A 72089-nucleotide genomic window follows, 5' to 3' on the forward strand; every position below is an offset into this window, starting at 1 on the left:
AGGTGTGGTCTCACCAATACCTTGTACAGTTGTAGCAGGACTTCCCTGCTTTTATACTCCAACCCCCTTGAAATAAAGGCCAACATTCCATTTGCCTTTTTGATTACTTGCTGTACCTGCATGTTAACTCTTTGTGATTCCTGCACAAGGACCCCCATGTCCCTCTGAACTGTAGCATTTTGTAATCCAGCTCCCTTTAAATAATAGTTTGCTTTTTTATATTTCCTGCCAAAGTGAATAACCGTGCACTTTCCCACATTATTCTCCATCTGCCAAATGTTTTCCCACTCACTTAGCCTGTCTATATTCCTTTGCAGATTATTTGAGCCCTCTGCACAACTTGTTTTCCCACTGATCTTTGTATCATCTGCAAACTTGGCTACATTAGCCTCGGTCCCTTCATCCAAGTCATTAATGTAGATTGTAAATAGTTGAGGCCCCAGTACTGATCACTGTGGCACCCAACTAGTTACCGTTTGCCAACTGGAAAATGACCCACTTAATACAATTACTTTCACTAGAGAGAAAGTGATACACTATCAATTCCTCATAAAAGACAGAGAGTTAATTAATAGGCTTTTATTAGCAAAGAACAGAGCATGCCTCTCGTGGTTGCCTGGTACCCAAAAGGGCAGGGGGCTGCAGAGCAGTCACCTTTATACCCGGGCATGTGGGTGGAGCCAGGGGCGGAGTCAGCTGAGGCATGCATAGGCACAACAGTGTGCAACAACACCAACAATAACAACAATAACAAACAGTGGTTTACCACGTTCACCCCTTGTTTAAAATTGAGTCCGGCGGGGTGAAGTGTACTAAAAGTTCGTGTAAACTAAAAGCTCGTGTAGTTAAGTCTATCAGGTGGCCTTGAATGCCGTCCTGATCGTCGTAGCAGCGGCGGTGATGATGCAGCATCCAACACCGAACATGGCGTCTCGTTGATGAGAGGTTGCGTAGTCAATGGCGGGTCCTGGGGCTGCGGCATACCGTCTACAGGGGTCGGGGTGTGGGTAGTGGTGGGTGGCGATGGTGGTGTCTAAGGGGCACCCGAAGGTGCGAGGTCTCGTGTGGAGACAGTGTCCTCCCGCCCATCCGGGAACGCTACGTAAGCATACTGGGGGTAGGCGTGGGTAGTGGTGGGTGGCGAACGAAGTGTTTCGGGAGCACCCGAAGGTGCGAGGTCCCGTATGGAGACTGTGTCTTTCCGCCCGTCAGGGTACACCACGTAAGCATACTGAGGGTTGGCGTGGAGGAGGCTCACCCTCTCGACCAGGGGGTCCGTCTTATGGGACCTCACCTGCTTCCGCAGTAGGACGGGTCCTGGAGAAGTCAGACATGTCGGTAACGAGAACCCCGATGTGGACTTCCTGGGGAAGGAAAACATTCTCTCATGAGGGGTGGCATTGCTGGCTGTACAAAGCAGTGACCGAATGGAATGGAGCGCTGCAGGGAGGACCTCCTGCCAGCGATAGGTCGGAAGGCCCTTAGATTTCAAGTTTAAAAGGACTGCCTTCCAGACCGTCGCATTCTCTCTTTCCACCTGGCCATTCCCCCGGAGGTTGTAGCTGGTGGTCCTGCTTGTAGCAATACCTCTCGCGAGCAGGTACTGACGAAGTTCGTCGCTCGTAAAGGATGAGCCCCTGTCGCTATGAATATAGCTAGGGAAACCAAACAAGGCGAAGAGGTCATTCAGACATTTAATGACCGTGGTACTGGTCATGTCTGAGCAAGGGATGGCAAATGGGAAATGGGAGTACTCGTCAATTATATTGAGGAAGTACACATTGCGGTCAGAGGAGGGGAGGGGCCCTTTAAAATCGCTGCTCAGCCGCTCGAAGGGGCGCGTGGCTTTGATCAGGCTCGCTCTGTCTGGCCTATAAAAATGCGGTTTGCACTCGGCACAGATTTGGCAGTTCCTGGTCAAGGTCCTGACCCCCTCGATGGAGTAGGGCAGGTTATGGGATTTGATGAAATGGAAGAACCTGGTGGCCCCCGGGTGGCAGAGGTCATTGTGGAGGGTCTTCAGTCTATCAACCTGCGCATTGGCGCATGCACCACGTGATAGGGCATCTGGGGGCTCATTGAATTTCCCGGGCCGGTACAAGATAACGTAATTGTAGGTGGAGAGTTCGATTCTCCACCTCTAGATCTTGTCATTCTTGATTTTGCCCCTATGCTTATTATTAAACATAAAAGCTACTGAACGCTGGTCAGTGAGCAGGGTAAATCGTTTTCTGGCCCGGTAATGCCTCCAATGTCGCACAGCTTCCACAATGGCCTGAGCCTCCTTTTCGACAGAAGAGTGTCGAATCTCGGGGCCCTGGAGGGTCCTTGAGAAAAAGCCCACGGGTCTCCCCGCCTGATTAAGGGTTGCAGATAGGGCAAAGTCGGATGCGTCGCTCTCCACTTGGAAATTGATGGACTCATCCACTGCATGCATTGTGGCCTTCGCAATATCTCTTTTTATGAGAGTGAAGGCTGCACATGCCTCTGTTGTCAGGGGGAAGGAGGCGGACTTGATGAGGGGCCTGGCTTTGTCCGCATAGTTGGGCACCCACTGAGCATAGTACGAGAAAAACCCTAGGCATCTCTTCAGTGCTTTTTGGCAGTGGGGGAGGGGGAGCTCCATAAGGGGGCGCATTCTGTCGGGGTCGGGGCCGATGACTCCGTTCTCCACTACGCAGCCAAGAATGGCAAGGCGCGTGGTACGAAACATACATTTGTCCTTGTTGTATGTTAGGTTCAGCCGCTGGGCCGTACGGAGGAATTTCTCTAGGTTAACATCATGGTCCTGCTGGTCGTGGCCGCAGATGGTGACGTTGTCTAGATAGGGGAAAGTGGCCTGGAGCGCGGTCTGGTCAACCATCCGGTCCATCTCCCGTTGGAAGACTGAAACCCCGTTGGTGACGCCGAAGGGAACTCTGAGGAAGTGGTAGAGATGACCGTCAGCTTCAAAAGCTGTGTACTGGCGGTCCTCAGCCCTGATGGGGAGCTGGTGATATGCCGACTTCAGATCAATCGTCGAGAACACCCGGTATTGATTAACCATGTCAGATATGCAGGGGAGTGGGTATGCATCCAACTGGTTGTAGCGATTGATCGTCTGGCTGTAGTCGATAACTAGGCGCTGTTTTCCGCCAGTCTTCACCACCACCACTTGTGCTCACCATGGGCTGGTGCTACTCTCAATAATCCCTTCCTTCAGGAGTTTCGCTACCTCAGATTTAATGAAACTCCTATCCCCGGCACTGTAACGCCTGCTTTTAGTAGCAATGGGCTTACAGTCGCGGGTGACGTTAGCGAACAAGGAGGGGGGGGACTTTAAGGGTAGAGAGGCTGCAGATGGTGCACGGCGGGTGATTTAAAAGCTGCTGGCTGCAGACTGTGAGTGGGGGGAGGGGTCTGCCATATGCCAATGTGACATTTTTAAGGTGGCACGGAAAATCCAACCCCAGTAGAACGGCAGCGCAGAGATGGGGCAGGACCAGAAGTTTAAATTTTTGTATTCTGTGCCCCGTACCGAAAGGGTCACCACACAGTAGCCACCGACGTCCGCTGACTGGGCTTTGGAAGCCATAGAGAACCGATGGTGCGTCGGCAGGACCTGGAGAGAGTAACTGCGCACCGTGTCGGGGTGGATAGAACTCTCCGTGCTCCCGCTGTCAAAAAGGCAGGTAGTGGAGCGGCCATTTACCGTAATGTCCATCATGGACCTGGACAGTTGATGAGGGAGAGATTGGTCCAGCATCACGGAGGCCAGCGTATGGCCAAGCGAGTCGATGTGGTCGTCAGATGAGGTGGTGGTTGAGTCCGGGTCCCCCGTGATTGAAGTTGGAGGCGTCCAAGATGTCGGACAAAATGGCGGCGCCCATGATCCCGATCCCCACGCAGCTGGGGGAGCCCAAGATGGTGGACAAGATGGCTGCCCCCACGGTTCGCACGTGGCGCTGCTGGCATTAGCGGTTTTGCATTTGCAGGCGCTGACATAGTGTCCTTTCTTCCCGCAGCCGGAGCAGGTGGCGTTTTTCGCCGGGCAGCGTGCTCTGGGGTGTTTTGCCTGGCCACAAAAATAACATTTCTGTGCCTTGGACATCGCTGCAGCAGTTGGAGGTGGCGGTCCCATGACCCAAGTTTGCGGCGTCCACGGTGCGGAGCGGTTAGGGGAGAAAGCGTCCATATTCCTATGGGCCACGTCGAGTGAGAGCGTGAGGGACACTGCCTTTTTCAGGTCTATTTCTCCCTTCTCCAACAGTCTCTGCCGGGAGTAGTCAGACCTTAGACCAGCAACGAAAGCATCTCGGATCAGTCCCTCCATGTGTGCTGCGGCTGATACTTCGTTGCAATCGCAGCCTCGGCCGAGTATCCGCAGTACCCGTAGGAAAGCCTCCACCGATTCCCCGGGCTGCTGTCTGTGGGATCTTAAGAGGTGCCTGGCATAGACCGTATTTAGCGGGCGTGCGTATTGCCCTTTTAGAAGATCGATAGCCGCCGCGTAGGTCGCCGCGTCCTGGATTAGAGTATAAACTTGGTGGCTCACCTTTGAGGCCAAGATTTTCAGCTTCTTTTCGTCCAGGGTCACAGTTGAGGCTTCCAGGTAAGCCTCGAAGCAACGCAGACATTGTCCGAATTTGGTAGCCGAACCCGCTTCTTGGGGGTCTAGGTCCAGGCATGTTGGTCTGAGGGCTCGCAGCAGCGCCTGCTGCTCAGCGTTTGGCGCCGTCGGTTGATGCAGCTCCTGCTGTTCAACATTTGGACCCGAAATTTTGCTTTGCTAATAAAATTGATACACTATCAATTCCTCATAAAAGACAGAGAGTTAATTAATAGGCTTTTATTAGCAAAGAACAGAGCATGCCTCTCGTGGTTGCCTGGTATCCAAAAGGGCAGGGGGCTGCAGAGCAGTCACCTTTATACCCGGGAATGTGCGTGGAGCCAGGGGCGGAGTCAGCTGAGGCATGCATAGGCACAACAGTGTGCAACAACAACAACAACAACAACAATAACAAACAGTGGTTTACCACAGAAAGTACTAGGTAAACTAATGGGAATAAAGTCTGACAAGTCCACTGAACCCGATCGCCTGCATCCTAGGTTCTTAAAGGAGGTGGCTGCAGGGATAGTGGATGCATTGTTTGTAATTTAACAAAATTCCCTGGATTCTGGAGAGGTCCCAGCAGACTGGAAAACCGAAAATGTAACGCCCCTATTTAAGAAAGGAGGGAGAAAGAAAGCAGGCAACGATAGAACAGTTAGCCTAACATGAAGAAAGGTTGAGCAGGTTGAACCTATACTCATTGGAGTTTAGAAGAATGAGAGGGGATCTTATTGAAACATATAAGTTTCTGATGGGGCTTGACAGGGTAGATGCAGAGAGAGGATGTTTCCCCTCGTGGGGGAATCTAGTACTAGGTTCATAATTTCAGAATGAGGGGGGCACCCATTTAAAACGGAAATGAGGAAGAATTTCATCTCTGAGGGTCGTGAATCTTTGGCATTCTCTTCCCCAGAGAGCTATGGAAGCTGGGTCACTGAATATATTTAAAGTGGAGATAGGCAGATTTTTGAATGATAAGGGAGTCAAGGCTTCTGGGGAACGGGCAGGGAAGTGAAGTTGAAGCCAAGATCAGATCAACCATGATCTTATTGAATGGCAGAGCAGGCTCGAGGGGCCAAATGACCGACTCCTGCTCCTACGTCTTATATTCTTATGTTCTTATGTAACATATACTAACACCTCATCCTGTTAGAGCTCTAACATGTGCCGCTGTTTCTGGGGTAACTGTGGTCGTGGGTGGTCTATATCTCATGAGCCGAGTATTGTCAGACACGCGGGAGTATTTTGAGCCCCGATCGTAATTGAAACACGGTTTCTGAGACTGTACCTGAAATAAATCCATAACCTGATGATTTGTGCGGTTATCATGTGTCGAACATATTGGAAATGGCATTTACATTCTTGAAATGCATATTTTGGGCACATTAATATATTTGAAAATCACAATGTTTATCAGGACTTGGTGGTATGTTACAGAATATCACAAGAATAAATGCTTTATCTCCCACTGAAACAGGTCCCAAACTGGGCATTTATCTACCCATTGGTAGCCGGGTTATGAGAGGGCTTGTTGAGGAACCCAAATCAGCACAAATTAAACTGCCCAGTGCGCGGCTGCTAATCAGTAATAAGGGAGCCTTTAGTTTAAATCAGGCGCAGAAGTCTGAGAATATTCAAGGAAGTGCAGCGGATTCAAGGCAATTCCACCTCTATTTTATTTACTTTGTGATTCCCACTCATCTCATTAGAGTGTGGGTATGGAGTCATTAAAATCTCTCTCCAGCACTTTATGCTGTGCTGAATAAATGGACTGAATTATCTGGAATTGTATTTATTTGACAATAATTTAATTAAATGGTATGTGGACCAATTTAATACTCTCTGATCCTATTATATAATATCATGAGAAACTCTTCCCATCACTTAACAAAGAAACTTTAACCAACGTCTCGGATACCCTGCTAGTCGCAACAGTCAGTTGGAGGATCTGTCCAGCACATCACAACCCTGTAATAGACAGAGAGACAGACAGACAGATAGATAGATAGATAGATAGATAGATAGATAGATAGATAGATAGACAGATAGATAGATAGACAGACAGACAGACAGACAGATAGACACAGAGACAGATAGATAGACAGATAGATAGATAGATAGAGAGAGAGAGAGAGAGATAGGTAGATATAGTTGGATGAACGGAGTGGTGGATGGATGATTGGAAGGATGGATAGATGGGCATGTATACTGCCGTGCAACATTCTCATCTTTTTGAAGGTCTACTATCTGACATGAAGCAGCCCATTTACATTTGTATCAGTATGGTGCCTTCAGTCCTTCCTGATTTTCTGCATCATTTCAATCCCTATGGTATCCATAACCAGAGAGATGAATTTCAAAAGGAGAAGCCTGAAGTAATCCATGCGGTACTGATGCTCCTTCTCTGGTGATGGGGAATATTCATCTCAAAGATATAAAGCAAACACGTGACTCGGATGAGAGGAGACAAGTATAATATTTGGAGCATGTGGTCCTTCATATACAACAAAGAACTCAACATATCCTCACCCGAATTGCTTCAACCACATCGGGAACATAGCAGATCAATGGGTACCTCATCATCTCACTTCTCCACCTAAATACTTGCTCCTCTGTGAGACTGTTGTGGTCAGAATATTCTGAACAGCGTGGATAAAAAGAGCATCAACTGTGACTTTATTTCCCGCCATATATTCATTGTAATCATTGCCACAGTGAAATATGTCCTGTGGATTTCGCACATTGTGGTCGCAAATTAAAATGGCCTTAACCCCTTTAACCGCTCTCCCCAGAGTCTTTCCATTGAGTCCATTCATCCACGGAATAAATTGTTGACGAGTTGGGCGGGTGAGGTCAGTGCTTCACTGAGATGTGCTCAGGTTGGTGGTAAGGGTTCACCGCGATGGAGCTATATGGTTTGAGTGGGCGTGGTACATCATACAGACAGCGCTGAGTCAGTGAAGTTGCTGTACATGGTGATTTGAATCATAATTTTTGACAAGATTATAGAGTCAGTGCTCTATGACATGAGATGAAAAGAATCCTATTTCTCAGAAGGTTGTATTTTTGCTGTGCGATTCTTTAGGGTCGTGGAGAACTGGTATAGGGATATAAAGACTGAAATAAGATGCCATTTTCTAGGCTTCAAAGCTTCAAATCATTTCTTAATGTCCCAAAGTGCTTCACAAATAGTAATTAATATTGAAGTGTTATTGGCGATGTGCTTTCCAGTGAGTGGCTCCGATTTGAATGATTCCTGATTGGCCCCCTCCCCTTGTATAAGAGGCTGTCTTCCATAATCTAGAGATTACTAATGTGGATTCTGTGCAGTTCCCATTCCCGCTGTCAGGAGTAATAAACTGTTTCTGCACCAACTGACAGAAATTGCGACAGATGAAGAGAGAGAGATTTCCAGACACACTGATATTTTCAAGGTCGCCATATTATGAACAAGTGTTATTTCTCAATACTTTCGTCCTTCGTTGTGTTTTCCAGACAATAGATGTTTCTGAATCCAGTGATGCTTTCGATCTATTGATTGTTCCCCACCACTCAATTTTCTGAAACAATGGACAGCTTGCAATCGATTAATGTTTCTCGACCTTTCAAATATTCCAAACATTGTTATCACTCCGAATCGATTGACGTTTCTTGATCTAGCAATGATTCCCCAGACTTTCATCACTCCCAATCAAATCATGTATTGGCACCGGACATGTGGGCCCTTAATTATGGGGCTCAAGCCTCTGGAGTGCGGGGCTCGAACTCACAACCTTCCGACTCAAGGGGTGAGAGTGTCTACACTTCAAAAGTACTTCATTGGCAGTGAAGCGCTTTGGAATGACTGAGGTTAATAAAGGTCCCGTATCAATACAGTCCTTTCTTACTGATTGGAGCAGAGTGTGCCAACATTGAAGAATTGGTTGGATATGTGGTTGAAGAAAGGGGGATAAAGGGATATGGACACAGGGCTGGAAAGCGGGATTAGGAATAGTGCAGTTGTAGAGGGCTAACACTGACAACAAGGGCCGAAGGGCCTGTTCCCCGTGCTGCAATTTCCGTGTTGTTCAGTGACAGGGAGCCTTGTCAGCTTGTCACTAATCTCAGTCTGGGGTTCTGATTGCAGCCCTCCCCAAATTAAAGTTATGCCACCCATGTAATTCTCGATTGCTATTATTCAGCCTCCCACTAAAGCAACATTTCGACACCTATGAACAGAAAAACAGCGGCATTCAGATGTAGACAAAACCTCGTTTCAGCTGAAATGATGGTTGCTTCATATCTCACGCGAAGGGGTTGGTGAAGCCTAGGTATAACAATTGATAAACTTTAAATTGCATTAATTAGCAATAACTTTGATTCATGAACCACTTTTAACCGAGTAAAGCCTTCCAAGGCGCTTCACAGGAACATAAATAAAACAAGATTTGACACAAAGCCACGTAAGGAGATATTAGGAGAGGTGATTAAAAAGCTTGGTCAAAGAGGAGCGTCTTAAAGGAGGAGAGCGGGACAGAGGCGGAGAGATAAGTGAATTCCAAAGCTTAGTGCCTTGGCATCTCAAGGCACAGCCACCAATGGTGAAGCGATGAAAATCGGGGATGCACATGAGGGCAGAATTGGGGCAGTGCAGAGATCATGGAGAGTTGTAGGGCTGGAGGAGATAATAGAGATAGGGAGGGGTGCGGCCATTCAGGGATTTGAAATCAAGGGGGAGAATTTGAAAATCAAGGTGTTAATGGATTGGGAGCCAATGTACATCAGCGAGCACAGGATGATGGGTGAATGGGGCTTGGTGTGAGTTAGGATGATGGGATAATGGGCTTGGTTTGGGTTAGGATGATGGGTGAATGGGCCTTGGTGTGAGTTAGGATGATGGGTGCATGGGGATTTGAGCGAGATAGGATGATGGGTGAATGTGGTTTGGTGTGAGTTAGGATGATGGGTGAATGGGCTTGGTGTGAGTTAGGATGATGGGTGAATCGGCTTAGTGTGATTTAGGATGATGGGTGAATGGCGCTTTTTGTGAGTTAGGTTGATGGGTGAATTGGGTCTTGGTGTGAGTTAGGATGATGGGTGAATGGGTCTTGGTGTGAGTTAGGATGATGGGTGAATGGGTCTTGGTGTGAGTTAGGATGTTGGGAGAATGGGGCTTTGTGTGAGTTCGGATGTTGGGTGAATGGGGCGTTGTGTGAGTTAGGATGATGGGTGATTTGGGTCTTGGTGTGAATTAGGATGGTGGGTGAATGGGTCTTGGTGTGAGTTAGGATGATGGGTGAATGGGTCTTGGTGTGAGTTAGGATGTTGGGTGAATGGGGCTTGGTGTGAGTTAGGATGTTGTGTGAATGGGGCTTGGTGTGAGTTAGGATGATGGGTGAATGGGCTTGGTGTGAGTTAGGATGATGGGAGAATGGAGCTTGGTGTCAGTTAGGATGATTGATGAATGGGTCTTGGTATGAGTCAGGATTATGGGTAAATGTGGTTTGGTGTGTGTTAGGATGATGGGTGAATGGGGTTTGGTGTGAGTTAGGATGCTGGGTGAATGGGGCTTAGTGCAAGTTAGAATGATGGGTGAATGGGTCTGGGTATGAGTTAGGATGATGGGTGAATGCGTCTGGGTGCGAGTTCGGACGATGGGTGAATTGGGTCTTGGTGTGGGTTCGGATGACGGGTCAATGTGGTTTGGTTTGAGTTAGCATCATGGGTGAATGGGTCTTTGTGTGAGTTAGGATGATGGGTGAATGGGTCTGGGTGTGAGTAATGATGATGGGTGAATGCGTCTGGGTGTGAGTTCGGACGATGGGTGAATTGGGTCTTGGTGTGAGTTAGGATGTTGGGTGAATGGGGCTTGGTGTGAGTTAGGATGTTGGGTGAATGGGGTTTGGTGTGAGTTAGGATGATGGGTGAATGGGCTTGGTGTGAGTTAGGATGATGGGAGAATGGAGCTTGGTGTGAGTTAGGATGATGGATGAATGGGTCTTGGTGTGAGTCAGGATTATGGGTAAATGTGGTTTGGTGTGTGTTAGTATGATGGGTGAATGGGGTTTGGTGTGAGTTAGGATGCTGGGTGAATGGGGCTTAGTGCAAGTTAGGATGATGGGAGAATGGAGCTTGGTGTGAGTCAGGATTATGGGTAAATGTGGCTTGGTGTGAGTTAGAATGATGAGTGAATTGGGTCTTGGTGTGAGTTAGGATGATGGGTGAATGGGGCTTGGTGTGAGTTAGGATGATGAGTGAATGGGGCTTAGTGCAAGTTAGGATGATGGGTGAATGGGTCTGGGTGTGAGTTAGGATGATGGGTGAATGCGTCTGTGTGTGAGTTCGGAAGATGGGTGAAGTGGGTCTTGGTGTGAGTTCGGATGATGGGTCAATGTGGTTTGGTGTGAGTTAGCATGGTGGCTGAACGGGTCTTGGTGTGAGTTAGGATAATGGGTGAATGGGTCTGGGTGTGAGTAACGATGATGCGTGACTGGGCCTTGGTGTGAGTTAGGGTGATGGGTGAATGGGTTTTGGTGTGAGTAAGGATGATCGTTGAATGGGCCTTGGTGTGTGTTAGGATGATGGTGGAATGGGTCTTGGTGTGAGTTAGTATGATGGGCGACTGGGGCTTGGTGTGTGTTAGGATGATGGTTGAATGGGTCTTGGTGTGAGTTAGGATGATTGGTGAATGGGGCTTAGTGCGTGTTAGGTTGATGAGTGAATGGGGCTTGGTCTGAGTTAGGATGACGGGTGAATGGGTCTTGGTGTGAGTAATGATGATGGGTGAATGGGTCTTGTGTGTAAGTTAGGATGATGGGTGAATGGGTCTGGGTGTAAGTTAGGATGAAAGGCGACTGGGGCCTGGTGTGAGTTAGGTTGATGGGTGAATGGGTCTTATGGAGTGAGTTAGGATGATGGGCGACTGGGGCCTGGTGTGAGTTAGGATGATCGGCGACTGTGGCCTGGTGTGAGTTAGGATGATGGGTGAGTTGGGTTTTGGTTGAGTAAGGATGATGGGTGAATGGGGCTTTGTGTGAATTTGGATGACAGGTGAATGGGGCTTTATGTGAGTTTTTATGCTACGTGGTTGGGGCTTTGTGTGAATTAGGATGATGTGTGAATCGGTCTTGGTGTGAGTTAGCATGATGGGTGAATGGCTCCTGGTGTGCTTTCGGATGATGGGTGAAGGTGTCTTGGTGTGAGCTAGAATGGTGGGTGAATGGGTTTAGTGTTAGGATGACGGGTGAATGGGGGTTAGTGTGAGTTAGGATGATGGGTGAATGGGTCTTAGTGTGAGTTAGGATGATGGGTGAATGGGGGTGGGTGTGAGTTAGGATGATGGGTGAATGGGGGATAGTGTGAGTTAGGATGGTGGGTGAATGGGTCTTGGTGTGCGTTAGGATGTGAACTCTCGCGTTTTGGATGAGTTCAAGCTCTCAAAAATGCAAGTTATGAGGCCGGATCAGAAGACCAATAGATAGTCAAGTCTTGAGGCAGCAAAGGCAAGTATGAGGGTTTCAGCAGCAGATGAGCTGAGACAGCGGCGGAGATGGGTGATGTTCCGGAGGTGGAAATAGGCGATCTTGGTGATGGACCAGGCAAGTGATTGGTAACTCATTTCAGGGTCAAATAGAAGGCCAAGGTTTTCAACATTCTAATTTAATCCTCAGACAGAAGCCAGGGAGAGAGAAGCATTCGGTAAGCAGGGAACGGAGTTTGTGGGGGGAGAGGACATTGGCTGAAAAATGGCGGTTGGGCAGCGTAGACATGGACTATGCCACTGATCTACAAAAAGAAAACGAACGTAGCCAGTGTGAGGTCCAGAATGGAGACTGGTTTCTCAGCGCTGCAGAGTTCTGAGCAGTGTATGACCTCAGGAGGGCCAGGAGGGCAGCGTACCGCCTCTTCACGTGGCGGACACGCCCACAAAAGCTGTCAAAATGAAGCCACGCCCACAGAAATTTCTCTCAGTGTCTTCCAATGCAATTACATCTATTTTAATATTCTGAAACTTTTCCATAAAAGTTATACTTGGACATATTTCATATATCAGCATTTTGATTTTATTAAATGTCTCCTACAAGTCATTATGCTGAACTTCGAAGGACCATGTGACATTGTCTAATGTAATGTAAACAGACGCAGGGTCTAGTGTAATACAACAAGAGGCAGGGTCCAGTGTACTATAACCAGAGACCATGTCTAATGTATTATAAACATAGATCCTGTCATGAGTGATATAAACAGAGACCGTGTCTAGTGTAATATATATATAGAAAGTGTCTAGTGTAACATAAACAGAGACAGGGTCTAGTGTAATATAAACAGAGACAGGGTCTAGTGTAATATAAACTGAGACAAGTTCTAGTGTAATAGAAACAGAGACAGAGTCGAGTATAATATAAACAGAGACAGGGTCTCGTGTAATATAAACAGAGACAGGCTCTAGTTTAATATAAACTGAGACAGAGTCTAGTGTAATATAAACAGAGAAAGGCTTTATTGTAATATAAACAGAGACAGTGTCTAGTGTAATATAAACAGAGACAGCGTCCAGTTTAATATAAGCAGAGACAGGGTCTCGTGCAAAATAAACAGAGACAGGGACGAGTGTAATATAAACAGAGACAGGGTCTAGTGAAATATAAACAGAGACAGGGCCCAGTGTAATATAAACAGAGACAGTGTCTAGTGTACTATTAACAGAGAGGGTCTAGTGTAATATAAACGGAGAAAGAGCCTCGTGTAATAGAAACAGAGACAGGGTCTAGTGTAATATAAACAAAGACAGGGTCTAGTGCATTATAAACAGAGATAGCGTCCAGTGTAATATAAACAGAGACAGGGTCTAGAGCAAAATAAACAGAGACAGGGACTAGTGCAATATAAACAGACAGGGTCGAGTGTAATATAAAAAGAGAGAGGGACTAGTGTAGTTAAAACTGAGAAAGGGACTCGTGAAATATAAACAGATACATTGTCTAGTGTAATTTTAAGAGATACACTGTCTCGTGTAATATAAACTGAGACAGAGTCCAGTGTATTATATCAGAGACCATGTCTAGTGTAATATAAACAGAGACCCTGCCTCGTGTAATATAAACAGAGACCATGTGTAGTGTAATATAATCATAGACAGTGTCTAGTGCATTGCGGCATGGGAGCTGCGACTGGATGCATACTGGAGCATTCACGATGCTCGGGACGTCGTGAATAGCATGTTAACAGATTTGGACACACCGCAGATAGAGGTTTGACAGGAAGAAACGGAATGGGTGACCAACAGGCAGAGTACAAGGCGCAGGCAGGTAGAGCAGGGTTCCCCTGTGGACATCCCCCTCTCAAACAGATACACCACTTTGAGTGCTGTTGGGGGGGATGATTTATCAGAGGAAAGCAGCAGCAGCCAACTTCCTGGCACCAGGGGTGGCTCTGCTGCACAGCACGGGAGGAAAACGAGGGGTAGATCTATAGTAATAGGGGATTCTATTGCAAGGGAAATAGATTGGCGTTTCTGCGGTCACAAACGAGACTCCAGTGTGGTGTGTTGCCTCCCTGGTGCAAGGGTCAAGGATGTCTCAGAGCGGCTGCAGAACATCTTGGATGGGAAGGGTGAACAGCCAGTTGTCGTGGTGCACATAGGCACCAACAACATAGGTAAAAAGCGGGATGAGGTCCTAAAAGCGAAATATAGGGAGTTAGGAGGTAAATTAAAAAATAGGACCTCAAAGGTCGTAATCTCAGGATTGCTACCAGTGCCACGTGCTAGTGAGTGTAGAAATAGAAGGATATTTCAGATGAATACGCGGCTAGGGGAATGGTGAAATGGGGAGGGATTCAAGTTCCTGGGACATTGGAACTGATTCTAGGGGAGGTGGGAACAGTTCAAACCGGACGGGTTGCACCTGGGCAGGGCTGGAACCGATGTCCTAAGGGGTGCATTTCCTACTGCTCTGGGGGAGGGTTTAAACTAAAATGGCAGGGGGTTGGGAACCTGAGCAGGGAGACAGAGGAAAGGGAAACAAGGATTAAAGCAAAAGATAGGAAGGAGAAAAACAAAAGTGGCAGTCAGAGAAATCAACGCTTTAAATCAAGCGTGGCCACAGTAAGTAATAATTCTAATAGGTCGAAGAGCATTTAAAAAAACAAGCCTGAAGGCTTTGTGTCTTAATGCGAGGAGCATTCGTAATAAGGTGGATGAATTGGCTGCGCAATTAGAGGTAAATGAATATGATTTGGTTGGGATTACGGAAACGTGGCACAAGGATGGCCAAGGTTGGGAATTCAACATCCAGGGGTATTCGATATTCAGGAAAGATATGCAAGAATGAAATGGAGGTGGGGTAGCATTATTGGTTAAAGAAGGGATTAACACAATTGTAAGGAAGGATATTAGCTCTGATGACGTGGAATCTGTATGGGTAGAATTGAGAAATACTAAAGGGCATAAAACGTTAGTGGGAGTGGTATATAGATGGCCAAACAGTAAGGCGGAGGTTGGGGATGGCATTAAAAGAGAAATTAAAGAAGCATGCAATATGGGCACAGCAGTCATCATGGGTGACTTTAATCTACATATAGGTTGGGCTAACCAAATTAGTAACAATATTGTGGAGGAGGAATTTCTGGAGTGTTTATGGGATGGTTTCTGGACCAATATGTTGAGGAACCAACCAGGCATCAGGCCATCTTAGACTGGGTATTATGTAACGAGAAAGGATTAATTAGCAATCTTGTTGTACGAGGCCCCTTGGGTCGGAGTGGTCATAATATGATCGAATTCTTCATTAAGATGGAGAATGCAGTAGTTGACTCAGAGATTAGGGTCCTCAATTTAAATAAAGGAAACTATGATGGTCTGAGGAGCGAGTTGGGTAGGATTGATTGGGGAATGTCACTCAAAGGGTTGATGGTGGATAGGCAATGGCAAACATTCAAAGACTGAATGGATGAACTACAGAATTTGTTCATCCCAGTTTGGCATAAAAATAAAACAAAAAAGGAGACTCAACCGTGGCTAATAAGGGAAATTAGGGATAGCATAAAAGCCAAGGGGAGGACATATAAATTGGCCAGAGAAAGCAATAATCCTGAGGATTGGGTGCAGTTTAGGATTCAACAAAGGAGGACAAAGGGATTAATTAAGAAGTGGAAAATAGAATACGAGAGTAAGCTTACAGGGAACATAAAAACTGACTGTAAAAGCTTTTATAGATATGTGAAGAGAAACAGATTGGTGAAGCCAAGCGTAGGTCCCTTGCAGTCAGAATCAGGGGAATTCACAATGGGGAACAAAGAAATGGCATTCCAACTAAATACATATTTTGGTTCTGTCTTCACAAAGGAGGACACGAATAACCTCCCAGAGAGGCCGGGGAACATAGGGTCTGATGAAAGAGTAGAACTGAAAGTATTCAGTGTTTGTAGGGAAATGGTGTTAGGAAAATTGATGGGACTGAAGGCCGATAAATCCCCAGGGCCTGATAATCTACATCCTAGCGTACTTAAGGAAGTGGCCCTAGAAATAGTAGATGCATTGCTGGTCATCTTCCAGAACTCAATAGACTCTGGAAGAGTACCCATGGTTTGGAGGGTAGCTAATGTTACCCCATTATTCAAAAAAGGTGGTGGAGAAAAAGTGGGGAATTATAGACCAGTATGCCTGAAATCGGTAGTGGGGAAAATGCAAGAGTCCATTATAAAAGATGTAATAGCAGAGCACTTGGAAAGCAGTGATGGATCGGACAAATTCAGCATGGATTTACAAAAGGTAAATCGTGCTTGACTAAACCACTGGAATTTTTTTAGGATGTAACTGGTAAATAGATAAGGGAGAACCGGTGGATGTGGTGTATTTGGACTTTCAGAAGGCTTTCGATAAGTCCCACATAAGAGATTTGCGTGCAAAATTAAGGCACGTGGGATTGGGGGTAAGGTATTGACTTGGATAGAGAACTGGTTGGTGGATAAAAAGCAAAGTGTTGAAATAAACGGGTCATTTTCCGAGTGGCAAGCAGTGACTAGTGGGACACTGCAAGGATCGGTCCTAGGGCCCCAGCTGTTCACAATATATATTAATGATCTGGTCGAGGGAATTGGATGTAATACCTCCAAATTTGCAGAAGACACAAAGCTCGGTGGGAGGGTATGCTGTGAGGAGGATGCCGTGAAACTCCATTACGATTTGGACAGGTTGGGTGATTGGGCAGAAACATGGCAAATGCACGATAATGTGGATAAATGCGAGGTTGTCCACTTTGGTGGCAAAAACAGGAAGACAGACTATTATATGAATCGTAACAGATTAGGAGAAGGGGAAGTGCATAGAGACCTGGGTGTTCTTGTGCACCAGTCGCTGAAGGTAAGCATGCAGGTGCAGCAGGCTGTTAAGAAGGTAAATGGTATGTTGGCCTTCGTAGCAAGAGGGTTCGAGTACAGCAATAAGGATGTCTTGCTGCAGTTGTACAGCGCCTTGGTGATACCGCACCTTTAGTATTGTGTGCAGTTTCAGTCACCTTATCTGAGGAAGGACGTTCTTGCCATGGAAGGAGTGCAGTGAAGATTCACCAGGCTGATACCTGGGATGGCAGGAATGACGTATGAGGAGAGATTGTGTCGATTGGGCTTGTACTCACTGGAGTTTAAAAGATTGAGAAGGGATCTCCTCGAAACCTATACAATTCTGTAAGGCCGGGACAGACTAGATGCAGGAAGGATGTTCCTGATTGCCGGTGAGTCCAGAACCAGGGGTCATAGTCTAAGGATAAGGGGTAAGCCATTTACGACTGAAATGAGGAGGAATTTCTTCACCCAGAGACTGGTGAACCTCTGGAATTCTCTGCCACAGAGGACGGTGGGGGCCAGTTCATTAAATATATTCAAGAAGGAGTTGGATATATTTCTTAAGGCTAAAGGGATCACGGGATATGGGGAGAAGGCAGGGACAGGGAACTGAATTTGGATGATCAGCCATGATCTCATTGAATGGCGGAGCAGGCTCGAGGGGCTGAATGGCCTACTCCTGCTCCTATCCTCTATGTTTCTATGTTGCTATAAACAGGGACAGGGTCTAGTGTAATATAAACAGAGACAGCGCCTAATGTAATATACAATGGGATAGGTTCTGGTGGAATATAAACAGAGACAGGGCCTATTGTATTTAATGCAGAGACAGGATCTCGTGAAATATTTACTCAGACAGGGTCCAGTGTAATATAAACAGAGACAGGGTCTAGTGTAATATCAACAGTGATAGGGTCTAGTGTAATATAAACAGAGACAGTGTCCAGTGTAATATAAACAGAGACAGGTTCTAGTGTAATATAAACAGAGACAGGGTCTATTGTACTTTTAACAGAGGGAGGGCCTAGTGTAATATAATCAGAGACAGGGTCTAAAGTAATATAAACAGGGACAGGGTTTGTGTAATATACACAGAGATAGGGTCTAGTGTAATATAAATTGAGACAGAGTCTAGTGCAATATAAACAGAGAGAGAGTCGAGTGTAATATAAACAGAGACAGAGTCTAGTGTATTATAAACAGAGACAGGGTCTAGTGTAATATAAATGGAGACAGGATCTAGTGTAATCTAATATGAGAGAGCGTCGAGTGCAACATAATCAGAGACAAAGTCTACTGTAATACAAACAGAGACAGGCTCCAGTGTAATGTAAACAGAGACAATGTCTAGTGTAATATTAACAGAGACAGGATCTAGTGTAATATAAACAGAGACAGGATCTCGTGTAATATAAACAGAGACAGGGTCTAGTGTAATATAAACTGAGACAGGGTCTAATGCTAAATAAGCAGAGACAGTGTCTAGTGTAATATAAATGGAAACCCTGTCTACTGTAAACTAACCAGAGACCATGTCTAGTGTAACATAAACATAGACAGTGTCTAGTGTAATATAAACAGAGACAGGATCTAGTGTAATATATACTGAGACAGTTTCTATTGTAATATAAATAGAGACAGGTTCTATTAAGAGAGAAAGGGTCGAGTGTAATTGAAACAGAGACAGGGTCTAGTGTAATATAAACAGGGACAGTGACTAGTGTAATATAAGCAGAGACAGGCTCCAGTATAATGCAAACAGAGACAGTTTCTGGTGTAATATAAACAGAGAGAGGGTGTCGTGTAATATAAACAGAGACAGCGTCTGTTGAAATAAAAACAGAAACAGGGTCTAGTGTAATATAAACAGAGGCAGGGTCTAGTGTAATATAATCAGAGACAGGGTCTAGAGTAATATGAACAAAGACAGGCTCCAGTGTAATATAAACAGAGACAGGGTCTAGTGCAATATCAACAGTGACAGGGTCTAGTGAAATATAAACAGAGACAGTGTCTAGTGTAATATAAACAGAGACAGGGTCTATTGTACTTTAAACAGAGGGAAGGTCTGGTATAATATAAACAGTGACAGGTTCTAGAGTAATATTATCAGGGAGAGGGTGTCGTGTAATATAAACAGAGACAGCGTCTGTTGAAATAAAAACAGAAACAGGGTCTAGTGTAATATAAACAGAGGCAGGGTCTAGTGTAATATAATCAGAGACAGGGTCTAGAGTAATATAAACAGAGACAGGCTCCAGTGTAATATAAACAGAGACAGGGTCGAGTGCAATATCAACAGTGACAGGGTCTAGTGTAGTATAAACAGAGACAGTGTCTAGTGTAATATAAACAGAGACAGGGTCAAGTGTAATATAAACAGAGACAGGGTCTATTGTACTTTAAACAGAGGGAAGGTCTGGTATAATATAAACAGTGACAGGGTCTAGAGTAATATAATCAGGGAGAGGGCCTAGTGTAATATACACAGAGATAGGGTCAATGTAATACAAACTGAGACAGTCTAGTGTAATATAAACAGAGACTGGGTCTAGTGTAATATAAACACTGGGTCTAGTGTAATATAAACAGAGACAGGGTCTAGTGTAATATACACGGAGACAGGATCTAGTGTAATATAATATGAGACAGCGTCGATTGTAACATAAGCAGAGACAAAGTCTACTGTAATACAAACAGAGAGAGGATCTAGTGTAATATAAACAGAGACAGGATCTAGTGTTATATAAGCTGAGAAAGGGACTAATGAAATGTTAACAGAGACATTGTCTAGTGTAATATAAACAGATACACTGTCCAGTGTAATATCAACAGAGACAGGGTCTAGTGTATTATAAACAGAGACCCTGTCAAGAGTAATACAAACAGAGACAGCGTCTCGTGTAATATAAACTGAGACAGGGTCTAATGCAAAATAAGCAGAGACAGGGTCTAGTGTAATATAAACAAAGACCCTGTCGACTGAAAAATAATCGAGACCATGTCTAGTGTAAAATAAACATAGACAGTGTCTAGTATAATATAACTAGAGACAGTTTCTAGTGTAATATAAACAGAGACAGGGTCTAGTGTAATATAAAGAGGGAAAGGGTCAAGTGTAATATAAACAGAGACAGGGTCTAAGTTAATATAAACAGGGACAGTGCCTAGTGTAATATAGGCAGAGACAGGCTCCAGTATAATGCAAACAGAGACAGGTTCTGGTGCAATATAAACAGAGACAGTGTCTTGTGTAATATAATCAGAGACAGGGTCTAGTGTAATATAAACAGAGACAGGGTCCAATGTAATATAAACAGAAACAGGGCCTTGTGTAATATAAAAAAGAGAGGCTCTAGTGTAATATAAACAGAGACAGGGTCTATTGTAATATAAACAGAGAGAGGCTCTAGTGTAATATAAAAAGAGACAGGGTCTAGTGTAATATAAACAGAGACATGGTCTAGTGTAATATAAAGAGAGACAGGATCTAGTGTAATATAAAGAGAGACAGGATCTAGTGTAATATAAGCTGAGAAAGGGACCAATGAAATATTAACAGAGACATTGTCTAGTGTAATATAAACAGATACACTGTCTTGTGTATTATAGAGAGAGACAGGGTCTAGTGTAATATAAATGGAGACAGGATCTAGTGTAATCTAATATGAGACAGCGTCGAGTGTAACATAATCAGAGACAAAGTCTACTGTAATACAAATAGAGACAGGCTCCAGTGTAATATAAATAGAGACAGGGTCTAATGCAAAATATGCAGAGACAGTGTCTAGTGTAATATAAACAGAGACACTGTCTACTGTAAACTAACCAGAGACCATGTCTGGTGTAACATAAGCATAGACAGTGTCTAGTGTAATATAAACAGAGACAGTGTCTAGTGTAATATAAACAGAGACAGGGTCTAGTGTAATATAAACTGAGACAGTTTCTAATGTAATATAAATAGAGACAGAGTCTAGTGTAATATAAACAGAGACAATGTCTATTGTAATATAAGCAGGGACAGTGTCTAGTGTAATATAAGCAGAGACAGGCTCCAGTACAATGCAAATAGAGACAGGGGTTCTGGTGTAATATAAACAGAGAGAGGGTCTGTTGAAAATAAAACAGAAACAGGGTCTAGTGTAATATAAACAGAGACAGGGTCTAGTGTAATATAAGCAGAGACAGGGTCTAGAGTAATATAAACAGAGACAGGGTCTAGTGTAATATAAACAAAGACAGGCTCCAGTGTAATATAAACAGAGACAGGGTTTAGTGTAATATCAACAGCGACAGGGTCCAGTGTAATATAAACAGCGACAGCGTCTGGTGTAATATAAGCAGAGACAGGGTCTATTGCACTTTAAACAGAGGGAATCTCTAGTGTAATATAAACAAAGACGGGGTCTAGAGTAATATAAACAGGGACAGGGTCTAGTGTAATATACGCCGAGATAGGTTCAATGTAATATAAACTGAGACAGTCTAGTGTAATATAAACAGAGACAGAGTCTAGTGTAATATAAACAGAGACAGGGTCTAGTGTAATATAAACAGAGACAGGGTCTAGTGTAATATACATGGAGACAGGATCCAGTATAATATAATATGAGACAGCGTCGAGTGTAAAATAAGCAGAGACAAAGTCTACTGTAATACAAACAGAGAGAGGCTCCAGTGTAATATAAAAAGAGACAGGGCCTAGTGTAATATAAACAGAGGCAGGATCTAGTGTAATATAAACAGAGACAAGATCTAGTGTAATATAAGCAGAGACAGGGTCTAGTGTAATATAAACAGGGACAGTGTCGAGTGTAAAATAAGCAGAGACAGGCTCCAGTATAATGCAAACAGTGACAGGGTCTAGTGTAATATAAACAGAGACAGGGTCTAATGTAACATAAACAGAGACATTGTCTCGTCTAATATAAACAGAGACAGGATATAGTGTAATATAATATGAGACAGCATCGAGTGTAACATATCAGAGACAAAATCTACTGTAATATAAACAGAGACAGGCTCCAGTGTAATATAAACGGAGACAGGCTCTAGTGTAATATAATATGAGACAGCGTCGAACGTAACATAATCAGAGACAAAGTCTACTGTAATATAAACAGAGACAGGCTCCAGTGTAATATACAGAGAGAGAGAGTCTAGTGTAATATAAACAGAGACAGGATCTAGTGTAATATAAACAGAGACAGGATATAGTTTAATATAAGCTGAGAAAGGGACTAATGAAATGTTAACAGAGACATTGTCTAGTGTAATATAAACAGATACACTGTCTAGTGTGATATCAACAGAGACAGGGTCCAGTGTATTATAATCAGAGACCCTGTCAAGAGTAATACAAACAGAGACAGCGTCTCGTGTAATATATACTGAGACAGGGTCTAATGCAGAATAAGCAGAGACAGGGTCTAGTGTAATATAAACAAAGACCCTGTCTACTGAAAAATAACCAGAGACCATGTCTCGTGTAAAATAAACATTGACAGTGTCTAGTGTAATATAAACAGAGACAGCTTCTAGTGTAATATCAACAGAGACAGGGTCCAGTGTTATATACACAGAGACTGTTTCTAGTGTAATATAAGAAGAGACAGGGTCTAGTGTAATATAAAGAGGGAAAGGGTCAAGTGTAATATAAACAGAGACAGGGTCTAAGTTAATATAAACAGGGACCATGTCTGGTGTAATATAGGCAGAGACAGGCTCCAGTATAATATAAACAGAGACAGGGTCTAGTGTAATATACAATGGGACAGGTTCTGGTGGAATATAAACAGAGACAGGGCCTATTGTATTTAATGCAGAGACAGGATCTAGTGAAATATTTACTCAGACAGGGTCCAGTGTAACATAAACAGAGACACGGTCGAGTGTAATATAAGCAGAATCAGGGTCTAGTGTAATATAAACAGAGACAGGCTCTCGTGAAATATAAATAGAGACAGGCTCTAGTGTAATATAAACAGAGACAGCGTCCAGTGTAATATAAACAGAAACAGGGTGTAGTGCAAAATAAACAGAGACAGGGACTAGTGTACTATAAACAGAGACAGGGTCTAGTGTAATATAAACAGAGACAGGGTCTAGTGTATTATAAACAGAGACAGGGTCGAGTGTAACATAAACACAGACAGGGTCTAGTGTACTATAAACAGAGACCCTGTCTGGTGTAATATAAAAATAGACAGTGTCTAGTGTAATATAAACAGAGACAGTGTCTAGTGTAATATAAGCAGAGACAGGATCTAGTGTAATATAAACTGAGACAGGTTCTACTGTAATATAAACAGAGACAGAGTCGAGTATAATATAAACAGAGACAGGGTCTACTGTAATATAAACAGAGACAGGGCCTAGTGTAATATAAACAGAGAGGGTCTAGTGTAATATAAACTGAGAAAGGGCATAGTGCAATATAAACAGAGACAGGGTCTCGTGTAATATAAACATAGAAGATAGGAGCAGGAGTAGGCCAGTCGGCCCCTCGAGCCTGTTCCGCCATTCAATGCAATCATGGCTGATCATCCAATTTCAGTACCCAGTCCCTGCTATCTCCCCATACCCCTGGATCCCTTTAGCCTTAAGAAATATATCCAACTCTTTCTTGAATATATTTAATGAATTGGCTTCTACTGCCTTCTGTGGTAGATAATTCCACAGTTTCACCACACTCTGGGTGAACAAATTCCTCCTCATTTCTGTCCTAAATGTCCTACCCCTTACCTTAGACTGTGACCCCTGGTTCTGGACTCCCCGACCATCGGGAACATATTTCCTGCATCTAGTCTGTCCAGTCCTGTCAGAATTTTATAAGTTTCAATGAGGTCCCCTCTCATTCTTCTAAATGCCAGCGAGTACAAGCCCAATCCTCCTAATCTCTCCTCATACGTCATTCCTGCCATCCCAGTGATCAGCCTGGTGAATCTTCGCTGAACTCCTTCCATGGCAAGAACATCCTTCCTCAGGTAAGGCGACCAATACTGCACACAGTTCTCAAGATGTGGTCTCACCAAGGCCCTGCACAACTGCAGCAAGACACCCTTGTTCCTGTACTCCAACCCTCTCACTACAAAGGCCAACATACCATTAGCCTTCTTAACCACCTGCTGCACCTGCATGCTTACCTTCAGCGACTGGTGCACAAGGACACCCAGGTCTCGTTGCACTTCTCCTTCTCCCAATCTATTGCCATTCAAATAATAATCTGCCTTCCTGTTTTTGCCACCAAAGTGGATAACCTAACATTTATCCACGTTATATTGCATCTGCCATGCCTTTTCCCATCACCCAACCTGTCGAAATCATCCTGGAGTTTCTCGGCATTCTCCTCACAGCACACACGCCCACCCAGCTTGTGTCGTCTGCAAATTTGGAGATATTAAATCAAGTTCCCTTGTCTAGATCATTAATATATATTGTGAATAGCTGGGGTCAAAGGACCGATCCCTGCAGTACCCCACTAGTCACTGCCTGCCACTCAGAAAAAGAACCGTTTATTCCAACTCTTTGCTTTCTGTCTGCCAACGAGTTCTCTATCCAAGTCAATACCTTGCCCCCAATACCATGTGCCTTAACTTTACACGCTAATCTCTTATGCGGGACCTTATCAAAAGCTTTCTGAAAGTCCAAATACACCATACTCATGGTTCTCCCTTATCTATTTTACCAGTTACATCCTCAAAAAATTCCAGCAGATTAATCAAGCACTATTTACCTTTTGTAAATCCATGTTGACTTTGTCCGATCCTGTCACTCTTTTCCAAGTGCTCTGCAATTACATCTTTTATAATGGACTCCAGCATTTTCCCCACTACCATTGTCAGGCTTACCGGTCTGTGATTCCCCGTTTTCTCTCTGCCACCTTTTTGAATGGTGGGGTAACATTAGCTGCCCTCCAATCCATGGTTACTGTTTTAGATTCCATCGAATGTTGGAAGATGACCAGCAATGCATCTACTATTTCTAGGGCCACTTCCTTAAGTACCCTAGGATGTAGATTATCAGGCCCTGGGGATTTATCGGCCTTCAGTCCCATCAATTTCCCTAACACCATTTCCCTAAAAATACTGATTTATTTCAGTTCCTCCTTTTCATCAGACCCTAAGTTCCCCGACATCTCTGGGAGGTTATTTGTGTCCTCCTTTGTGAAGACAGAACCAAAATACGAACTTAATTGGTCTGCCATTTCTTTGTTCCCCATTATAAAATCTCCTGATTCTGTCTGCAAGGGAGCTACGCTTGACATCACCAATCTATTTCTCTTCACACATCTATTTAAGCTTTTACAGTCAGTTTTTATGTTCCCTGCAAGCTTACTCTCATATTCAATTTTCCCCTTCTCATTTAATCCCTTTGTCCTCCATTGTTGAATCCTAAACTGCTCCAAATCCTCAGGTTTACAGCTTTTCTGGCCAATTTATATGTCCTCTCCTCGGACCTTATGTTATCCTTAATTTCCCTTGTTAGCCATGGTTGAGTCACCTTTTTTGTTTTATTTTTTTGCCAAACTGGGATGAACAAATTCTGTTGTTCATCCATGCGGTCTTTGAATGTTTGCCATTGCCTATCCACCATCAACCCTTTGAGTGACATTCCCCAATCAATCCTACCCAATTCGCGCCTCAGACCATCATATTTTCCTTTATTTTAATTGAGGACACTAGTCTCTGAGTCAACTATTTCATTCTCCATCTTAATGAAGAATTTGATCATATTATGATCGCTCCGACCCAAGGGGTCTCGTATAACAAGATTGCTAATTAATCCTTTCTCGTTACATCATACCCAGTCTAAGATGGCCTGATCTCTGGTTGGTTCCTCGACATATTGGTCCAGGAAACCATCCCATAAACACTGCAGGAATTCCTCCTCCACAGTATTGTTACTAATTTGGTTAGCCCAATCTTTATGTCGATTAAAGTCACCCATGATGACTACTGTGCCCTTATTGCACACTTCTCGAATTTCCCTTTTAATGCCATCCCCAACTTCCGCATTACTGTTTGGAGGTCTATATACCACTCCCACTAACGTTTTCTGCTCCTTGGTATTTCTCAGCTCTATCCATACAGATTCCACATCATCAGAGCTAATATCCTTCCTTACAATTGTGTTAATCCCTTCTTTAACCAGCAATGCTACCGCACCTCCCTTTCCTTTTGCCTTTCTTTCCTGAATATTGAATACCCCTGGATGTTGAATTCCCAGCCTTGGCCACCCTGGAGCCATGTTTCCGTAATCCCAATCATATCATATCCGTTTACCTCTAATTGCACAGCTAATTCATCCACCTTATTACGAATGCTCCTCGCATTAAGACACAAGGCCTTCAGGCTTGTTTTTTTAACGCTCATAGACATCTTTGAATGATTATTTACTGTGGCCATGTTTGATTTAAACAGTTGCTTTCTCTGACTGCCACATTTGTTCTTCTCCTTCCCAACTTTTGCGTTTATCCTTGTTTCCCTTTCCTCTGTCCCACTGCACAGGTTCCCAACACCCTGCCATTTTACTTTAAACCCTCCACCAGATCACTAGCAAACACTCCCCCGAGGACATTGGTCCCGGCCCTGCCCAGGTGCAAACCGTCAGTTTGAACTGGTCCCACCTCCCCCAGAACAGTTTCCAATGTCCCAGGAATTTGAAACACTACCCCTGGCAACATTTCTCTAGCCACGTATTCATCAGAGACAGGCTCTAGTGTAATATAAACAGAGCCAGGAGCTAGTGTAATATAAACAGAGAAAGCGTCCAGTGTAATATAAACAGAGAAAGGGTCTAGTGCAAAATAAACAGAGACAGGGACTAGTGTAATATAAACAGACATGCTCGAGTGTAATATGAAAAGAGAGCGGGTCTTGTGTAATTAAAAACTGAGAAAGGGACTAGTGAAATGTAAACAGAGACATTGTCGAGGGCAATATAAGCAAATACACTGTCTAGTGTAATATAAAATGAGACAGAGTCTAGTGTACTATAAACAGAGACCATGTCTAATGTAATATATACAGACACCCTGTCTACTGTAATATAAACAGAGACCCTGTGTAGTGTTATATAAATATACACAGTGTCTAGTGTAATAAAAACAGAGGAAGGTCTAGTGTAATATAAACTGAGACAGGTTCTAGGGTAATCTAAAAAGAGACAGGGTCTAGTGTAATATAAACAGAGACAGGTTCTTGTGTAATATAAACAGAGACAGGGTCTAGTGTAATATAAACAGGGACAGTGTCTAGTGCAATATAAAAAGAGACAGAGTCGAGTATAATATAAACAGAAGCAGGGTATCGTGAACTATAAGCAGAGAAAGGGTCTAGTGTAATATAAAGAGAGAGAGGGTCTAATATAAACGAAACAGAGTTAGCGTCTAGTGTAATATAAACAGAGACAGGGTCTAGTGTAATATAAACTGAGACTGGGTCTAGTGTAACATAAATAGAGATAGGCTCTAGTGTAAAATAAACAGAGACAGGGTCTTGTGTAATATCAACAGTGAGAGGGTCTAGTGTAATATAAACAGAGATAGTGTCTAGAGTAATATAAACAGAGACAGAGTCTAGTGTAGTATAAACAGAGACAGGATCTAGTTTAATATTATATGAGACAGCGTCGAGTGTAACATAATCAGAGGCAAAATCTACTGTAATATAAAGAGAGACAGGCTCCAGTGTAATATAAACGGAGACAGGATCTAGTGTAATATAATATGAGAAAGCGTCGAGGGTAAAATAATCAGAGACAAAGTCTAGTGTAATATAAACAGAGACAGACTCCAGTGTAATATAAACAGAGACAGGGTCTAGTGTAATATAAACAGAGACAGGATCTAGTGTAATATAAACAGAGACAGGATCTAGTGTAATATAAGCTGAGAAAGGGACTAATGAAATGTTAACAGAGACATTGTCTCGTGTAATATAAACAGATACACTGTCTAGTGTAATATAAACAGAGACAGGTTCTAGTGTATGATAAAAAGAGACCCTGTCAAGAGTAATACAAACAGAGACAGCGTCTCGTGTAATATAAACTGAGACAGGGTCCAATGCAAAATAAGCAGAGACAGGGTCCAGTGTAATATAAACAAAGACGCTGTCTACTGTAAAAAAAACCAGAGACCATGTCTAGTGTAATATAAATATAGACAGTGTCACGTGTAATATAAACTGAGGCAGGGTCTAGTGTAATATTAACAGACACCCTGTCTACTGTAAAATAGCCAGAGACCATGTCTAGTGTAACATAAACATAGACAGTGTCTAGTGTAATATAAACAGAGACACGGTCTAGTGTAATAGAAACTGAGACAGTTCTAGTGTAATATAAAAAGAGACAGGTCTTGTGTAATATAAACAGGGACAGTGTCTAGTGCAATATAAGCAGAGACAGGCTCCAGTATAATGCAAACAGAGACAGGTTCTGGTGTAATATAAACAGAGAGAGGGTTTAGTGTAATATAAACAGAGACAGGGTCTGTTGAAATAAAAACAGAAACAGGGTCTAGTGTCATATAAACAGAGACAGGGTCTAATGTAATATAATCAGAGACAGGGTCTAGAGTAATATAAATAGAGACAGGGTCTAGTGTAATATAAACAGAGACAGGGTCTAGTGTAATATAAACAAAGACAGGCTCCAGTGTAATATAAACAGAGACATGGTCTAGTGTAATATCAACAGTGACAGGGTCTAGTGTAATATAAACAGAGACAGTGTCTAGTGTAATATAAACAGAGACAGGGCCTAGTGTAATATAATCAGAGACAGGGTCTAGAGTAATATAAACAGGGACAGGGTTTGTGTAATATACACAGAGATAGGGTCTAGTGTAATATAAATTGAGACAGAGTCTAGTGTAATATAATAAGAGACAGAGTCTAGTGTAATATAAACAGAGACAGGGTCGAGTGTAATATAAACAGAGACAGGGTCGAGTGTATTATAAACAGAGACAGGGTCTAGTGTAATATAAATGGAGACAGGATCTAGTGTAATCTAATATGAGAGAGCGTCGAGTGTAACATAATCAGAGACAAAGTCTACTGTAATACAAACAGAGACAGGCTCCAGTGTAATGTAAACAGAGACAGTGTCGAGTGTAATATTAACAGAGACAGGATCTAGTGTAATATAAACAGAGACAGGATCTCGTGTAATATAAACAGAGACAGGGTCTAGTGTAATATAAACTGAGACAGGGTCTAATGCGAAATAAGCAGAGACAGTGTCGAGTGTAATATAAACGGAAACCCTGTCTACTGTAAACTAACCAGAGACCATGTCTAGTGTAACATAAACATAGACAGTGTCTAGTGTAATATAAACAGAGACAGGATCTAGTGTAATATAAACTGAGACAGTTTCTATTGTAATATAAATAGAGACAGGTTCTAGTGTAATATAAAGAGAGAAAGGGTCTAGTGTAATTGAAACAGAGACAGGGTCTAGTGTAATATAAAAAGGGACAGTGACTAGTGTAATATAAGCAGAGACAGGCTCCAGTATAATGCAAACAGAGACAGTTTCTGGTGTAATATAAACAAAGAGAGGGTGTCCTTTAATATAAACAGAGACAGCGTCTGTTGAAATAAAAACAGAAACAGGGTCTAGTGTAATATAATCAGAGACAGGGTCTAGAGTAATATAAACAGAGACAGGGTCTAGTGTAATATAAACAGAGACAGGGTCTAGTGTAATATGAACAAAGACAGGCTCCAGTGTAATATAAACAGAGACAGGGTCTAGTGCAATATCAACAGTGACAGGGTCTAGTGTAATATAAACAGAGACAGTGTCTAGTGTAATATAAACAGAGACAGGGTCTAGTGTAATATAAACAGAGACAGGGTCTATTGTACTTTAAACAGAGGGAAGGTCTGGTATAATATAAACAGTGACAGGGTCTAGAGTAATATAATCAGGGAGAGGGTCTAGTGTAATATACACAGAGATAGGGTCAATGTAATACAAACTGAGACAGTCTAGTGTAATATAAACAGAGACTGGGTCTGGTGTAATATACACGGAGACAGGATCTAGTGTAATATAATATGAGACAGCGTCGAGTGTAACATAATCAGAGACAAAGTCTACTGTAATACAAACAGAGAGAGGATCTAGTGTAATATAAGCAGAGACAGGATCTAGTGTTATATAAGCTGAGAAAGGGACTAATGAAATGTTAACAGAGACATTGTCTAGTGTAATATAAACAGATACACTGTCTAGTGTAATATCAACAGAGACAGGGTCTAGTGTATTATAAACAGAGACCCTGTCAAGAGTAATACAAACAGAGACAGCGTCTCGTGTAATATAAACTGAGACAGGGTCTAATGCAAAATAAGCAGAGACAGGGTCTAGTGTAATATAAACAAAGACCCTGTCTACTGAAAAATAACCAGAGACCATGTCTAGTGTAAAATAAACATAGACAGTGTCTAGTATAATATAACTAGAGACAGTTTCTAGTGTAATATAAACAGAGACAGGGTCTAGTGTAATATAAAGAGGGAAAGGGTCAAGTGTAATATAAACAGAGACAGGGTCTAATTTAATATAAACAGGGACAGTGTCAAGTGTAATATAGGCACAGACAGGCTCCAGTATAATGCAAACAGAGACAGGTTCTGGTGCAATATAAACAGAGAGAGGGTGCAGTGTAATATAAAGAGAGACAGGGTCTGTAGAAATAAAAACAGAGACAGGGTCTAGTGTAATATAAACAGAGACAGTGTCTAGTGTAATATAATCAGAGACAGGGTCTAGTGTAATATAAACAGTGACAGGGTCCAATGTAATATAAACAGAAACAGGGCCTCGTGTAATATAAAAAAGACAGGCTCTAGTGTAATATAAACAGAGACAGGGTCTATTGTTATATAAACAGAGAGAGGGTCCAGTGTAATATAAACAGAGACAGGGTCTAGTGTAATATAAACAGAGACATGGTCCAGTGTAATATAAACAGAGACAGGATCTAGTGTAATATAAAGAGAGACAGGATCTAGTGTAATATTAGCTGAGAAAGGGACCAATGAAATATTAACAGAGACTTTGTCGAGTGTGATATAAACAGATACACTGTCTAGTGTATTATAGACAGAGACAGGGTCCAGTGTAATATAAACGGAGACAGGATCTAGTGTAATCAAATATGAGACAGCGTCGAGTGTAACATAATCAGAGACAAAGTCTACTGTAATACAAATAGAGACAGGCTCCAGTGTAATATAAACAGAGACAGGGTCAAATGCAAAATATGCAGAGACAGTGTCTAGTGTAATATAAACAGAGAGAGTGTCTAGTGTAATATAAACAGAGACAGGGTCTAGTGTAATATAAACTGAGACAGTTTCTAATGTAATATAAATAGAGACAGAGTCTAGTGTAATATAAACAGAGACAGGGTCTAGTGTAATATAAGCAGGGACAGTGTCTAGTGTAATATAAGCAGAGACAGGCTCCAGTATAATGCAAATAGAGACAGGTTCTGGTGTAATATAAACAGAGAGAGGGTCTGTTGAAAATAAAACAGAAACAGGGTCCAGTGTAATATAAACAGAGACAGGGTCTAGTGTAATATAATCAGAGACAGGGTCTAGAGTAATATAAACAGAGACAGGGTCTAGTGTAATATAAACAAAGACAGGCTCCAGTGTAATATAAACAGAGACAGGGTCTAGTGTAATATCAACAGCGACAGGGTCTAGTGTAATATAAACAGCGACAGTGTCTGGTGTAATATAAACAGAGACAGGGTCTATTGCACTTTAAACAGAGGGAATGTCTAGTGTAATATAAACAGAGACGGGGTCTGGAGTAATATAAACAGGGACAGGGTCCAGTGTAATATACGCCGAGATTGGTTCAATGTAATATAAACTGCGACAGTCTAGTGTAATATAAACAGAGACAGAGTCTAGTGCAATATAAACAGAGACAGGGTCTAGTGTAATATACATGGAGACAGGATCTAGTATAATATAATATGAGACAGCGTCGAGTGTAAAATAAGCAGAGACAAAGTCTACTGTAATACAAACAGAGAGGGGCTCCTGTGTAATATAAAAAGAGACAGTTCCTAGAGTAATATAAAGAGAGACAGGGGCTAGTGTAATATAAACAGGGACAGTGTCGAGTGTAAAATAAGCAGAGACAGGCTCCAGTATCATGCAAACAGTGACAGGGTCTAGTGTAATATAAACAGAGACAGGGTCTAATGTAATATAAACAGAGACATTGTCTCGTCTAATATAAACAGAGACAGGATATAGTGTAATATAATATGAGACAGCATCGGGTGTAACAGATCAGAGACAAAATCTACTGTAACATAAACAGAGACAGGCTCCAGTGTAATATAAACGGAGACAGGATCTAGTGTAATATAATATGAGACAGCGTCGAAAGTAACATAATCAGAGACAAAGTCTACTGTAATATAAACAGAGACAGGCTCCAGTGTAATATACAGAGAGAGAGGGTCTAGTGTAATATAAACAGAGACAGGATCTAGTGTAATATAAACAGAGACAGGATATAGTGTAATATAAGCTGAGAAAGGGACGAATGAAATGTTAACAGAGACATTGTCTAGTGTAATATAAACAGATACACTGTCTAGTGTGATATCAACAGAGACAGGATCCAGTGTATTATAATCAGAGACCCTGTCAAGCGGAATACAAACAGAGACAGCGTCTCGTGTAATATATACTGAGACAGGGTCTAATGCAAAATAAGCAGAGACAGGGTCTAGTGTAATATAAACAAAGACCCTGTCTACTGAAAAATAACCAGAGACCATGTCTAGTGTAAAATAAACATTGACAGTGTCAAGTGTAATATAAACAGAGACAGCTTCTAGTGTAATATAAACAGAGACAGGGTCCAGTGTTATATACACAGAGACTGTTTGTAGTGTAATATAAGAAGAGACAGGGTCGAGTGTAATATAAACAGAGATAGGGTCTAAGTTAATATAAACAGGGACCATGTCTGGTGCAATATAGGCAGAGACAGGCTCCAGTATAATGCAAACAGAGACAGGTTCTGGTGTAATATAAACAGAGACACGGTCTCGTGTAACATAAACTGAGACAGTTTCTAGTGTAATATAAAAAGAGACAGGATCTTGTGTAATATAAACAGGGACAGTGTCTAGTGTAATATAAGCAGAGACAGGCTCCAGTATAATGCAAACAGAGACAGGTTCTGGTGTAATATAAACAGAGAGAGGGTGTAGTGTAATATAAACAGAGACAGGGTCTGTTGAAATAAAAACAGAATCAGGGTCTAGTGTAATATAAACAGAGACAGGGTCTAGTGTAATATAATCAGAGACAGGGTCTAGAGTAATATAAACAGAGACAGGGTCTAGTGTAATATAAACAGAGACAGCGTCTCGTGTAATATAAACAAAGACAGGCTCCAGTGTAATATAAAGAGAGACAGGGTCTAGTTTAATGTCAAAAGTGACAGGGTCTAGTGTAATAAAAACAGAGACAGTGTCTAGTGTAATATAAACAGAGAAAGGTTCTAGTGTAATATAAACAGTGACAGGGTCGATTGTACTTTAAACAGAGGGAGGGTCTAGTGTAATATAAACAGAGACAGGGTGTAGAGTAATATAAACAGGGACAGGGTCTAGTGTAATTTACACAGAGCTAGTGTCTAGTATAATATAAACTGAGACAGAGTCTAGTGTAATATATACAGAGACAGAGTCTAGTGTAATATAAAAAGAGACAGGGTCTAGTGTAATATAAACGGAGACAGGATCGAGTATAATATAATATGAGACAGCGTCGAGTGTATCATAATCAGAGACAAAGTCTACTGTAATATAAACAGAGACAGGCTCCAGTGTAATATACAGAGAGAGAGGGTCTAGTGTAATATAAACAGAGACAGGATCTAGTGTAATATAAACAGAGACAGGATATAGTGTAATATAAGCTGAGAAAGGGTCGAATGAAATGTTAACAGAGACATTGTCTAGTGTAATATAAACAGATACACTGTCTAGTGTGATATCAACAGAGACAGGATCCAGTGTATTATAATCAGAGACCCTGTCAAGCGGAATACAAACAGAGACAGCGTCTCGTGTAATATATACTGAGACAGGGTCTAATGCAAAATAAGCAGAGACAGGGTCTAGTGTAATATAAACAAAGACCCTGTCTACTGAAAAATAACCAGAGACCATGTCTAGTGTAAAATAAACATTGACAGTGTCAAGTGTAATATAAACAGAGACAGCTTCTAGTGTAATATAAACAGAGACAGGGTCCAGTGTTATATACACAGAGACTGTTTGTAGTGTAATATAAGAAGAGACAGGGTCGAGTGTAATATAAACAGAGATAGGGTCTAAGTTAATATAAACAGGGACCATGTCTGGTGCAATATAGGCAGAGACAGGCTCCAGTATAATGCAAACAGAGACAGGTTCTGGTGTAATATAAACAGAGACACGGTCTCGTGTAACATAAACTGAGACAGTTTCTAGTGTAATATAAAAAGAGACAGGATCTTGTGTAATATAAACAGGGACAGTGTCTAGTGTAATATAAGCAGAGACAGGCTCCAGTATAATGCAAACAGAGACAGGTTCTGGTGTAATATAAACAGAGAGAGGGTGTAGTGTAATATAAACAGAGACAGGGTCTGTTGAAATAAAAACAGAATCAGGGTCTAGTGTAATATAAACAGAGACAGGGTCTAGTGTAATATAATCAGAGACAGGGTCTAGAGTAATATAAACAGAGACAGGGTCTAGTGTAATATAAACAGAGACAGCGTCTCGTGTAATATAAACAAAGACAGGCTCCAGTGTAATATAAAGAGAGACAGGGTCTAGTTTAATGTCAAAAGTGACAGGGTCTAGTGTAATAAAAACAGAGACAGTGTCTAGTGTAATATAAACAGAGAAAGGTTCTAGTGTAATATAAACAGTGACAGGGTCGATTGTACTTTAAACAGAGGGAGGGTCTAGTGTAATATAAACAGAGACAGGGTGTAGAGTAATATAAACAGGGACAGGGTCTAGTGTAATTTACACAGAGCTAGTGTCTAGTATAATATAAACTGAGACAGAGTCTAGTGTAATATATACAGAGACAGAGTCTAGTGTAATATAAAAAGAGACAGGGTCTAGTGTAATATAAACGGAGACAGGATCGAGTATAATATAATATGAGACAGCGTCGAGTGTATCATAATCAGAGACAAAGTCTACTGTAATATAAACAGAGACAGGATCTAGTGTAATATAATCAGAGACAGGATCTAGTGTAATATAAACAGAGACAGGGTCTAGTGTAATATAATATGAGACAGCGTCGAGTGCAACATAATCAGAGACAAAGTCTACTGTAATATAAATAGAGACAGGCTCCAGTGTAATATAAACGGAGACAGGATCTAGTGTAATATAACATGAGACAGCGTCGAGTGTAACATAATCAGAGACAAAGCCTACTGTAATGTAAACAGAGACAGGCTCCAGTGTAATATAAACAGAGACAGGGTCTAGTGTAATATAAACAGAGACAGGATCTAGAGTAATATAAACAGAGACAGGATCTAGTGTAATATAAGCTGAGAAAGGGACTAATGAAATGTTAACAGAGACATTGTCTAGTGTAATATAAACAGATACACTGTCTCGTGTAATATAAAAAGAGACAGGGTTTAGTGTATTATAAACAGAGTCCCTGTCAAGAGTAATACAAACAGAGACAGCGTCTCGTGTAATCTAAGCTGAGACAGGGTCTCATGCAATATAAGCAGAGACAGGCTCTAGTGTAATATAAACAAAGACCTGTCTACTGTAAAATAACCAGAGTCCATGTCTAGTGTAATATAAACATAGACAGTGTCTAGTGTAATATAAAAAATGACAGTGTCTCGTGTAATATAAACAGAGACAGGGTCTAGTGTTATATCAACAGGGACCCTGTCTACTGTAAAATAACCAGAGACCATGTCTTGTGTAACATAAACATAGACAGTGTCTAGTGTAATATAAACAGAGACAGTCTCTAGTGTAATATAAGCAGAGACAGGGTCTAGTGTAATATAAACTGAGACAGTTTCTAGTGTAATATAAACAGAGACAGGGTCTAGTGTAATATAAACAGGGACAGTGTCTAGTGTAATATAAATTGAGACAGAATCTAGTGTAATATAAATAGAGACAGAGTCTAGTGTAATACAATCAGAGACAGGGTCTAGTGTATTATAAAAAGAGACAGGGTCTATTGTAATATAAACGGAGACAGGATCTAGTGTAATCTAATATGAGAGAGCGTCGAGTGTAACATAATCAGTGACAAAATCTACTGTAATTCAATCAGAGACAGGCTCCAGTGTAATGTAAACAGAGACAGTGTCTAGTGTAATATAAACAGAGACAGGATCGAGTGTAATATAAACAGAGACAGGGTCTAATGCAAAATAAGCAGAGACAGTTTCTTGTGTAATATAAACGGAGACCCTGTCTACTGTAAACTAACCAGAGACCATGTCTAGTGTAACATAAACATAGACAGTGTCTAGTGTAATATAAACAGAGACAGGATCTAGTGTAATATAAACTGAGACAGTTTCTAGTGTAATATAAATAGAGACAGGGTCTAGTGTAATATAAAGAGAGAAAGGATCTCGTGTAATATAGCAGAGACAGGCTCTAGTGTAACATATACAGGGACAGTGACTAGTGTAATATAAACACAGACAGTGTCTAGCGTAATATAAACAGAGACAGGGTCCAGTGTTTTATAAACAGGGACCCTGTCTACTGAAAAATAACCAGAGACCATGTCTAGTGTAACATAAACATAGACAGTGTCTAGTGTAATATAAACAGAGACAGTCTCTATTGTAATATAAACAGAGTCTGGGTCTAGTGTAATATAAACTGAGACAGTTTCTAGTGTAATATAAAAAGAGCCAGTGTCTAGTCAAATATAAAGAGAGAAAGGGTCTAGTGTAATATAAACAGAGACAGGGTATAATGTAATATAAACAGGGACAGTGTCTCGTGTAATATAAGCAGAGACAGGCTCCAGTAAAATGCAAACAGAGACAGGTTCTGGTGCAATATAAACAGAGAGAGGGTTTAGTGTAATATAAACAGAGACAGGGTCTGTTGAAATAAAAACAGAAACAGGGTCTAGTGTAATATAAACAGAGACAGGGTCTAGTGTAATATAATCAGAGACAGCGTCGAGAGTAATATAAAAAGAGACAGGGTCTAGTGTGATATAAACAGAGACAGGGTCTAGTGTAATATAAACAAAGACAGGCTGCAGTGTAATATAAACAGAGACAGGGTCTCGTGTAATATCAACAGCGACAGGGTCTAGTCTAATATAAACAGAGACAGTGTCTGGTGTAATATAAACAGAGACAGGGTCTAGTGTAATATAAACAGAGACAGGGTCTAGTGTAATATAAACAGAGACAGGATCTAGTGTAATATAAACGGAGACAGGATCTAGTGTAATCTAATATGACACAGCGTCGAGTGCAACATAATCAGAGACAAAGTCTGCTGTAATATAAACAGAGACAGGCTCCAGTGTAATATAAACGGAGACAGGATCTAGTGTAATATAACATGAGACAGCGTCGAGTGTAACATAATCAGAGACAAAGTCTACTGTAATGTAAACAGAGACAGGCTCCAGTGTAATATAAACAGAGACAGGGTCTAGTGTAATATAAACAGAGACAGGATCTGGAGTAATATAAACAGAGACAGGATCTAGTGTAATATAAGCTGAGAAAGGGACTAATGAAATGTTAACAGAGACATTGTCCAGTGTAATATAAACAGATACACTGTCTAGTGTAATATAAAAAGAGACAGGGTTTAGTGTATTATAAACAGAGTCCCTGTCAAGAGTAATACAAACAGAGACAGCGTCTCGTGTAATCTAAGCTGAGACAGGGTCTAATGCAATATAAGCAGAGACAGGCTCTAGTATAATATAAACAAAGACCTGTCTACTGTAAAATAACCAGAGTCCATGTCTAGTGTAATATAAACATAGACAGTGTCTAGTGTAATATAAAAAATGACAGTGTCTCGTGTAATATAAACAGAGACAGGGTCTAGTGTTATATAAACAGGGACCCTGTCTACTGTAAAATAACCAGAGACCATGTCTAGTGTAACATAAACATAGACAGTGTCTAGTGTAATATAAACAGAGACAGTCTCTAGTGTAATATAAGCAGAGACAGGGTCTAGTGTAATATAAACTGAGACAGTTTCTTGTGTAATATAAACAGAGACAGGGTCTAGTGTCATATAAACAGGGACAGTGTCTAGTGTAATATAAGCAGAGACAGGCTCCAGTATAATGCAAACAGAGACAGGTTCTGGTGTAACATAAACAGAGAGAGGGTTTAGTGTAATATAAACAGAGACAGGGTCTGTTGAAATAAAAACAGAAACAGGGTCTACTGTAATATAAACAGAGACAGGGTCTCGTGTAATATGATCAGAGATAGGATCTAGAGTAATATATACAGAGACAGGGTCTAGTGTAATATAAACAGAGACAGGGTCTAGTGTAAGATAAACAAAGACAGGCTCCAGTGTAATATAAACAGAGACAGGGTCTAGTGTAATATCAACAGTGACAGGGTCTAGTTTAATATAAACAGAGACAGTGTCTAGTGTAATATAAAGAGAGACAGGGTCTCGTGTAATACAAAGAGAGACAGGGTCTATTGTACTTTTAACAGAGGGACGGTCTAGTGTAATATTATCAGAGACAGGATGTAGAGTAATATAAACAGAGACAGGGTCTAGTGTAATATAAACAGAGACAGGGTGCAGTGTAATATAAACAACGACAGGCTCCAGTGTAATATAAATAGAGACAGGGTCTAGTGTAAGATAAACAAAGACAGGCTCCAGTGTAATATAAACAGAGACAGGGTCTAGTGCAATATAAACAGTGACAGGGTCTAGTGTAGTATAAACAGAGACAGTGTCTAGTGTAATATAAACAGAGACAGGGTCTAGTGTAATATAAACAGAGACAGGGTCTATTGTACTTTTAACAGAGTGAGGGTCTAGTGTAATATAATCAGAGACAGGGTCTAGAGTAATATAAACAGGGACAGGGTTTGTGTAATATACACAGGGATAGGGTCTAGTGTAATATAAATTGAGACAGAATCTAGTGTAATATAAACAGAGACAGAGTCTAGTGTAATATAAACAGAGACAGGGTCTAGTGTATTATAAACAGAGACAGGGTCTCGTGTAATATAAATGGAGACAGGATCTAGTGTAATCTAATATGAGAGAGCGTCGAGTGTAACATAATCAGTGACAAAATCTACTGTAATTCAATCAGAGACAGGCTCCAGTGTAATGTAAACAGAGACAGTGTCTAGTGTAATATAAACAGAGACAGGATCTAGTGTAATATAAACAGAGACAGGATCTCGTGTAATATATACAGAGACAGGGTGTAGTGTAATATAAACAGAGACAGGGTCTAGTGTAATATAATATGAGACAGAGTCGAGTGTAAAATAATCAGAGACAAAGTCTACTGTAATACAAACAGAGAGAGGATCCAGTGTAATATAAAAAGAGACAGGGTCTAGTGAAATATAAAAAGAGGCAGGATCTAGTGTAATATAAACAGAGACAAGACCTAGTGTAATATAAACAGAGACAGGGTCTAGTGTAATATAAAGTGAGACAGGGTCTAATGCAAAATAAGCAGAGACAGGGTCTATTGTAATATAAACTGAGTCAGTTTCCAGTGTAAAATAAAAAGAGACAGTTTCTAGTGTAATATAAACAGAGACAGGGTCTAGTGTAATATAAACAGGGACAGTGTCGAGTGTAAAATAAGCAGAGACAGGCTCCAGTATAATGCAAACAGAGACATTGTCCAGTGTAATATAAACAGAGACAGGGTCGAGTGTAATATAAACAGAGACAGGGTCTAGTCTAATATAAACAGAGACAGGATCTAGTGTAATATAATATGAGACAGCATCGAGTGTAACATATCAGAGACAAGATCTACTGTAATATAAACAGAGACAGGCTCCAGTGTAATATAATCGGAGACAGGATCTTGTGTAATATAATATGAGACAGCTTCGAATGTAACATAATCAGAGACAAAGTCTACTGTAATATAAAGAGAGACAGGCTCCAGTGTAATATACAGAGAGAGAGAGTCTAGTGTAATATAAACAGAGACAGGATCTCGTGTAATATAAACAGAGACAGGATCTAGTGTAATATAAGCTGAGAAAGGGACTAACGAAATGTTAACAGAGACATTGTCTAATGTAATATAAACAGATACACTCTCTAGTGTAATATTAACAGAGACAGGGTCTCGTGTATTATAAACAGAGACCCTGTCAAAAGTAATACAAACAGAGACAGCGACTCGTGTAATATAAACTGAGACAGGTTCTACTGCAAAATAAGTAGAGACAGGGTCTAGTGTAATATGAACAAAGACCCTGTCGACTGAAAAATAACGAGGGACCATATCTCGTGTAAAATAAACATAGACAGTGTCTAGTATAATATAAACAGAGACAGTTTCTAGTGTAATACAAACAGAGACAGGGTCTAGTGTAATATAAAGAGGGAAAGGGTCAAGTGTAATATAAACAGAGACAGGGTCTCAGTTAATATAAACAGGGACAGTGTCTAGTGTAATATAGACAGAGACAGGCTCCAGTAAAATGCAAACAGAGACAGGCTCTGGTGTAATATAAACAGAGAGAGGGTGTAGTGTAATATAAACAGAGACAGGGTCTGTTGAAATAAAAACAGAGACAGGGTCTAGTGTAATATAAACAGAGACAGGGTCGAGTGTAATATAATCAGACACAGGGTCTAGTGTAATATAAACAGAGACAGGTTCCAATGTAATATAAACAGGGACAGGGTCTAGTGTAATATAAACAGAGACAGGGTCTATTGTAATATAAACAGAGAGAGGGTCTAGTGTAATATAAACAGAGACAGGGTCTAGTGTAATATAAACAGAGACATGGTCTAGTGTAATATAAACAGAGACAGGATCTAGTGTAATATAAAGAGCGACAGGATCTAGTGTAATATAAGCTGAGAAAGGGACCAATGAAATATTAACAGAGACATTGTCTAGTGTAATATAAACAGATACACAATGTCTAGTGTATTATAAACAGAGACAGGGTCTAGTGTAATATAAACGGAGACAGTGTCTAGTGTAATCTAATATGAGACAGCGTCGAGTGTAACATAATCAGAGACAAAGTCTACTGTAATACAAATAGAGACAGGCTCCAGTGTAATATAAACAGAGACAGGGTTTAATGCAAAATAAGCAGAGACAGTGTCTAGTGTAATACAAACAGAGACACTGTCTACTGTAAACTAACCAGAGACCATGTCTAGTGTAACATAAGCATAGACAGTGTCTCGTGTAATATAAGCAGAGACAGTGTCTAGTGTAATATAAACAGAGACAGGGTCTAGTGTAATATAAACTGAGACAGTTTGTAATGTAATATAAATAGAGACAGTGTCTAGTGTAATATAAAGAGAGAAAGTGTCTCGTGTAATATAAACAGAGACAGGGTCTAGTGTAATATAAGCAGGGACAGTGTCCAGTGTAATATAAGCAGAGACAGGCTCCAGTATAATGCAAACAGAGACAGGTTCTGGTGTAATAGAAACAGAGAGAGGGTCTGTTGAAAATAAAACGGAAACAGGGTCTAGTGTAATATAAACAGAGACAGGGTCTCGTGTAATATAATCAGACACAGGATCTAGAGTAATATAAACAGAGAAAGGTCTAGTGTAATATAAACAGAGACAGGGTCTAGTGTAATATAAACAAAGACAGGCTCCAGTGTAATATAAACAGAGACAGGGTCTAGTGTAATATCAACAGCGACAGGGTCTAGTGTAATATTAACAGAGACAGGGTCCAAAGTAATATAAACAGAGACAGGTTCTAGGGCAATATAAAAAAAGACAGGCTCTAGTGTAATATAAACAGAGACAGGGGCCTAGAAATTCAGCTGTTTGCGCCAGACGTTAGCGCCAGATTTCCGGCGCTATCCACTTAGCGCCCGGGCACCGCCGGATCTGCGCCTACGCCAAAATTCAGCTGGGCTTTAGCGCCAGCGCAAAGTGTTAGCGCCCGGTCAGCTGCGCGCGCATCTTATGACGTCATTCCGTCGTGCAACGCCGTTTGTGCACCCCAAACCGGAAATTCAGTGGTGCCCGGCCGATGTTGGCGTGGCGCGACTAAGAACTGTGAAATGGAACTCAACAGAGGCCCTGTGGGATTCGGGGAGCGCTAATTAAAGGGCACATCCACTCACCCATAAAAGCTAGCCATTTCGCTGCAATGACTTGACTGGTTTGGATTTCTGCACAGAGAGCAAGGCACAGAGATTACTGATTTCGGACACCTTAGGAGAGGTCTTTTTGGCTTCTAGCCAGTGCTTTGACATTTGCATCCTTGTGATTTTGCTGGTTGGAACTTTGTAATGGGGGCTGCATGGGGGGCCAACCCTCAGTTGCGACATTTTGTGCGAAGGGCTGGCATACGCTTTGAGACAGGCCCAGGCATGGCTCGACGCAGAGGGGCCATTAGGCGTCGCCAACGTAGGCCTTACCCAGTCAGGCAATACCGGGAGCAGGTCTCATATCTCACCATGACTGCGGCGCATTGTGTTACGAGGCTGCGCTTCAGAAGGGAGGTGGTTGAAGAGATCTGCCAGCGGCTTCATGCAGATTTGCAGCCACAGCTCATGTCCAGGGCGTCTCTCTCGGTGGAAGTGAAGGTCACGGTGGCTCTCAGCTTTTATGCAAGCGGCTCCTTCCAAGCCGCTGCTGGGGACATCGCGACCATCTCCCAGTTCGCCGCGCATCGCTGCATCCGACAGGTCACCGAAGCACTTTTCGCGAGGAGCCACCAATTCATCTCCTTCCCCATGACCCAACACAAGCAGGAGCAGCGTGCATTCGGATTTGCCAGGATCGCGGCCTTCCCCATGGTGCAGGGCGCCATTGACTGCACGCATGTGGCTATGCGGCCACCTATCCGCAATGCCGAGCAAGACCGCAACCGGAAGGGCTACCATTCCCTAAATGTGCAGCTGGTGTGTGACCACAGGCAGCGCATCCTAGCTGTCAATGCCCGCTTCCCAGGAAGCATCCACGATGCCTTTATCCTGCGACAGACTACTGTGGCTGACATGTTCCAGGCACAGCCTCAACCAAGGGGATGGCTTCTCGGGGACAAGGGCACCCTTTGTGCACATGGCTCATGACCCCGCTCCACGCGCCCAGGACCCCAGCGGAGCTGGCATACAACGAAAGCCATCAAGCCACAAGGAACCTAATAGAGCAAACGATAGGCGTCCTCAAGCAATGGTTCTGTTGCCTGGATCGTTCGGGCGGGTCTCTTCAGTATTCGCCGGATAGAGTCTCCCAGTTCGTCGTGGTCTGCTGCATGCTCCACAACCTGGCTATCCGCAGGACTCAGGCACTGCCACCTGACATTGGGCCACCACCTCAGGAGGAGGAGCAGGAGGACCCTGAGGAGGAGCAGAACCAGGCCAGGAGGGAGCGACAAGGTCCAAGGGCCGTCCGCCGGGGGCTTATTGCTCGACACTTCTAGGCCCCCTGTCAGGGAATGGCCTGGCCCACTGAACGCAGCCACTTCGCAAGCCTTCAGCCGGTTAACCCAACAACCACTTGAAACATGACACCTGCACATGGTGAATAAATAAACATCTTTATTTGAAAACCTCAGGGCCCTTCCCACATGGAAGAGCAAAACAGAGAAGACCCCCAAAAAACAGTAACAAACTTCTGTCACTCCCAAAACCTGGGGAGGACTAACATAACATCAGCATCCAAATGGCCTCGTCACTGGCCTAACAAAAACAAGCCCCCCCAACAACACAAAGACCCCCATAAAACAAAAACACATAATGCCCCCCAGAACAGAAGCCCCCACATCACCCAAACCCTCGGTGAACACACTCTATTGGGTGTGGCGACAGGGCGAGTGTGTGGACAGGCATCTTTTGCCCCGGCCCGTCCTGCAGCTGCGCCTTAAGCTGGGCCGTGAGGCTGTGCCGAGGCTGGGGGAAGGATCCTCAGGGCGACAAGGCGTCTCGCCAGATGCCCTTGGGGGTCGGCCTACATGAGGGCGGGCCCGGGAGGGGCCGGCTGGTGGCTGCTGCAGCTGTGGGTGGCCCTCTTCAGTGGCTGCAGGAGCTCCTTGCACCGTGGCTGGGGGAGTGGCAGGCTCGTCTGCACCAATGGGTACAAGGTGGGTGATGCCAGGCGCGCGCTGGTCGCCAGACACACGTGTACTCGGGCGGCCTGGCCAGGGAGCAAGCACGCCAAACTGTGGGTGGCCAGACCGGTGTGCGGCAGCAGGGCGGCGCCTGGCCTGGCGATGCCTCCCCACCAGTGCGAGGGTCGCAGAAGTCAGTGCCCCAACTGCGCCGGCATGTCCCCGCATCTGCAGTCCCATTGTCTGGACAGCACCTCTCAGCTGGCGACTGGTGTGCTGCGCTGCCTCGAGTTGCTCGACCCCCCTCTCATGCGCTGCCACAAGGAGCTCCACCACCCTGGCGTGCGCTGCAGCAAAATCCTCGAGGCCCCTGGCCTGGGCTTGGCCGAAAGCCACCACACTTTGAGAGAGGCTTTCAGTGGCCTGAGGCATCTGTGCCAGCACCTCCATGATTTCCACGTGGCGGCGCTCCGATGCCGCCGACATCTCGTCCAGGAGGCGCACCGGACTGGAGGGCGCCTCCACCCTCTGGCCAGAAGGCTGGCGTGCCGCCAGAGCGCTGCCGCGTGCGGCCATGCCACTGACACCAGGTTTTGCCCTCCCCTCCACCGCCTCCCCCCTCTGGGCAGAAGGGTCGCGTGCTGCCAGAGCCTTGCCGTGGGCGTCCATGCCACAGGGACCAGGTTCGGGGCTCCCCTCCCCCGCCTCCCCCTGGCTCTCTGGCACGCCAGACGTATCCCCTTCATTGGCATGTCCTGGAGCGGAGGAGGTTTCCCCCGAGGTGGCGCCTTCCTGCTGCTCCTCCACGTCCTCCTCCTCCGAGGGCCTGGCTGTGTGGGCTTCAGGGAGCACCTCCTCCTCACCAGCTGAAAGCAGGAAGGCACAAGTGTAGCTTTAGAGTGAGGACAGGCCGACAGCGAGGGAGGCCGCACTGGTGCATTATGCGCATTTATTGGCCACTGGGGAAGGATGTAGATCTGATGCGCGAGGGCAAGGATAGAGGTGCAGCCGGTCCTGTCCTTACCAGTGGGCTCCAGTATAGGGTCGGCGTCGCCGATCGCCACAGGCCCAATCACCGGGTGCCGCAGCAGTCGGGCCACCCTCTCTTCCAGAGGCGTCAGCTCCTGGAACTCGCGAGGGCCTCCACCAGTGACACGGAGGCTCCTGGCGTTCCTCGCCAGCTTGGCCTGCAAGAGAAAGGAGGGTGTCTAAGTACAGTGTGGTGCCCTGTAGCTGTGTGTGAGGCCTGCCATGGTGGAATAGCTTGCACAGTGTGGTGCCCTGTAGCTCTGTGTGAGGCCTCCCATGGTGGAATAGCTTGCACAGTGTGGTGCCCTGTAGCTCTGTGTGAGGCCTCCCATGGTGGAATAGCTTGCACAGTGTGGTGCCCTGTAGCTCTGTGTGAGGCCTCCCATGGTGGAATAGCTTGCACTGTGTGGTGCCCTGTAGCTCTGTGTGAGGCCTCCCATGGTGGAATAGCTTGCACAGTGTGGTGCCCTGTAGCTCTGTGTGAGGCCTCCCATGGTGGAATAGCTTGCACAGTGTGGTGCCCTGTAGCTCTGTGTGAGGCCTCCCATGGTGGAATAGCTTGCACAGTGTGGTGCCCTGTAGCTCTGTGTGAGGCCTCCCATGGTGGAATAGCTTGCACAGTGTGGTGCCCTGTAGCTCTGTGTGAGGCCTCCCATGGTGGAATAGCTTGCACAGTGTGGTGCCCTGTAGCTCTGTGTGAGGCCTCCCATGGTGGAATAGCTTGCATAGTGTGGTGCCCTGTAGCTCTTTGTGAGGCCTCCCATGGTGGAATAGCTTGCACAGTGTGGTGCCCTGTAGCTCTGTGTGAGGCCTCCCATGGTGGAATAGCTTGCACAGTGTGGTGCCCTGTCGCTCTGTGTGAGGCCTCCCATGGTGGAATAGCTTGAAAAGTGTGGTGCCCTGTAGCGCTGTGTGAGGCCTCCCATGGTGGAATAGCTTGCACAGTGTGGTGCCCTGTAGCTCTGTGTGAGGCCTCCCATGGTGGAATAGCTTGCACAGTGTGGTAAGTGCAGAAAGAGCTCTTGATTAACATGCAAGTGCCATTGCAGCGGCAGCAGGGCTGGCCATTAGACCTTGGATGTCCCTTTGGCCCTAATGGGAGGTGCACATGCAAGGATGAGAGGGACATTGGAAAGGGTACTCACCTTGACCAGCCGACATAGGTCGTTGTATTTCTTGCGGCACTGGTCCGCACTCCTGGGAACATCTGAGCTGGAGGAGACCCTCCGGGCAATTTTGGTCCAGGCCTCCCTGAACTGGCTCCTGGGAGCCTTCCTGCCACTAGCCGGGCAAACGACCCGCCTTCTTTTGCGCACCCCATGAAGGAGCACACCCAGCGCAAGCTCAGAGAAGCGTTCGGCTCTTTCACGGGCCCTCTCCATGTCCTCCAGGCGTTGATATGCCACACAACCACTCCTGAGGCCTATTTGCAGGGCTACAGCATGCAGGGCGTGGCTGCAGTCAAAGTTGAACCTTCCCCCTTTAAGAGCTGGCCGTCATCAGGGTGTCTGCTGACACTCACCACATGATCGCACCTGCGCTGCGCCCGGAATCGGCGTTATTAGGCTGCATCGCCGGATTAGCGCCTGAACACAGGGTTCCAACGCCTTGTGCAGCGCTCGGCCAAAAAGTTGGCCAAATCTGCTGAATTTCGGCGAGCTCGCCTGCACTTTCCGGCGGGCGCTAAATTTGACGAGCGCCCGACTTTAGCGCCGCAATAGCGTCAGAACTGAATTTCTAGGCCAGGGTCTATTGTAATATAAACAGAGACAGGGTCTAGTGTAATATAAACAGAGACATGGTCTAGTGTAATATAAACAGAGACAGGATCTAGTGTAATATAAAGAGAGACAGGATCTAGTGTAATATAAGCTGAGAAAGGGACCAATGAAATATTAACAGAGACATTGGCCTAGAATTACAGTTGCTTGCGCCAGCAGTTTGTGCCTTAAGAGAAGTGATTTTCGGGCGCTATGCGTGTAGCGCCCGGGCGCAGCGCAGATTGCGCCTCACCCCAAATTAAGTTGGGCGTTAGCGCCGGCGCAAACTTTAGCGCCTGCCCGGATGCGCGCGCAGAATATGACGTCACATCCTCGTGCAACGCCCTTTGGCCGCCCCGATTCCAAACTTCAGTCGGTCCGCCCCATTGTGCGGCTGGCGGCCAGAGCATTTGAAAAAAGGAACGCAACACAACCAGCGCGGGCCCCGGGGGGTGCAAATTAAAGGGGACGTACCCTCCAGTATAAAGCCCAGCCATTTTGCAGCAAACACACTTGTGCAACGCATTTCTGGACACACAACAAGGAGGATAGCTAACTGGTTTCAAGCAGCAACAGCTCAGGTATTTGTGGACTCAGGCCAGAGCGCTGCAAGTGGCCTTTTGGAAAATTGAGTGTTTGCCATTATTTGATGGGGGTTGCATGGGATGCCAACGCGGAGCTGCAGTGCCATGTCCGTAGGGCTCGCAGAAGCATTGTGAGAGGGGCAGCCCTGGCTAGAGGCAGAGGGGGCTGCAGGCGTCGGCCACGTAGGCCTTACCCAGTCAGGCTATACCGCCAGCAGCGCTCCTACCTAAACATGAGTGCCTTGCGATGTGTTAGAAGGCTCCGATTCCGAAAGGAGGTGAATGCACAGATCTGCCACCTGCTTCGCAGAGATCTGCGGCCAAAGCTCAGGTGCAGGACGTCTCTGTCGGTGGAAGTGAAGGTGACGGTGGCATTGAAGTTCTATGCCACCGGCTCCTTCCAATCCGCTGCTGGGGACATAGCAAACATCTCCCAGTACGGCGCGCATCGCTGCATCCGCCAGGTGACTGAAGCACTGTTCAGAAGGAGAAGCCAATTCATCTCCTTCCCCATGGCCCTGCAGAGCCAGCATCAGCGCGCCTTGGGATTTGCCAGACTTGGGGACTTCCCCTTGGTGCAGGGCGCCATTGACTGTACGCATGTGGCTTTGTTGGCCCCTCTGGAGCATGGCGAGCAGTATCGCAACTGGAAGGGCTACCATTCTCTGAATGTGCAGCTGGTGTGTGACCACAAGCAGCGCATCATGGCAGTCAATGCCAGCTTCCCAGGCAGCAGCCATGATGCCTTTTTCCTGCAGCAGAGTACTGTGCATGACATGTTCGAGGCACAGCCTCCCCCAAGAGGATGACTACTCGGGGACAAAGGCTATCCTTTGTGTACCTGGCTCATGACCCCGCTCTGCGCGCCCAGGACCGCTGCTGAAGAGGCCTACAACGAGAGCCATCAAAGCACCCGCAACATCATTGAGCAAACTATTGGGGTCCTCAAGCAGCGGTTCCGCTGCCTTGATCACTCCGGAGGAGCTCTCCGATATTCGCCGGACCGGGTCTCCCAATTTGTGGTAGTTTGCTGCATGCTACACAACCTGGCTATCCGCAGGACTCAGGCACTGCCACCTGACGTTGGAGCAGCACCTCAGGAGGAGGAGCAGGAGGAGCAGGAGGAGCAGGAGGAGGAGGAGGAGGAGCAGGAGTACGTTCCAAGGAGGGAGCGACCAGGGCCAAGGGCCGCGCGACGCCACCTTATTACACGGTACTTCTAAGCCCCCTGTCAGGGAATGCCTTGGGGCCATGAGGGAAGATGAATGCAGCCGCTCCGCTAGGCCTCAGCCGGCGAAGCCAACAACACTAAGAAGAACAACCATGGAGACTGCATGAATAAAGATAATTTTTTATTACACAAAAATGAAAACCCCTTCCCACATGCATCCCCAAAAACAATAAACGGGCCCCAAAAAAAGGCCAACAAACGACTCACTCCCACAAACTGGGGAGGAGTCACTCCACATGTTGTTCAAACCGGGCCTCAACCTCGGCCTAAGGAAAAAAAAAAGCCCTCGAACCAAACTACCATGGGCAAAAGAAAGATGGCCACCGCCATTTAAAACGAAAGTTGGCCACACCCTCTACTGAGTGGCCCGCGAGGGCGAGGCCTTGCCCATCCTTTTGCCTCCCCTGCCCGGCCTGCTGCTCCTTCGCAAACTCTGCCCAGTGGCTGCTGCGAGGCTGGGGGAAGGCGCCTGAGGCTCAGATGTCCTTGCGCCAGATGCCGCTGGGGGCCGGCCTACACGGCCTTTGGGCCTCGAGGGGCCGTCTGCTGAGTGGCACACCTGAGCCTGGCCAACATCAGCTCCAGCCACTTGCCCTTGACGCCCCAGTGGGGGAATGGCGGCGACGGATGGCGCAATGTGGGCCAGCTGGCGTCTGGGATGCGCTCGCTGGTGCTGTGGCGCGCTGGCACTCGGCCGGGCCCGCACTGCAGGATCCGCAACAATCAGCCGAGGGGCGGCTCGCTGGGATGCTCCAGCGCGGCGTCTGCCCTGGTGATGCCTGCCTGAGACAGCGCATGTGGCAGCAGTGAGTACCCCTGCTGTCCTGGTGTGTGCCCGCATCACACACGCCAGGGTCTTGATGGCATCAGTCAGCATGCGGCCACTCGCAGCAGTTGCTGCCCCGAACTCGCGCACACTGGTCGCCAGCGACTCGATGGCCTCAGGCATGCGCCCCACCACGCTCCTGAGCTCCGTTTGGTGCCGGTCCGAATCCTCGGCCATCTTATCCAGCTTCCGCGCCTCCTCCAACGTGAAGGTGTCCGGACTGGAGTCGCGACTCTCCCGCTGGGGAGGAGGGGACCGAACGAGGGGAACCTTGCCACGTTGGTGGCGGTGAGTGTGCCGAACAACAGCACTCCCCTCTGATCCTTCCCCCCTTTGGGGGGAAGGTCGCGGGCCACGCGCACGGCTCCTGGGTGGCTGGACGCCACTGGTCCCAGAAGCTGCATTCCCCTGCGACAGCTCGTCCAGGCACTCGTCCAGTGAGGACGTGTCAAGCATTTCGTCCTCTCCTGCGGGACCTGAGTGTTCCCCCTCACTGGGAGTGAGAGGGAGAGATTGGGAGTGTGAGAGAGAGAGAGATTGGGAGTGTCAGAGAGACAGATTGCGAGTGAGAGAGAGAGAGTGAGATTGGGGGTGTGAGAGAGAGAGAGACTGGGAGTGAGAGAGAGATTGGGAGTGAGAGAGAGAGATTGGGAGTGTGAGAGAGAGAGATGGGGAGTGAGAGAGAGAGAGAGATTGGGAGTGTGAGAGAGAGAGATTGGGAGTGTGAGAGAGAGATTGGGAGTGTGAGAGAGAGAGTGATTGGGAGTGTGAGAGAGAGAGATTGGGAGTGAGAGAGAGAGATTGGGAGTGTGAGAGAGAGAGTGATTGGGAGTGTGAGAGAGAGAGATTGGGAGTGAGAGAGAGAGATTGGGAGTGTGAGAGAGAGAGACTGGGAGTGTGAGGGAGAGAGATTGTGAGTGTGAGTGAGAGAGAGAGATTGGGAGTGTCAGAGAGAGAGATTGGGAGTGTGAGAGAGAGAGTGTTTGGGAGTGTGGAGAGACAGATTTTGAGTGTGAGAGAGAGAGAATGGGAGTGTGAGAGAGAGAGAGATTGGGAGTGTCAGAGAGAGAGATTGGGAGTGTGAGAGAGAGAGCGATTGGGAGTGTCAGAGAGAGAGATTGCGAGTGAGAGAGAGAGAGTGAGATTGGGGGTGTGAGCGAGAGAGATACTGGGAGTGAGAGAGAGATTGGGAGTGTGAGAGAGAGAGAGATTGGGAGTGAGAGAGAGAGATTGGGAGTGTGAGAGAGAATATAAACTGGCAGACTACCTCACGACCATCAGAGACACAAAACAGAGACAGACCCTCACCAGGTACAGACTAAGCGACCACCAACTGGAAATTGAAAAAGGCAGATACAAGAAATCCTGGCAGCCTAGAGAGAATAGAATATGCGATCAATGTCTGGCTGGCGAGGTTGAAACAGAAATGCATTTCCTCCTGAAATGCGAAAAATTCAACACATCAAGAAACATATTATTCAACAAGCTAAGCCAAACAACCCCAGATTTCAAGGAATTGGATGATCTGTCAAAATTGAGATTAGTCCTAGGAGAAGGAGACAGACCATACCTTGGGGCCAAATATGTAACAACATGTCACAACCTGAGGACTGTTTAAAATTAAGACTGTTTAAAATTAATATTGAACGTACCAAATGAAGTACAAAGACTGTTTAAAATTAATATTGTTTAAAAGTAATATTGTATGTACCCAACAAATGTCAAATCGATTGACACCGACAGAATGTGAGAAAACTGTATCTTTTTGCAATGTAAGCTTTGGCAATAAGGTTCTCTGTAAACTTTCATGCCAATAAAGCATTTGAATTGAATTGAATTGAATTGAGAGAGATGGGGAGTGAGAGAGAGAGAGAGATTGGGAGTATGAGAGAGAGAGAGATTGGGAGTGTGAGAGAGAGAGATTGGGAGTGTGAGAGAGAGAGAGATTGGGAGTGTGAGAGAGAGAGAGATTGGGAGTATGAGAGAGAGAGAGATTGGGAGTGTGAGAGAGAGAGATTGGGACTGTGAGAGACAGAGTGATTGGGAGTGTGAGAGAGAGAGAGATTGGGAGTGTGAGAGAGGGAGCCATTGGGAGTGTCAGAGAGAGAGATTGGGAGTGTGAGACAGAGAGAGGTAGGGAGTGTGAGAGAGAGAGAGATTGGAAGTGTGAGAGAGAGCGAGATTGGGAGTGTGTGAGAGAGCGAGACTGGGAGTGTGTGAGAGAGAGAGACTGGGAGTGTGAGAGAGAGAGAGACTGGGAGTGTGAGAGAGAGAGAGACTGGGAGTGTGAGAGAGAGAGAGATTGGGAGTGTGAGAGAGTGAGAGATTGGGAGTGAGAGAGAGAGAGATTGGGAGTGTGAGAGAGAGATTGGGAGTGTGAGAGAGAGAGACAGGGAGTGAGAGAGAAAGAGATTGGGAGTGTGAGAGAGAGAGATTGGGAGTGTGAGTGAGTTAGTGATTGGGAGTGTGAGAGAGAGAGAGATTGGGTTTGTGAGAGAGAGAGATTGGGTGTATGAGAGAGAGAGATTGGGAGTGTGAGAGAGAGAGAGAGATTGGGAGTGTCAGAGAGAGAGATTGGCAGTGTGAGAGAGAGAGAGATTGGGAGTGTCAGTGAGAGAGATTGGGTGTGTGAGAGAGAGATTGGGAGTGTGAGAGAGAGAGAGATTGGGTGTGTGAGAGAGAGAGAGATTGGGAGTGTGAGAGAGAGGGATTGGGAGTGTGACAGAGAGATTGGGAGTGTGAGAGAGAGAGAGAGATTGGGAGTGAGAGAGACAGAGACTGGGAGTGAGAGAGAGAGAGATTGGGGGTGTGAGAGAGAGAGATTGGGAGTGAGAGAGAGAGAGACTGGGAGTGAGAGAGAGAGAGATTGGGAGTGTGAGAGAGAGAGATTGGGAGTGTGAGAGATATGACGAAATACATCTACTCAAACAGCGGATGTGGGTCTTCGCAAGAAACCTCATAAACACTGCCAAAAGACGCAGCCCTCCCACCCCCTCTACCATTGGGAGCCCAATTGGACCAGCAATGTCCCCCACCCCCCTAAACAAAACCAACAACAGAACCGTGCTTTTATACCTGACCTAAGTCCCCCCTCTAGACCACAGACTGTAGACCAAGAACTGAGAAAGATCATGACGATGCTGAACAGCCTGATAGAAAGCCGGAGAAATTATTAATATTGTTATTTATCATTTTCATTATTGTTATCTTATCAGTATTATTACTATTATTAGATAGCTATATGTGCATACCTCATGAAATTTGTACTAAATCATCATTTAGCATTATAGAAAATAATGTTTCCACACTCATCCCACAAAATAGGTCCATTTTATTTCGTTTTTTTGAACTATATAAATGCGTTCTTTCCACATAAGCTGCTGGAATATCCAGGGCCTCCGCTCCTCAACTTTTGGGATGAAGAGTACAGACCCTGAATTCCTAAAAGCTATAATAGACATTGATATAATTGTGTTAACAGAAACATGGTGCCAAAAGGACGTGCCGACCCACTGTCCTCCAATGTACCATGAAATCATTGTGCCCTCAGTAAAGAACACTAAAACTAGCAAGGGCAGAACCTCCGGGGGAATATTGGTGTGGTATAAGGGAGAACTGGACAAACACATCTCACCGGTAAAACAGGGAAAATCACACGTATGGCTAAAACTAGATAAAAATATAGGAATAGCAAAAAAAGATGTTTACTTATGTGCGATCTACATACCTCCAATAGAATCGCCATATTTCGAAGAGGAGTTATTTGATACTCTCCACATGGAAATCAGCCATTTCCAGGCCCAAGGAAAGATGATAATATGTGGGGACCTAAATGCAAGGACCGGTTGTGAACCTGACTTCATAGACCCACAGGGAAACAACCATGTATTTGGCCAGACCCCTTTAGATGTCACACCAGCCATCGCAAATCGGAACAACCTTGATCGTGAAATAAATAAAAGCGGTCGGGAGGTAGTGCAACTCTGCCGAACCTTAGGCCTGTACATAGTTAACGGTAGGTTCAGAGGGGACTCCCTAGGGAGACTCACATACTCCTCAACTCTTGGGTCTAGTGTGGTGGACTATACAATCACTGACCTGGACCCCTGCGATATCAACTCATTCACTGTCAGGCAGCAATCCCCCCTCTCAGACCATAACCAAATAAATATGTACCTTAAACTTTCTGCCCAAACTACAGACACAAAAAAGGAACCCAGTAAGCTCCATAAAATAAACCAGACATACAGATGGGCCCCAGACAGTGGAGAAAAATTCATCACAGCACTAAAGACACCTGATCTCACAAGTAAAATATCAAAATTTAAAGAAAACCCATACGAGGTCACCAGAGATGGTGTAAACATGGCCATAGAGGATATAAATATGATCTTCCATGAGGCAGCTGTAAAAGCCGACCTTGTGAAACAGAAGAGGAAGCGTCACAAAAGACAAAATAAAAATAAGAAATGGTTTGACCACGAATGCAAAAATGCCAGAAAAGACCTGAGAAAAATATCAAACCAAAAGCATCGCCAACCAAACAATCCGGACCTACGTACTAGATACAATGAAACCCTCAAAAGATATAAACACACCATTAGGAACAAAACACAAAACTATACTCACAAAATACTCGAAGAAATTGAAAACTCCACCAACCCAAAACAATTCTGGGAAATGTGGAATAACCTGAGTACAACACAATTGCAAGCATTACCAATCCAAGATGGCGACATCTGGAGAACACATTTTGAAAACCTCTACAAAGACATCCCAATAAACGAAACAAACCCAAGTCAACATCAGGTCACAGAAAAACTCCTCACATTAGAAGCAACAATTAAAGACAGCCAAAACCCTCCAGACTCCCCAATCACATGGAAAGAACTGGCCACAAAAACAAAATCTCTCCACCTAAAGAAAGCCTGTGGCCCAGACAACATCAAAAATGAAATGCTCAAGTTCAGCAATATGGAGATGCAGGGTGCGGTACTCAAATTATTCAACATCATATTACGTTCAGGCTGTTTTCCCGATATCTGGTGCCAAGGACTAATCTCCCCCATATATAAAAGTGGAAACAAATCAGACCCAAATAACTACCGCGGCATCTGTGTCAACAGTTGTCTAGGGAAGTTATTCTGCAGTATTCTAAATAGTAGATTACTTGATTTTCTTAACAAACATAATATCCTCAGAAAAAACCAAATAGTCTTTCTTCCAAAACACCGCACCGCCGACCATATCTATACCCTTCACACCCTCATTGAAAAACATATACACCAAACAAAAAATGGGAAAATATTCGCCTGTTTCATCGACTTCAAGAAAGCCTTTGACTCTATATGGCACGAAGGGCTCTATTATAAACTTCTTCAGTGTGGAATAGGGGGCAAAGTCTATGACCTTATTAAATCAATGGATCTGAAAAACAAATGCGGGGTCAAAATTGGAGACAAACGCAACGATTTCTTTACCCAGAGAAGAGGCGTCCGGCAGGGCTGCAATTTGAGCCCGACCCTGTTCAACATATACATAAATGAATTAGCAGACATGCTGGAGCAAAGCGAGTCACCAGGTCTCTGTCTCCTGGATGGAGAAGTTGAATCCCTGTTCTATGCGGACGACCTGGTTCTGCTGTCTCCCACAGAACAGGGATTACAGCAACAACTAGACCTACTCGACAAATACTGCCAAAATTGGGCTCTAACAGTAAATCTAAAGAAAACCAACATCATGATTTTTCAAAAAAGGCCCAGATGTCAGGAAAACAAATACCAGTTTACCCTCAGTGATACCACTATAGGACACACTATGAGCTACACCTACCTTGGTCTAACTATTACAGCATCAGGGAGCTTCAGCATAGCAGTGAATGCACTAAAAGAAAAAGCCCGAAGAGCCCTATATGCAATAAAAAGAAAATTCTACAACATCCAAATCCCAATCAAAATCTGGCTAAAAATATTTGACAGCATAATCCTGCCCATTGCACTATACGGTAGTGAAGTATGGGGCCCGCTAAATCACCAAAGCTACACTAAATGGGAAAAACACACAATAGAAGCCCTACATGCAGAATTCTGCCGAAGCATCCTTCGCACCCAAAGAAAAACGCCAACAAATGCATGCAGAGCCGAACTAGGCAGATACCCACTGATAATAAACATCCAAAAACGAGCACTAAACTTCCTAAATCACCTCAAATCCAGCTCCCCAGACACCCTTCATTTGAAAGCCTTTCAGACCCAAGAGCTAAACCCAGAAAAGAGTCCCCTGAGTCAGCTGCTACTGAAAATAAGTACTCAGCCGGACCCTGACCAGCCCCAGACCAACACAGCCGTCCAAACACCAATCCGAGTGAACCAAATCATTAAACAATGCAAAGAAACCTACCTGGAACATTGGAACAAAATAACCGAAAGCCAAAGCAGATTAGAATGTTACCTGGCCCTCAAAAGAGAATATAAACTGGCAGACTACCTCACGACCATCAGAGACACAAAACAGAGACAGACCCTCACCAGGTACAGACGAAGCGACCACCAACTGGAAATTGAAAAAGGCAGATACAAGAAATCGTGGCAGCCTAGAGAGAATAGAATATGAGATCAATGTCTGGCCGGCAAGGTTGAAACAGAAATGCATTTCCTCCTAAAATGCGAAAAATTCAACACATCAAGAAACATATTATTCAACAAGCTAAGCCAAACAACCCCAGATTTCAAGGAATTGGATGAACAGTCAAAATTGAGATTAGTCCTGGGAGAAGGAGACAGACCAAACCTTGGGGCCAGATATGTAACAACATGTCACAACCTGAGGACTGTTTAAAATTAAGACTGTTTAAAATTAATATTGAACGTACCAAGTGAAGTACAAAGACTGTTTAAAATTAATATTGTTTAAAAGTAATATTGTATGTACCCAACAAATGTCAAAACGATTGACACCTACAGAATGTTGGAAAACTGTACCTTTTTGCAATGTAAGCTTTGGCAATATGGTTCTCTGTAAACTTTCATGCCAATAAAGCATTTGAATTTGAATTTGAATTTGAATTTGAGTTAGAGATTGGGAGTGTGAGAGAGAGTGAGATTGGGGGGGTGAGAGAGAGAGATTGGGAGTGTGAGAGAGAGAGAGATTGTGTGTGTGAAAGAGAGAGATTGGGAGTGTGAGTGATTTAGTGATTGGGAGTGTGAGAGAGAGAGAGATTGGGAGTGTGAGAGAGAGAGATTGGGAGTGTGCGAGAGAGAGGTTGGGAGTGTGAGAGAGAGAGAGAGATAGGGAGTGTCAGAGAGAAAGATTGGGAGTGTGAGAGAGAGAGAGATTGGGAGTGTCAGGGAGAGAGATTGGGTGTGTGAGAGAGAGATTGGGAGTGTGAGAGAGAGAGAGATTGGGAGTGTGAGAGAGAGAGAGATTGGGAGAGGGAGAGAGAGATATTGGGAGTGAGAGAGAGAGAGATTGTGGGTGTGAGAGAGAGAGATTGGGAGTGTGAGAGAGAGAGACTGGGAGTGAGAGAGAGAGAGATTGGGAGCGTGAGAGAGAGAGATTGGGAGTGTGAGTGAGTTAGACATTGGGAGTGTGAGAGAGAGAGTGAGATTGGGGGTGTGAGAGAGAGAGACTGGGGTTGTGAGAGAGAGATTGGGAGTGTGAGAGAGAGAGAGATTGGGAGTCTGAGGGAGAGAAACTGGGAGTGAGAGGGAGAGATTGGGAGTGAGAGAGAGAGAGTGTGCGTGTGATAGAGAGAGAGATTGGGAGTGTGAGAGAGAGAGATTGTGAGTGTGAGAGAGAGAGAGAGATTGGAAGTGTAAGAGAGAGAGATTGGGAGTGTGAGAGAGACAGAGATTGGGAGTGTCAGAGAGAGAGATTGGGTGTGTGAGAGAGAGATTGGGAGCGTGAGAGAGAGAGAGATTGGGTGTCTGAGAGAGAGAGAGATTGGGAGTGTGAGAGAGAGAGATTGGGAGTGTGACAGAGAGATTGGGAGTGTGAGAGAGAGAGAGATTGGGAGTGAGAGAGAGAGAGACTGCGAGTGAGAGAGAGAGAGGTTGGGAGTGTGAGAGAGAGAGTGAGATTGGGGGTGTGAGAGAAAGAGATTAGGAGTGTGAGAGAGAGAGAGATTGTGTGTGTGAGAGAGAGAGATTGGGAGTGTGAGTGAGTTAGTGATTGGGATTGTGAGAGAGAGAGAGAGATTTGGAGTCTGAGAGAGAGAGAATGGGAGTGTGAGAGAGAGAGGTTGGGAGTGTGAGAGAGAGGGAGAGATAGGGAGTGTCAGAGAGAAAGATTGGGCTTGTGAGAAAGAGAGAGATTTGGAGTGTCAGGGAGAGAGATTGGGTGTGTGAGAGAGAGATTGGGAGTGTGAGAGAGAGAGAGATTGGGAGTGTGAGAGAGAGAGAGATTGGGAGTGAGAGAGAGAGAGACTGGGAGTGAGAGAGAGAGAGATTGGGGGTGTGAGAGAGAGAGATTGGGAGTGTGAGGGAGAGAGAGTGGGAGTGAGAGAGAGAGAGATTGGGAGCGTGAGAGAGAGAGATTGGGAGTGTGAGTGAGTTAAAGATTGGGAGTGTGAGAGAGAGAGTGAGATTAGGGGTGTGAGAGAGGGAGACTGGGAGTGTGAGAGAGAGATTGGGAGTTTGAGAGAGAGAGAGATTGGGAGTCTGAGGGAGAGAGACTGGGAGTGAGAGGGAGAGATTGGGAGTGAGAGAGAGAGAGATTGTGTGTGTGATAGAGAGAGAGATTGGGAGTGTGAGAGAGAGAGATTGTGAGTGTGAGAGAGAAAGAGAGATTGGGAGTGTCAGAGAGAGAGATTGGGAGTGTGAGAGAGACAGAGATTGGGAGTGTCAGAGAGAGAGATTGGGTGTGTGAGAGAGAGATTGGGAGCGTGAGAGAGAGAGAGATTGGGTGTCTGAGAGAGAGAGAGATTGGGAGTGTGAGAGAGAGAGATTGGGAGTGCGACAGAGAGATTGGGAGTGTGAGAGAGAGAGAGATTGGGAGTGAGAGAGAGAGAGACTGGGAGTGAGAGAGAGAGATTGGGGTGTGAGAGAGAGAGATTGGGAGTGTGAGAGAGAGACTGGGAGTGTGAGAGAGAGAGAGATTGGGAGTATGAGGGAGAGAGAGATTGGGAGTGAGAGAGAGAGATTGGGAGTGTGTGAGAGAGAGATTGGGAGTGTCAGAGAGAGAGATTGGGAGTGTGAGAGAGAGATTGCGAGTGAGAGAGAGAGAGTGAGATTGGGGGTGTGAGAGAGAGAGATTGGGAGTGTGAGAGAGAGAGATTCGGTGTGTGAGAGAGAGAGTCTGTGAGTGTGAGAGAGAGATTGGGAGTGTGAGGGAGAGAGAGATTGGAAGTCTGAGGGAGAGAGATTGGAATGAGAGAGAGAGATTGGGAGTTTGAGAGAGAGAGAGATTGGGTGTGTGAGAGAGAGAGAGATTGGGAGTGTGAGAGAGAGAGAGATTGAATTGTGTGAGAGAGAGAGATTGGGAGTGAGGGAGAGAGAGACTGGGGGTGAGAGAGAGAGAGATTGGGGGTGTGAGAGAGCGAGATTGGGAGTGTGAGAGAGAGAGACTGGGAGTGTGAGAGAGAGAGAGAGATTGGGAGTGTGAGAGAGAGAGAGAGAATGGGAGTGTGAGAGAGAGAGATTGGGAGTGTGAGAGAGAGATTGGGAGTGTGAGAGAGAGAGAGACTGGGAGTGTGACAGAGAGAGAGAATATAAGTGTGAGAGAGAGAGAGATTGGGAGTGTGAGAGAGAGAGAGATTGGGAGTGTGAGAGAAAGAGAGATTGGGAGTGTGAGAGAGAGAGAGATTGGGAGTGTGAGAGAGAGAGAGATTGGGACTGAGAGAAAGAGAGAGATTGGGAGTGTGAGAGAGAGATTGAGAGTGTGAGAGAGAGAGACTGGGAGTGAGAGAGAGAGAGATTGGAAGTGTGAGATAGAGAGATTGGGAGTGTGAGGGAGAGAGATTGGGAGTGTGAGAGAGAGAGATTGGGAGTGTGAGAGAGAGAGAGAGATTGGGAGTTTCAGAGAGAGAAATAAGGAGTGTGAGTGAGAGAGAGATTGGGAGCGCCAGAGAGAGAGATTGGGTGTGTGAGAGAAAGATTGGGAGTGTGGGAGAGAGAGAGATTGGGTGTGTGAGAGAGAGGGAGATTGGGAGTGTGAGAGAGAGAGATTGGGTGTGTGACAGAGAGATTGGGAGTGTGAGAGAGAGAGAGATTGGGAGTGAGAGAGAGAGAGACTGGGAGTGAGAGAGAGAAAGATTGGGGGTGTGAGAGAGAGAGATTGGGAGTGTGAGAGAGAGAGACTGGGAGTGTGAGAGAGAGAGACTGGGAGTGAGAGCGAGAGAGATTGGGAGTGTGAGAGAGAGAGAGAGGTTGGGAGTGTGAGAGAGAGAGAGAATGTGAGTGTGAGAGAGAGAGATTGGGAGTATGAGAGAGAGATTGGGAGTGTGAGAGAGACAGAGATTGGGAGTGTCAGAGAGAGAGATTGGGTGTGTGAGAGAGAGATTGGGAGCGTGAGAGAGAGAGAGATTGGGTGTCTGAGAGAGAGAGAGATTGGGAGTGTGAGAGAGAGAGATTGGGAGTGCGACAGAGAGATTGGGAGTGTGAGAGAGAGAGATTGGGAGTGAGAGAGAGAGAGACTGGGAGTGAGAGAGAGAGATTGGGAGTGTGAGAGAGAGAGATTGGGAGTGAGAGAGAGAGAGACTGGGAGTGAGAGAGAGATATTGTGGGTGTGAGAGAGAGATTGGGAGTGTGAGAGAGAGAGACTGGGAGTGTGAGAGAGAGAGATTGGGAGTATGAGGGAGAGAGAGATTGGGAGTGTGAGAGAGAGAGTGATTGGGAGTGAGAGAGAGAGATTGGGAGTGTGAGAGAGAGAGATTGGGAGTGTGGAGAGAGAGATTGGGAGTGTGAAAGAGAGAGAATGGGAGTGTATGAGAGCGAGAGAGATTGAGAGTGTCAGAGAGATTGATTGGGAGTGTGAGAGGGAGAGATTGCGAGTGAGAGAGAGAGAGTGAGATTGGGGGTGTGAGAGAGAGAGATTGGGAGTGTGAGAGAGAGTGATTCGGTGTGTGTGAGAGAGAGAGAGAGAGACAGGCGAGAGAGAGAGCCTGGAGAAAGCAGACATGCTGAAGATGGGCTGCTGAATTTTCTTAAGGTTTTTATCTTTTAAGTGCAGAAAAAGCTACTTCTAAAAGCTAAAGTTAACTTTAGTCAAAGAGAGAATGTGAGAGAGTTCAGTTTAGTTTAGTTTAGTTGAAGTTAAGTTAAGTTAAGTTTAGATTAAGTACTAGAGCGCCAAAGGAAAAAAAAAAAACACGGAAAAAAGAAAAAAAAAAGAAAAAGCCAGCGAGATAAACCCGAATTAGCGAGGCACCGAAACAGAGCCCGAGCAGCAGCCGCAGCACGGAGCCTGAACCGCGAGAACGGAGACCGGGAGGAGCGGCCCGAACCGGGACAACAAGTAAGAGGCCTGGGGAGGGCGAACCCAAGAACGCGAGGCCCAGAGACCGCGGGATCGGAGGTCGGGAGGAGCGGCCCGGACCGGGACAGCAAGTAAGAGGCCTGGGGAGGGCGAACCCGAGAACGCGAGACCCAGAGACCGCGGGATCGGAGACCGGGAGGAGCGGCCCGAACCGGGACAGCAAATTAGAGGCCTGGGGAGGGTGAACGCGAGGCCCAGAGACCGCGGGATCGGAGACCGGGAGGAGCGGCCCGAACCGGGAAAGCGAGTAAGAGACCTGGGGAGGGTGAACCCGAGACCACGAGGCCCAGAGACCGCGAGGTCGGAGAACGGGAGGAGCGGCCCGAACCAGGACAGTGAATAAGAGGCCTGGGGAGGGTGAAGCCGAGACCACGAGGCCCAGAGACAGCGGGATCGGAGACCGGGAGACCAGGGCAGAAAGCAGCCTGGTGAGTCAAAAAACCCGGGGGCCTGAGACTGACACGACGACGCGAGGAGAGCCACCCGGAGCGCGGAGAGCAAACGAGTCCGAGGAACGGAGAGTGGACGATTTTGGAGCAAGGAGAGAGAGAGCCAGTCCGAGGCCCGGAGAGCGAGTGAGAGAGTTGGAAGAGGAAAACACCGGAGAAAAAAGTTTTACATAATTCTACCTAAGTTTCATTTTATTCAAATTTAGTTCGAAAAAAAAATAGTTTAATCTTATCTAAATTTATTTCGAAAAAAATAAAAAACCTGAAAAAAGAACAACAAACCCGCGAGAAAAAGGAATAGAAACCCGAGAGAATAGATAAACTACCCGAACCAAGAGCCTGTGAAAGAAAGAGAAAGAGAAACTTTTAAGAGCAACTATATCAAAGATGAACCCCTGACAAACTTTCAATTTTGGACCTAAAAGTGGCATAAAGTGGAACACGAAAGGAAAAAAAAAAAAAATATAAGAAAAAAAGTTATATATCTGAGACAAAAACAAACGACTACAATGAGCAGGGAAATGACATATCCTGAGCATTACACAAAAAATAAAACAAAGGAAAAATACAAGGACATAACACTAAAAAGTAACCCAGAGGTCCTCTACGTTGACTATACCATACACAGAGGGATTAAGACGAAGAACAACCTCATATTCTACACCGACTCCACTCCCTCATGGAAGGAGACTTTAAAAAAACACTACGCATACGTCTTCAGTGAAGGTATTGTCAGTGGAGGCAGACTGAAAATATGTAAAGATGGAAATCGAGATAAAGATGACCCCCTGTTAACCATAAGCTACTACATCAAAACAGGAAAGATCATGATACAGGGGAATGCAGAAAATCTGAACTCCTTCGAAAAAGATTTCCCCAGTTGAAAACTAATGCAGCCACAAAGAGGACCAATGGACAGGAGGCAATAGAGATTCGAACAGAGGATGAGGAGAGCCAAGCGGAGGAAGAAGAAGAGAGACCAGCAGAGGCAATCACCTCCCTGCCCATCTCCACACCGCCCCCCACACCTCTCAACGCAAACACAATACTGAAGGAGAGTCTGTCCAAACTAGAACTCGATTTCAACGAATACAGAGAAACACAGGCCAAGAATCTGAAGCAGGAACTCAAACAGCTGAAAACGGAAAACGAGTCCACCATCCACAAGCTGAGAAAGACCGTAGAGGAACAAAGAAATGAGATCAAAGAACTCCATACTCAGCTGAACAAAACTATGGAGGCAGTAGAAAGGCTCAGCAGGCAACACTAAACTCCTAAGGTCCAAAAACCTGATGACACAAAAACAACACACACAAGGACACAGAACCGGTCGGATGCAACCACACACGAGAACACATCAAAAGCCCCAAACCCCGCTCTTGCCACACAGTCTATCCCAGAAACCCAGCCAACAACCAGCCCTCAGTCGAGCCATGCCACGACTACGGCTACCCAGTCCTCACACACAGGAACACAAAAACCATCAGATACCCCCCCAAACGAGGACACACCGAAAGCCTCAAACCCTGCTCCTGCCACACAACATATCCCAGAAACCCAGCCAACAACCAGCCATCAGTCGAGTCTTGCCAAGACTACTGTTACCCAGTCTGAAAAACGAGCCCCTCAGGCAATCCTGCTGACCGACTCCAATGGAAAGTTTCTGGACCCCCAGAGGCTGTTCCCAGGCCATCAAGTCCTGAAAAAATGGTGCAGCAACACAGACCAAGCAATGAAGATCCTGAACAAAGAATCCCTTGGTAGCCCCAAATGGATTGTGATCCACACAGGCACGAACGACCTACGCACACTACGGGGAGACACTGCAAGGGCAATGAGCAAGATGGCGGAAAAGGCCAGCAGGGAATTCCCCGAGACACAGATCGTGATCTCCACACTACTGCCCAGAAAGGACACCCCAGCCCATATAATCCACAACGCCAACAGGGAAATCGACAAGAGATGTTCTGTCTTCCCCAACGTCTACCTGGCCCATCATCCAAACATCAACACAAGGGACCTCTATGACGAAATACATCTACTCAAACAGCGGATGTGAGTCTTCGCAAAAAACCTCATAAACACTGCCAAAAGACGCAGCCGTCCCACCCCCTCTACCATTGGGAGCCCTAACCCAAACAGGACCACCAATGCACCCCACACCCCTATACAAAACCAACAACAGAACCGTGCTTTTATACCTGACCCAAGACCCCCCTCCAGACCACAGACTGTAGGCCAAGAACTGAGAAAGATCATGACGATGATGAACAGCCTGATAGAAAGCCGGAGAGGAATGCACTAAATTATTAATATTGTTATTTATCATTATCATTATTGTTATCTTATCAGTATTATTACTATTATTAGATAGCTATATGTGCATGCCTCATGAAATTTATACTAAATCATCATTTAGCATTATAGAAAATAGTGTTTCCACACTCATCCCACAAAATAGGTCCATTTTATTTCGTTTTTTTGAACTATATAAATGCGTTCTTTCCACATAAGCTGCTGGAATATCCAGGGCCTCCGCTCCTCAACTTTTGGGATGAAGAGTGCAGACCCTGAATTCCTAAAAGCTATAAAAGACATTGATATAATTGTGTTAACAGAAACATGGTGCCAAAAGGACGTGCCGACCCACTGTCCTCCAATGTACCATGAAATCATTGTGCCCTCAGCAAAGAACACTAAAACATGCAAGGGCAGAACCTCCGGGGGAATATTGGTGTGTTATAAGGGAGAACTGGACAAACACATCTCACCGTTAAAACAGGGAAAATCACACGTATGGCTAAAACTAGATAAAAATATAGGAATAGCAAAAAAAGATGTTTACTTATGTGCGATCTACATACCTCCAATAGAATCGCCATATTTCGAAGAGGAGTTATTTGATTCTCTCCACATGGAAATCAGCCATTTCCAGGCCCAAGGAAAGGTGATAATATGTGGGGACCTAAATGCAAGGACCGGTTGTGAACCTGACTTCATAGACCCACAGGGAAACAACCATGTGTTTGGCCAGACCCCTTTAGATGTCACACCAGCCATCGCAAATCGGAACAACCTTGATCGTGAAATAAATAAAAGCGGTAGGGAGGTAGTGGAACTCTGCCGAGCCGTAGGCCTGTACATAGTTAACGGTAGGTTCAGAGGGGACTCCCTAGGGAGACTCACATACTCCTCAACTCTTGGGTCTAGTGTGGTGGACTATACAATCACTGACCTGGACCCCTGCGATATCAACTCATTCACTGTCAGGCAGCAATCCCCCCTCTCAGACCATAACCAAATAAATATGTACCTTAAACTTTCTGCCCAAACTACAGACACAAAAAAGGAACCCAGTAAGCTCCATAAAATAAACCAGACATACAGATGGGCCCCAGACAGTGGAGAAAAATTCATCACAGCACTAAAGTCATCTGATCTCACAAGTAAAATATCAAAATTTAAAGAAAACCCATACGAGATCACCAGAGATGGTGTAAACATGGCCATAGAGGATATAAATATGATCTTCCATGAGGCAGCTGTAAAAGCCGACCTTGTGAAACAGAAGAGGAAGCGTCACAAAAGACAAAATAAAAATAAGAAATGGTTTGACCACGAATGCAGAAATGCCAGAAAAGACCTGAGAAAAATATCAAACCAAAAGCATCGCCAACCAAACAATCCGGAACTACGTACTAGATACAATGAAACCCTCAAAAGATATAAACACACCATTAGGAACAAAACACAAAACTATGCCCACAAAATACTCGAAGAAATTGAAAACTCCACCAATCCAAAACAATTCTGGGAAATGTGGAATAACCTGAGTACAACACAATTGCAAGCATTACCAATCCAAGATGGCGACATCTGGAGAACACATTTTGAAAACCTCTACAAAGACATCCCAATAAACGAAACAAACCCAAGTCAACATCAGGTCACAGAAAAACTCCACACATTAGAAGCAACAATTAAAGACAACCAAAACCCTCTAGAATCCCCAATCACATGGAAAGAACTGGCCACAAAAACAAAATCTCTCCACCTAAAGAAAGCCTGTGGCCCAGACAACATCAAAAATGAAATGCTCAAGTTCAGCAATATGGAGATGCAGGGTGCGGTACTCAAATTATTCAACATCATATTACGTTCAGGCTGTTTTCCCGATATCTGGTGCCAAGGACTAATCTCCCCCATATATAAAAGTGGAAACAAATCAGACCCAATAAACTACCGCGGCATCTGTGTCAACAGTTGTCTAGGGAAGTTATTCTGCAGTATTCTAAATAGTAGATTACTTGATTTTCTTAACAAACATAATATCCTCAGAAAAAACCAAATATGCTTTCTTCCAAAACACCGCACCGCCGACCATATCTATACCCTTCACACCCTCATTGAAAAACATAAACACCAAACAAAAAATGGGAAAATATCCACCTGTTTCATCGACTTCAAGAAAGCCTTTGACTCTATATGGCACGAAGGGCTCTATTATAAACTTCTTCAGTGTGGAATAGGGGGCAAAGTCTATGACCTTATTAAATCAATGTATCTGAAAAACAAATGCGGGGTCAAAATTGGAGACAAAAGCACCGATTTCTTCACCAAGAGAAGAGGCATCCGGCAGGGCTGCAATTTGAGCCCGACCCTGTTCAACATATACATAAATGAATTAGCAGACATGCTGGAGCAAAGCGAGTCACCAGGTCTCCGTCTCCTGGATGGAGAAGTGAAATCCCTGTTCTATGCGGACGACCTGGTTCTGCTGTCTCCCACAGAACAGGGATTACAGCAACAACTAGACCTACTCGACAAATACTGCCAAAATTGGGCTCTAACAGTAAATCTAAAAAAAAAAACAACATCATGATTTTTCAAAAAAGGCCCAGATGTCAGGAAAACAAATACCAGTTTACCCTCAGTGATACCACTATAGGACACACTATGAGCTACACCTACCTTGGTCTAACTATTACAGCATCAGGGAGCTTCAGCATAGCAGTGAATGCACTAAAAGAAAAAGCCCGAAGAGCCCTATATGCAATAAAAAGAAAATTCTACAACATCCAAATCCCAATCAAAATCTGTCTCAAAATATTTGACAGCATAATCCTGCCCATTGCACTGTACGGTAGTGAAGTATGGGGCCCGCTAAATCACCAAAGCTACACTAAATGGGAAAAACACACAATAGAAACCCTACATGCAGAATTCTGCCGAAGCATCCATCGCATCCAAAGAAAAATGCCAACAAATGCATGCAGAGCCGAACTAGGCAGATACCCACTGATAATAAACATCCAAAAACGAGCACTAAACTTCCTAAATCACCTCAAATCTAGCTCCCCAGACACCCTTCATTTCAAAGCCTTTCAGACCCAAGAGCTAAACCCAGAAAAGAGTCCACTGAGTCAGCTGCTACTGAAACTAAGTACTCAGCCGGACGCTGACCAGCCCCAGACCAACACAGCCGTCCAAACACCAATCCGAGTGAACCAAATCATTAAACAATGCAAAGAAACCTACCTGGAACATTGGAACAAAATAACCGAAAGCCAAAGCAGATTAGAATGTTACCGGGCCCTAAAAAGAGAATATAAACTGGCAGACTACCTCACGACCATCAGAGACACAAAACAGAGACAGACCCTCACCAGGTACAGACTAAGCGACCACCAACTGGAAATTGAAAAAGGCAGATACAAGAAATCCTGGCAGCCTAGAGAGAATAGAATATGCGATCAATGTCTGGCCGGCGAGGTTGAAACAGAAATGCATTTCCTCCTAAAATGCGAAAAATTCAACACATCAAGAAACATATTATTCAACAAGCTAAGCCAAACAACCCCAGATTTCAAGGAATTGGATGACCTGTCAAAATTGAGATTAGTCCTGGGAGAAGGAGACAGACCATACCTTGGGGCAAATATGTAACAACATGTCACAACCTGAGGACTGTTTAAAATTAAGACTGTTTAAAATTAATATTGAACGTACCAAATGAAGTACAAAGACTGTTTAAAATTTATACTGTTTAAAAGTAACATTGTATGTACCCAACAAATGTCAAATCGATTGACACCTACAGAATGTTTGAAAATGTACCTTTTTGCGATGTAAGCTTTGGCAATATGGTTCTCTGTAAACTTTCATGCCAATAATGCATTTGAATTGAATTGAATTAAATTGAGTCTGGGAGAGTGAGAGAGAGATTGGGAGTGTGAGAGAGAGAGAGACTGGAAGTCTGAGAGAGAGAGACTGGGAGTGAGAGAGAGAGATTGGGAGTTTGAGAGAGAGAGAGATTGGGTGTGTGAGAGAGAGAGAGATTGGGAGTGTTTGAGAGAGAGAGATTGATTTGTGTGAGAGAGAGAGATTGGGAGTGAGGGAGAGAGATTGGGAGTGTGAGAGAGAGAGAGTTTGGGCGTGTGAGAGAGAGAGAGATTGGGAGTGTGAGAGAGAGAGAGATTGGGAGTGAGAGAGAGAGAGAGATTGGTCGTGTGAGAGAGAGATTGAGAGTGTGAGAGAGAGAGACTGGGAGTGAGAGAGAGAGAGATTGGAAGTGTGAGATAGAGAGATTGGGAGTGTGAGGGAGAGAGATTGTGAGTGTGAGAGAGAGAGATTGGGAGTGTGAGAGAGAGAGAGAGATTGGGAGTTTCAGAGAGAGAAATAAGGAGTGTGAGAGAGAGAGAGATTGGGAGCGCCAGAGAGAGAGATTGGGTGTGTGAGAGAGAGATTGGGAGTGTGGGAGAGAGAGAGATTGGGTGTGTGAGAGAGAGGGAGATTGGGAGTGTGAGAGAGAGAGATTGGGAGTGTGACAGAGAGATTGGGAGTGTGAGAGAGAGAGAGATTGGGAGTGAGAGAGAGAGAGACTGGGAGTGAGAGAGAAAGATTGAGGGTGTGAGAGAGAGAGATTGGGAGTGTGTGAGAGAGAGACTGGGAGTGTGAGAGAGAGAGACTAGGAGTGAGAGCGAGAGAGATTGGGAGTGTGAGAGAGAGAGAGAGATTGGGAGTGTGAGAGAGAGAGAGAATGTGAGTGTGAGAGAGAGAGATTGGGAGTATGAGAGAGAGATTGGGCGTGTGAGAGAGAGAGACTGGGAGTGTGAGAGAGAGATTGGGAGTGTAAGAGAGAGAGAGATTGGGAGTCTGAGGGAGAGAGACTGGGAGTGAGAGAGAGAGATTGGGAGTGTGAGAGAGAGATAGAGAATGGGAGTGTGAGAGAGAGAGATTGGGAGTGTGAGAGAGAGACATTGGGAGTGTGAGAGGGAGAGAGACTGGGAGTGTGAGAGAGAGAGAATGGGTGAGTGAGAGAGAGAAATTGGAAGTGTGAGAGAGAGACATTGGGAGTGTGAGAGAGAGAGACACTGGGAGTGTGAAAGAGAGAATGGTGGTGTGAGAGAGAGAGAGATTGGGAGTGTGAGAGAGAGATTTGGTGTGTGAGAGAGAGAGAGATTGGGTGTGTGAGAGATTGGGAGTGTGAGAGAGAGTTTGGGAGTGTGAGAGAGAGAGATTGGGAGTGAGAGAGAGAGAGAGAATGTGTGTGCGAGAGAGAGAGAGATTGGGAGTGTGAGAGAGAGAGATTGGGAGTGTGAGAGAGAGAGACATTGGGAGTGTCAGAGAGAGAGATTGGGAGTGTGAGAGAGAGAGATTGGGAGTGTCAGAGAGAGAGTTTGGGTGTGTGAGAGAGAGATTGGGAGCGTGAGAGAGAAAGACATTGGGTGTGTGAGAGAGAGAGAGATTGGCAGTGTGAGAGAGAGAGATTGGGAGTGTGACAGAGAGATTGGGAGTGTGAGAGAGAGAGAGATTGGGAGTGAGATAGAGAGAGACTGGGAGTGAGAGAGAGAGAGATTGGGGGTGTGAGTGAGAGAGACTGGGAGTTTGAGAGAGAGAGACTGGGAGTGTGAGAGAGAGATTGGGAGTGTGTGAGAGAGAGAGATTGGGAGTGAGAGAGAGAGAGTGAGATTGGGGGTGTGAGAGAGACAGATTGGGAGTGTGAGAGAGAGAGATTGGTTGTGTGAGCGAGAGAGAGTCTGGGAGTGTGAGAGAAAGATTGGAAGTGTGAGAGAGAGAGATTGGGAGTGTGAGGGAGAGACATTGGGAGTGTGAGAGAGAGAGAGACTGGGAGTGCGAGAGAGAGAGAATTGTAGTGTGAGAGAGAGAGAGATTGGGAGTGTGAGAGAGAGATTGGGAGTGTGACAGAGAGATTGGGAGTGTGTGTGAGAGAGAGATTTTGAGTGAGAGAGAGAGAGACTGCGGGTGAGAGAGAGAGAGATTGGGAGTGTGAGAGAAAGATAGAGAATGGGAGTGTGAGAGAGAGAGATTGGGAGTGTGAGAGAGAGACATTGGGAGTGTGAGAGGGAGAGAGACTGGGAGTGTGAGAGAGAGAGAGAATGGGAGTGTGAGAGAGAGAAATTGGGAGTGTGAGAGAGAGACATTGGGAGTGTGAGAGAGAGAGACACTGGGAGTGTGAGAGAGAGAATTGTGGTGTGAGAGAGAGAGAGATTGGGAGTGTGAGAGAGAGATTGGGAGTGTGACAGAGAGATTGGGAGTGTGTGAGAGAGAGATTGGTAGTGAGAGAGAGAGAGACTAGGGGTGAGAGAGAGAGAGATTGGGGTTGTGAGAGAGGGAGATTGGGAGTGTGAGAGAGAGAGACTGGGAGTGTGTGAGAGAGAGAGAGATTGGGAATGTGAGAGAGAGAGAGAGAATGGGAGTGTGAGAGAGTGAGATTGGAAGTGTGAGAGAGAGACATTGGGAGTGTGAGAGAGAGAGAGACTGGGAGTGTGAGAGAGAGAGAGAGAATTGTAGTGTGAGAGAGAGAGAGATTGGGAGTGAGAGAGAGAGATTGGGAGTGGGCGAGTCAGCACCTTCAGGTGAGGAGAGGGAGGGGAACCAGTGAGGGTAGCACTGAACCCAGCCAGAGTCAGCAGCTTCGGTGGAGGAGAGCATGGGGAACCAGTGAGTGTAGAACTGAGCCCAACCAGAACCAGCAGCTTCCGGGCCGGAGAGTGAAAGCAACCAGTGAATGTAGAACTGAACAAAGCCAGAGTCAGCAAATTCAGGGGAGGGGATGGAGGGGAATATCAGCGTGACTGGAAAAATCATCGAGACACACACACCCACGTGAGAGTGTTCCATGTATTGATTGTGGAAAGAGCTTTAACCAGTCGCACAGCCAGAAAAATACATCGCACCATTCATAGTGGGAAGAAACCGTACATGTGTTCTGTGTGTGGACGAGGCTTCAATGGATTTTCCAACCTGGAGAGACGCAAGGGCACCTACACCATAGAGAATCAGGGGAAATGTGGGGACTGTGGGCAGGGGTTCAATTACCAGCCCCAGCTTGAAACTCACATCGGGATGACGCCGTTCACCTGCTTCGCCTGTGGGAAAGAATTGAACAAGTCCTCCCATCGCTCACACTCCAGTATCCTCACAGGGGGCAGAAACCATTGAAATGTTCCCTCGGTGGAGAGGGATTTAGTCATGATGCCAATTGTGACACACCAGCGAGCTTACATCTGTCTGCAGGGGTTTGAATTTCGCTGATATTAATCATATCCAGGACTGTTTAGTATTCTGGACAAACTTCACGTAAATCAATTGGTCATGGGTCAGCTTCAACCTTGGCTTTGAATAGCCTGACCAGTCATTGATAAAGTTTTCATAACTTCCTTGTTTTTGTTCACTATGCCTCTATATATAAAGCCCAGGCTTCTGTCTGCTTTTTAACAGCCTTATCAACTTGTCCTGCCTCCTTCAAAGATGTGTGTCCATACACCCTCAGGTGTCTCTGTTCCTGCAGTCCCTTTAAATTGTAGCATTTATATAATACTGGTTCTCCTAATTCTTTCGGTCAAGATGCATGACTTCACGCTGCACCATTTCACCAGTCTGTCTATGTCCTCCTGAAATCTGCTACGATCCTCCTCACATTTTACAATATTTCCAAGTGTTGTTTTAGCTACAACCTTTGAAACTATGGCTCCTACACCTAAGTCCTGGTTAATAGTACATATCAAATGGAGAAGTGTCCCTAAAACCGACCCCTGGGGGACACCACCGTATACTTTCCTCTAGTCTGAAAAATAACCATTCATCACTACTCTCTGCTTTCTGTCTCTGAGCCAAGTCTGTGTCCATTCTGGCGCTGCCTGTTTAATCCCAAGTGCTTGTATATTGCAAACAATGCATTTTACTAAACACCTTTTGAAAGTCCATTTACACATCAACAGCAGTAACTTCATCAACTCTCTCCATTTAACAAATCCATGTATAACCCATGGTCTTCCAAATGATAATTAATGTTGTCGCGGATTTTGCTCACGAGAACTTTTCCTGCCACCGATATTAGGCTGACTGGCCTGCAGTTAATGGATAAATCCAATCCCTTGTTTTGAACAGCAGTGTTACATTTGCACCCTCCCATCTTTTGGCACCACTCCTGTATCCAAGCAAGGTTGAACATTTTTG

Source organism: Somniosus microcephalus, chromosome 4 (genome assembly GCF_052327205.1).
Source record: "Somniosus microcephalus isolate GS21.2 chromosome 4, FLI_Smic_1.0, whole genome shotgun sequence".
Classification (NCBI taxonomy): domain Eukaryota; kingdom Metazoa; phylum Chordata; class Chondrichthyes; order Squaliformes; family Somniosidae; genus Somniosus; species Somniosus microcephalus.